Below are 66,910 nucleotides of genomic sequence, written 5' to 3' on the forward strand. Positions count from 1 at the left end.
ACCGCTGAGTAGCAGGTTTAGCGTTAACTGATTCTTATCCAGCCCTGAGCCCTTCCCTCAGCTCAGTGGCGGTTTCAACCCAGCCCTAAAGACAGCCTTACCCTCTAGTGAGGTCCCGGGTTTTCTGAGAAGCAGACTTGTCCGCACCCATAATGTGTGGCTGGGGGTGGGGGAGACGGGGGAGGGCGGGGGAAATCCTTTGCCTGGACGAGGTTCAGCCAGCCCTGAACCATCCCATGCTATTAACCCATCCTTCTTTCCGCAAGCAGGAGCTACTTGTGCCAGTCCAGAGGCGCGAGGGCTCCGATGGCCCCGTCAGGTGGCATCTGGGGCCGCACAGTCCTTGCTGGGAAGCCCAATGTGCTCACCCCCCTCGGAATGTTTGCCGCTTGGCAGGACCGAGTGACCCAGTTTCCCCAGCGGGGAAGCTGAGCCAACGGGCTGCGCAGTTTGACATCTACCTGTCTCTGCTGCCCTCTGCCGGTCACTCAGCAGGAGGCTCGCGAGCGCAGGCAATCCCACATGGGGTCCACTGTGGGGAATTGCCTCTCAGGCCTGTAAATGTTTGCTGAATTAACTGAGTGAGGAGACTGTGTACAGTTACAGGCTCTGGGGCCTAAAGCCACCTAAGAAACAGGGACTGCCCTTAGCAAAATAGTGCTTGGCCTCGCTGAGCCGAGGCTGCCTCCAGCTTCCCTCCTGGCTAGCCTTTCCTCCCTTCCTGTATGCCTCCTCTCCCGCAAGGCACGCACCCTTCCTATGAAGATCCAGAACTTTCCGGGCCCAAGTAAGCTGGTTTCCACACTTCTACTTCATTACAGTCTCCTCGACCACATCCCCACTGAGTGCTCTCAACTCTCTGCTTGAATGCCTCTAGTGACAGGGCACTCATTATCACTCAAAGTAGCCTTTTCCACTTTCTAAAAGTTATAATCAAAAGATTTGGTCTTCCTCCCTTTTTGACACTCAATCTGCCCCTTATTGTTTCCACTCAGAGATCCAGTTCTTGCCTCCTGGGTGAGTCACTCAGAAATCTGACCTGTCCACCCTGTCAGTGACAACTTATCAGTCCCTTGAAGACAATAGTCACACAAAGCTGCCTCGGTGGTGGCTTCCGACAGTGCACTTAGGAAATGCCTTTTCCTTTCCCCAAAAAGTAAGAAATCCACTCGGAGATTCCTGCCTAGGTGTGCCCTGGGCATCAGAAAACTGTGTCCCAGTTCCTGACCCTCCGAGGGCAGGAAAACAGCTCTCCTTCCCACAGGTGCTAGGAACACACAATCACTTATCTCTTTTTCGACAATGCTGGAATGCTGCCTCTCTGGCCAAAAATAATTACTCACCATAATTACACTCGGTGTGTGGCAACACTTTATAGCTACTAATTAGTTAACTATACATAGCACCCAATGAGTCCAGGGATCCCTGGCTCTGTTTTGTGGATTGGAACGAAGGGACGTGGAGTAGGACCTCTGGCTATGGCTCAAATCAGAGTGGTGCTGGTTCTTAGGCTCAGCTCGCCCTCCAGACCTGGCCCAGCAAGCTCTGGACAGTGGCAAGAGTTTCTTCTTTCTTCTCCCTCCGAAAGACAATGGGGTGGTGGTTTTCTAAACCATTCATTCTGCTATAGTAATGGACATTGAAACCAGTACACTCAGCAGTCTCCGCATTAACGAGAGCCTCTGGTAATGTAAAAGTGGAAATTCTCCAGTTTCAGGGAGGTGGTATCTCCAGGTGCCAGCCCCCAGGGAGAGCAGTAACTCAGTTACAGGGAGGTGGAATCTCCAGGCGCCAGCCCCAGGAGAAGTGCAACATTCCAAGGTGCAGATGATAAAACTGTCTACGAGGCCCTGTTTGATCTGAGAGTCCCCCGGAAGCGCAACATTTATCTTTGTACAAAACGTTACCGGCTAACTTCTGCTTCTTGTAATCTGCTTATTCAAGGATGTAGTAGGAGGCTTTATAAGCTGCCTCCTCTGGAAGCTCAGGGCTGATCTCCTCTAACCCTGCGAGGTAGAGAGTCAGTCGCCAGCCGGCTAATAAAGGCTCATAATTAATCTCAATAGGCTCCATGGGTCTTAGAATCGTTCGTGCCATAACAGTAATAGATCACCAAGCATCTATTGAGCTCTGACGATACATACATATGTCCCCTTCTCTGTGCTGGACATCCTGCAAGAAAGGCATGCCTCCGTTCCTTGCCTCAAAGAGTGTGTGGTGGAGCAAGGCCGAATAAAGTATATGAGATGATCAGAGGGTAAGTTGAATGAAGAATGAAGTGGAATGGAGTTTACTGAAGGTCAAATGAAAGGACTTGAAGCTGAGCCTGGGAGCACCAAGGAGGTGTGCCACGGTGGTGTGATTAAAGAGGTAAGGGTGCTGGTGAATGGAGGGACTCTGGCACAGGCTGCCCACAGGCCCCTTTCGTGAAGGACTTGGTCCAGCTCCTGGCAGTGGACACCAGCAGCTGTCAGCTGTCTCCTGTACTGCAGAGAGCTGCTTTGCCACTACCCTCAAGGGACAGTGGCTTGGCTGCAAAACCTCTGTATCTTCTATATCTACCGGCTTTCCCAGTTTAAGCTTTAATTCCTATAATTTATATTATAAAAACAATAATGTTATTCTCATTTATGATATATAAATGTATAAAATTGAAATCGTGAATTAATAATGTATATAATGTGCTTTTTAAATAGGCAGATACATAAAATTTATAAATTAAATAACAGGAAGAAAACATTTCTCTTTCAGATGAACATTATCCCCATCACCAGCACTTCCACGCCCCCAGAAAATCTGAAACCCTTCCCTCTGAGTTGAAAACTGTGACTTTACCCAGCGGGGCTCCCTGCAGATCCCCTTGTCAGGCTAGTCTCTCCACCTAGAAGGCTTTTTGTTCCTGTGATAAATATTTATTGAGGATTTAGCATTTGACACACACTATGCTGTGCAACGTATCCCCCCACCCCAGAGAGAAGCAACTGGTTCTTCCTCTCAGGGCCACGGCCCCCTGAGTTTGCACTTCCATCGTTATTTTGCGATATGTGAGTTGTCTCCTTCGCTAGACCTTGCAGCTTAAGTCAGGGATCCTTTATCTTGTTCATCTTCGTATCTCAGTCACTGGCACCATGCCCAGCATCCAGTAGGAACTCAATTCATGTTGATGAATGAGTTTATAAATGAATGACGATAACCCAGTGTCTGAACATCACAGATGATCAATAAATATTGGTCGAAATGCGACTGAATTGCAAGTACAGGGCACAGAAACAAAGGTAGAGAGAATTTGGAGGAGAAGTTGTTGAACACTGTCAAAAAGATACAAAAAAGATCAAGGAGGTTGAACACTGGTGAAGTCGTGGCGGGGAAGTGGGGAAAAAACATTGGATTTGACAAAAAAAAAAAAGGTAATGTGAAATCCTAGAATAAATAGCCCTTGACAAAATGTTTATCACCAAACCAAATGAAGATCAGTATTTACTTATGCTCAGAGTGTCTGTGGTATCTTTTTAAATCCAGTTATTGGGTAAGCACCTTTATACCCTGTGGTTTATTATGCCAGCCTTCACTAACTAGCTACTTAAAATGCCCATACGTTAGTTACAAAAGCTTAAACATCTCCTCACAACCGAATTTTCTTCGTTTTAACCATACAATTATCTTTTCTATGAAAGGAGGGGCCCACTAGCTGATGTGTTATCAGCCCAGATACCTCCCCCCTCCATTCATTCTACAAACTGTGCTGACAGAGTCCATTCTTCCGCTAATGGGGAAGCGTTTGTTCTTAGAGCTTGTTCATGATTGTGGCTCCATTTTTTAAACCTTAAATCCTAGACTTGCCTGGATTCCCAGGGCAGGTTAACTCTTGGCAAATTCCTTTTGGCAAACACTTAGAACCTTCCTGCCATTTGCTGCTTCTGAAAACAGCACTATCGTGGGCAAGGAGGATTATCTCCCGCAAGTAGAAACATTGCCCATGGTAGTTTCCCAGAGCATGGGAACCCTGGTTTATAGTCTGTGGTCGAATTAAGTAGAGGGCTTCTTTACTGCAGAGTTTGCTAGCATCTTTTATATGCAAAGATGCATGGGGGTATGGGTAGAGGCTTGGATAATATGGTATGAAGTGTTTTCTAAACTCATTTGACTCTTTTTATGGGATGTTGGGAAATACTGCATAGATTATGTTCATTCATTTACTCAACAAAGTTTCATGTGTCAGTTATGTGTCTGGCAGTGTGCTGAGAGCTGTGGATAAAATGATAAGGAGACAGACACACAGGCCTGTCCTTATGAAGACTTGGGGGAAGATAAGCATGACTCAAACACACTGAATTGTAAATCAAATAATCACAACAATTGTAAAATTGTAATTGTGACAGGTGCCATGAAGGCGAGGCATATCACGCGGCCAAATGAGAGCCTGTAATAGAGGAACTTCATTCTGGTCGAGGAAGGCTGCCCTGAGGAGGTGACCTGCAGCTGACTCCTGGAGTATGAGGAGGAGTTCGAATGGTGATGAGGGTGGAGGAGAGCATGTTCCCCGAGGTGAAGGGAGTTCGATGAGTGAGTGGGACAGAAAGAAGGCCAGTGAGGGATGTGAAACAGGATGGGGCTAGAATGTTAGAAAAAGCCAAAACTTATAGGGCCATATAGGCCATGTTTGGAATTTTTGTCTTTATCTGAGGAGCAATGGAAGCCATCAGATTTGTGTTTTGGAAAGATCATTCAAGCTACTGAGAGGAGAACTGATTGGATGTGGGCCAGAGTGGACATAAGTGGACCGTTTAGAAGGCTAATGAAGTGGTCTGGGATGATGGTAATTTGGTCCATGATGATGGTGGTGGAAAGGAAGCTGGAAAGAATTCATTCTCATAGGTTTAGATCAAGTCACTCTTCTCCTACAAGGCAGCTGAACTGACACAGAGCTGGCTTTGTAATAACACACAGACACCCATCCGCTTCACCAGAAATCTCTCTGCAACTGAGGGACTGGGGAGGGTCTGCTCTCACCTCAATTCATTCAAGCAAAGCATTGTCCTAGGATTAGCAATGCTCTCTGGAGCATCTGTCATTGGGAGCAAGAGAAAATCCCAGGGCTCTCGTTCCAATGCAGTCCCCACCTGTACCATGTTCTTTGGGGCCTGCCTGTCTTATCCTGTGTGACTATAGGTTTGTGTCCTGGCATCTGGGAATTGCAGAGCTGGGAGAGATCCTAGAGATCATCTTCACCCTCAACTGTAGGCAAGAATTCCTTCTACATACCTAAAAACATCTCAAATAAGAGTTAATCTATTCTATTCCTAATTACACTAATTATTAGGATCCCAGATACAGCTCTCTCATCCTGTCCCCAAGCCTTTGGAGTCTTTGGAGCTTAAACACCCATAATAATTCCTCACATTGTCATAGTTTACATCCTATCTCATTTCTTCATAATAGTTTCCATTTATAGAGAGGTTAAGCGACATGTCCAAGGTTACGCAGTAAGGAAATTTAGGGTCAGTGCCCTTAACAAAACATTGCTTGGAATTTAATCAGCATTCTACAGCTGCATTCTGTATTGTCTGGAATTTTACCATGAACATATGTAAGTCCCAACTGCCCCAGCCTGTACTGATCTTTCCTACTACTAAACCTTTATATTTGACTTAACTTTAAAAATTTTACATTTTAATAATTCATGGACTAATTTTAAGTATACCTGATTTTTGTTCCCATCCAAGCAAATTCTGGATAGGGATCGTATCATACAATTTCTCACTGTGTTTTCACTGTCCTGGGCACATAGAAGATGCTTAATAAATATGAATTAATTGAGTAGTTCAAGGAGCTCATAATTTTTTAAATGTCATGGAAATATTGTTTCTATTCATGCTACACATACACAAACATTTGCAGAAGTCCATTTTCTACTAGATGATTTATAGCTGTGTCAAAGGGCTAGGTTTCCCCAAAGTTGATCTCTTCTGGCTAATAATGGGCTCACAGAGGTGGCTCGTGAGATCTCAGGAGTTAATTGCATTTGTATGAAAAACTTTACATACTAAACATACCAGGAAATACCGGAAGCTACAACTTTTCGTCCAACTGAAACACGGTGACAGGAGTACACGCATTTTGTTAATTTGATGACTTCAAATTAGGTCTTTATAGGTGGACAGAATCTGATATGCAAGAGATGGGAAGACTATGTAGAATACACTATCGAGAGCTCTTTCAATTGGAATCTCCACCCAGCACAGGGAGCAGCAAGAGAACTTTGCCTAATACCCAAAAAGAAGCAGCAAATCAAGCTTTCACTGCCTCTGACTTTAGAAGCTTTGTCCAGTAATTGAGAATACCTGAATCCCCAACTCCTTTGCAAGACACCTAATTTTCACCTCTCAACTGCCTACAATCAAATGAAATACTCTCTTCCAGTTGCTATAAACCACCAAGGTTAAAGCACACTTCTTACAGCAGGCAGATACTAACATAGCTACTATGTATTTTCCCATTACATTAGAGATCTATGGAATTGTCTATAGCATTTGTTCTAAAAAATGTCCCCATCAAAGTACTGTACTTGTTCACAACAACGAAAGAGAGAATGGATATTGGTTAGGCAACTAGTAGTGTCACCCATAGTATGTAAGGATGACTTCAAATCAAATGCTTTTCACAGACTTTGGGGTGGAGTTAGGGGTATCCTCCAGAGTACACGGATTTGCCTTAACCTACATGATTACTATGAGGATCAAATTGAATAATGTAAGCGAAATGATTTAATTGAATCCTGTTAAGTACTACGAGCTTTACATGCATCATGTCATGTAATTCACCCAATGGGGAGTTGTTGGTGACACCAATGTCTGCTCTCCTCCTTTTCCTTAGAAATAAGACCACTGATTTTTGTCTTGGCTAAAGTAAACACAGAATACACTTTCTGGCCTTTTTTGTTTAAGTGTGGCGAGATGTCTACATTCTGGCCAGTGAGATAGAAGTGGAATTGTAGTGAGTTACGATTAGGAGTGTCTTAAAAGGAGAGAGACATCTTGTTTTTCCTCCCTTATTCTTCCCTGCTGGTTTACTGGAATGTTATTTGATGGCTGGAACTTGATTTACCATATCAGATCATGAAGCATCATAAGGATCACAGAGCTGTGCAATAGAAGGAAATGATCCATTCCTTGAAAGTTTTCTGAACCATTTAGAGTAAGCTGGAGATATCATGTCCCTTTACACTTAACTATTTCACTGTGAATTTCTAAGAACAAAGATATTATCTTAATAACCACAGCATAATCATCAAAATTAGGAAATTCAACATTGATACATTAATATTAACTAATTTACAATACAGACTCAAATTTTATTAGTTATCCTAGTATTGTGTCCTTTATAGCTTCTGCCCCCAACTAAGATATAATATGGCATCGTGCATTGATTTTATCATCATGTCTCTTTAAGTTTCTTTTACCTGGGAAGAAATTCAACATCTACTTACGATTAAAAACTTTTAGAAATTTAGGAATAAAGTGGATTTCCTTGATATAAGGATAACATAATGTGAACAAACAAAACGTGTAATAAGTATCATTCTAAATAGAAAAAAAAAACATTAGAAACATTCCCTTTAAAATCCGAGTAAAATAGGAATGTTTGCTATCACTCTCTTTAACATTGTGTCAAAGATTCTAGTTAGCACAATAAAGCTGGAAAATCTTAAATTATAATGATTAGAAAGGAAGAAATACTCTTATTATTTGTAGATGATATGATTGTCTGCACAGAAAACTCAAAGTGATCTATATACACTAAGTTAATATAAATAATAGGACAGTTTAACAACTGGCTGTTTCAAATCACTGACAACAAATAGCATAACTTTAAAAAAAAGGCACCATTAATAATAGCAATGAATCATAATAAAAGACATGCAAGAGTACTCATAAATTATAGAATTTTGCTGAAGGAAATTAAATAAGACCTAATTAAATAAAAAGATATCCCATTCACAGAAAGACTTAATTTCATAAAGATGTCACTTTTCCCTAAATTAACTCATAGATTTAATGAAACCCTAATCATAGTGTTTCATGGAACTTGATGAATTGATTCTAACATGTATGAGAAAGAATAAAACTTTAATATAGTTGAAAATATTGGTGGCAGGGTTGGGGGAAGTGAAGGATTTCTTAGACAAGATACAAAAAGTGCTTACTATAAAAGGCTATTAAACTCAACCTTATTTAAAAATAAGAACTTTTATATATTAAAACACAAGTTAATTGAAAAAGTAAGCTGCAAACTAGAAAAAGATATTTGCCACATACCCTACAAAAGATTAGAATCAAGACTATATGAAAGTCTATAGCCATGCTACCCTGAATGTGCCCGATCTCGTCTGATCTCGGAAGCTAAGCAGGGCCGGGCCTGGTTAGTGCTTGGATGGGAGACCACCTAGGAATACCAAGTGCTGCAGGCTTTAAAAAAAAAAAAAAAAAAAAGACTATATGAAAAACTTCTAGACATATGAAAAAGATATAACTTGGTAAGTGAAGGACACAATATCTATTTCATAGATGAAGAAACATATGTATAAAGAGATACACGACCTCACTAGTATTGAGGGAAATAAAATATCAAAACCACAAAGAGGTGCTATTTGACATCCTCTTGTTTGGCAAAAAAAAAGTTTTAAAATGCCAATAACGTGGATCAATAAAATCTCTTATACATTGCTAGTGAAACTGTAAATTGATTAAAAAACAGTTTAGAAAACAATTTGGCATTATTGTAAAATTGACCACTCAATATGCCCTATAATGCAGTAATTCCACTCTTAGGTATCCCATACCATCACCTCCCTATGCTATCCTAGAGCAATTTTCGCTTGTGTGCCTCTGGACACATGAATTAGTACTGTCTATAACAACATAAAAACAGGAAAGGCTCCATATGTACATCAAAAGAAGAGTGGATATATAAATGGTGGTATATTCAATACAATGGAATATTTTACAGCAATTGAAATAAGTAAACTATAGCTTCATATAACATGGAAGAATCATAGTAACATTATGAATGAAAAATGCAAGTCTCAGAAGAATACAATATTGTTCAAATATAAATGTATATAAGTTAAAAAAAAACAAGCAAAAATAAAACAATACTTTTAAGGTGTGTGTATGCACACCCATGTGTTACTGAACTCAAGGGGTTTGCCTCCATTACCACCTCTCGTTCTCGAGAACGAGAACGAGAGGTGGTAATGGAGACAGAGGACTCACATCCAAAGCTTATTGAGAACAAGAACAAGAACAAGAACAAGAACAAGAACAAGAGGTAGTAATGGAAACAGAGGACTCACAGCCAAAGCTCTAAATCACTAAAAGGATGCTTAGCCATTGCTTATATACACTCTTTGGTTAATTACATGTTGATTTCTTCTTCCTTGGCTACAGTTATCCCTTGGGTTCTCGTCAAGCTCATCCTGTTTACAGCTACCTCTGTAAAATACTGTGCTACATTTTAACATTTAGCAAGAATAGCAATTTGCTAAGAACTGTCCAGATCTTGAGACCCTTGTTCTGCTAGAGTGGGTATGCACGCGCGCACACACACACACACACACACACACATACGTGCACACACACACACATGAATTCTGTAAAATTCCATTAAAATATTCTTTAAAGTTCTTAAAACAAAATAAGGGATTGCTAAATATCAGATTCTGGATAGTAGCTACCTACTGAAGAAGGTAGGCAGTGAAAAGGGAGGAGCATTTAGGTAGATGTAAATTATCGGTAGCTTTCTATTTTTTTGGATCCGAGTTCTAGGTTCATGGGTATTCACTATGTTCTTGATAAATAAATTAAAGTTTAAAGGTCCATGGATGAACTGTTGATGACTGCGTGTCATGAACTAAGGATTATGACTAATCCAATTCTATATAATCAAGTGCAAAGAGAAACTATATTAGTAATAGTAAAATTTATATAGTGCTTAACAGATCCCAGGCACTAAATTCTTTTTATGTTTTATCTCATTTAATCCTCCAAGTGAAGAGATTCTATGATTATTCCTATTTTATAGAGGAGAAAATCAAGTCCCAGAGAGATTAACAGTATCTCTTCTGAGGCCCACAGCAGAGCTGGGATTTCATCTAGGCTGGCTGGTTCCAGAGTCCATGCTCTTAAACACTGCACTTTAAATTGTCTAAATAAATGAAAGAAGTAATTATATTAGGGCTTAGTCACCTAGGAGACGTTATAGCCGAGTGCTTTCTGTAATAATAGTAAAGGATGGACCACATACATAGTTCTGGAAATGCGTACTAAAAACCACTGAATTGCACACTCTAACTGGGTGAACTTTATGGTATGTAAATTATATCTTAATAAAACTGCTGAAAAAAACCCATGTACCACAAATAAGTAAGTGTCTTTATAATGCAAACTGGGTACTAGTGCCTTCAAGTTGTACAGCTCCAAGGGGCCAACACTGAGGCCGGAATGGGCAGTGGCAGTTTTTCAGTGCACTTGGTTTTTAACAAGGCACTAAAAGATCAACATGCTGCTATGATTGATGGTCGGGGAATCTGTTGGTAGCTTAACTCTGTTTTCGTGACTGCTGAAAGATCCTCCTTGCCCAGATCAGCTGTTCTCACAAATCTGGCTATAGAGCATAAGGAGATCAGATGAAAGCTTGGACTGGACCTGAACGACTCCATTACCAGCACCAGAAAAAAGGTTCAAAGTCCTGGACTTCTAAATCATGGGTCACTTTTATCCTCTCAGCACTATCTGAAAAGCACATGTGTGAAAATATACTGATTCAACCTCTCTAAATAGCTTCGTATTTTAAAGAACACAAAGGAAATGAAAAAACAACTTATTTGACTACAGCATGGGTCAACATATTATGTCATTATCCATTTGTCATGAACACACACACACACACACACACGCACACACTCCATAGGCCATATTTTGGCTCTGTAACTGATAATGGAATCCAGGCCTTTTCTTTCTACCCATTGAACTTACCAATCCTCTTGACACCAGAAAGACTATTAATCATCTTAGGCAGGCATTTGTGCTGAAGCTAGCTATGGGCAGTAGCTTCCATCAAGCTTGCTGGTATTACAAATGGAAAGCCATTAAGCCTAGCAGAGACTCAGGCACTGCCACACATACTGGTACCAGCTCCCTGAATTCTCTCTTGTGTTCCCTCACTCCCTATCATGAGGTTTGGAAAACTACACTTATTTGGTCATTATCTTTTTTGTTGACCAGCGAGTTACCTAAGCAGGTCAGTTTAGGCCAAAAATAGTCAGTCTGGAGCCTGGTTTATTTACATTGGCTATTACCTTAAGTAATCAGTTAATGGCTTACACCTTCGATTTTGTGTTAATATTAACTTGAAATAGATTAAAATGCCCTGTGTGAAGTGTGTGTGTGTGTGTGTGTGCTGTGTGTGTGTGTGTGTGTGTGTGTGTGTGTAAAAGGTACGCTTTTTACAAATAGTGTGTTGGGTTTTTTTTTTATCCCCTAGTATCCCGATTTTTGTCTTTAAATATCATTTCCACTAAAAGGAACCAGAACTCCTTGAAAAAATGACTGATTCCATGTTGGGGCAAAAAATGCACCAGATAAGCCTACAACAGAAAAATGAAGAGGAGGAACAGTGGGAAGAGTAAAGATGAAACAAGATTGGCATGAATTGGTAATTGTTGAAATTGGGTGTTGGGTACATGGAAGTTTTTTATAGTATTCTACTTTTGTATATATTTTACTTTTCCCATGAAAGTAGTTTTTAAGAAAAGCAAAAAATAATTTCTATTTTAAAAAATAAAACTAACAGCATGCACATGGTAAAACAAGTTTTATTTTAATAATGCATAATGCATACAATGAAAAGTTAAGTCTCTCTCTTACCAAGACCCTCAACACCCCCTCCTCAGCGTGATCTTAGTAACAATTTCCCAAGTATTCTAAACGAAGTTTCTACGAATATACAAAAAATGCATATGCAAATACACATACGTATCATTTCTAGAACCACAAACGGTAGCATTGTACACAATGTTCTATGCTTTATAAAGTTTTATTTTAATAGCTAGTTTTAATTAAATGAGTATGTCTACATACTACAATACTATGGCTTTTTATGCTTTTATATTCTGGGCTTCTTTTTTGATCTAATCAAGAGAGAAAAGGCCCACATCTTCACTTTCCTCAAAGTTATTTAGAAAGAGAAGGATGGCAAACAGGTCGCAGTACCTAATCTCAAAAGTTTTCAAGTTCAGATTTCAGTTGGGGGGAATTATTGCTATCTTAAAAATTGTCATGTTTTAAAAACATCTCAATTCTCTACTCCACATTGGACCTTGAGAGATGTGGTTTGACGAGGAATACAAGAATGCTCATAACCTCTGTCCCAGAGGATACCTGGGAGGACTGCATAGATGGACTCGGAATTGCCACCCTCCACCAGATCGTGAGCAGCAGGACAGAGGTTGTATCTGTTCCAGTGTCGGTATCACCAGCACCTCGCTCAGGTGCTCTATTGTGACACAAAAAAGGTCTTTGGAAAAAAGGCAAGTTGGCTTTTGAAGGAGAAAATGATTGAGGGGAGCCCAAAGATGTAGATTTAGAGACAGCAAGGTGGTCGTGCCACTGGATTCTAAAACAGAATAACGGAGTGGGGCAGGGTGAGGAAGCTGCTGGGAGGTACATGAAGCCACAAAAAAAGATGCGACATAACTGACTGGAGCATAAATTACACTTGACTATCTAAAGGGAGGGGCATTGCATGTGAAAAATAAACATAGCTCCATTACGGGACTACGAAATCCAAAATCCACGTGAATTCGCAACATAAAACAGGAAGCCCACAAACACGTCCGCGGTGGCCAGACAGTCCCGCGGCCCGCGAAGCTGGGAGCGTCGGTCACTCCCCGCTAGGTGGCCCGGGGTACTTGGGCGAGAGTCCGGAGCGCCAAGAAGAGCTGGGCACCGGAGCGAGAATGCGTCTCGACTGCTCTGCATGACCGGATTGCCCGTGCTCCACCTCGGCACAGTCCGGGGCCATTAGTGTGAGCCGGGAATTCGTGAACTGTGAACTCCCGGTTCGGGCTGCTCCGCGGGCCCCAGGGACCATGGGCAGCGCTCTCTCGAACATAGGGAGCGGGGCTTTTACAGGTTGTTGTCAAAAACGCCAGAGGGACTAAGATGCTGTCGCTAGGCGCCCCAGAGACGGCTTCCACAGGGATTTGTGGGCTTGGGTGGCTGGAGGTAGGAAGTGGCGACTCCAGAACTTTCGAGCTCAGAAGGCCGAAGCACAGCCAAGTACGCCTGGGGACCGAACAAATGTTTGAGGGAAGAACGCCGAAAGCGCTGGGAGGCGGAGCTGGCCCCTGGTAACCACCTCGCGAAGTCTAAGTGACGTCGCACAGCAAGCGCGTTCCACTCTTTCACCTTCAGTCCACGCCCTCAGTACGTGGGCCTACCCCCTTTACGCGAGTGATGGACAGTTATTTCAGCCTATCAACTTCACCATCGCCATCCAATCAGATTTAAATTTCTTTTAGCCGCCGGAGGAGTTGAAAGAAGGGGTCGAAAGAGGGAGCGCTCTCTCTCGCGAGATTGCTGTGAGGCGGCCTCTCAAGAGAAAAACGCCAGACCGGACTGCCCGACTTCCCAAATAATGGGTTAAAGGACGGGGTCATAAACCAATGAAAGGGACGAGAAGGTGGGCTCATTGCTTTCACCGCGCAAGAAGTACCGTTACAGGGCACACTTTTTGTCCAATCAACGCCTCCAGACTTTGGGTCTGGTGACGATAGAGCGCGAGGGGCGGAGCTAAAGCCTGGCGCGAGGAACCGTTAAGATGGACAACGACTATAACCAATGAGGGACTCCGACTAAGGCGTTGGGAACCCAATAACAGTGGTGCGGCGGGCGCCTTCCCGGAGCGCGGGGAGATGTAAAGACAGACAAGTAGTTTCCCCAATGAGACTGTAGAAGACTAGAGCTACTTGACCAATGAGGCCTGAGGGGCGGGATCCTTTGCCGCGGCGGAGTCCAAGATGGCGGCATGCGGTTCCGCTGTGTGAAACGAGCGCGGGGCGGCGGGTTAGTCAGCTCCGCGGAGACGACCTCCGACGACCCGCAACAATGAAGGGAAAAGAGCGCTCCCCAGTCAAACCCAAACGCTCTCGTGGTGGTGAGGATTCGACTTCCCGCGGGGAGCGGAGCAAGAAGTTAGGGGGCTCTGGTGGCAGCAATGGGAGCAGCAGCGGAAAGACCGACAGCGGCGGCGGGTCGCGGCGGAGCCTTCATCTGGACAAGTCCAGCAGCCGAGGTGGTAGCCGCGAGTATGACACTGGTGGGGGCAGCTCCAGTAGCCGCTTGCATAGTTACAGTTCCCCAAGCACTAAAAATTCTTCGGGCGGGGGCGAGTCGCGCAGCAGCTCCCGGGGTGGAGGCGGGGAGTCACGTTCCTCTGGGGCCGCCTCCTCAGCTCCTGGCGGCGGGGACGGCGGGGAGTACAAGACACTGAAGATAAGCGAGTTGGGGTCCCAGCTGAGTGACGAAGCGGTGGAGGACGGACTGTTTCACGAGTTCAAACGCTTCGGTGATGTAAGTGTCAAAATCAGTCATCTCTCGGGTTCTGGCAGCGGGGATGAGCGCGTAGCGTTTGTGAACTTCCGGCGGGCGGAGGACGCGCGGGCGGCCAAGCATGCCAGAGGCCGCCTTGTGCTCTATGACCGGCCTCTGAAGATAGAAGCTGTGTATGTGAGCCGGCGCCGCAGCCGCTCCCCTTTAGACAAAGATAATTATCCTCCGTCATCCAGCGTGGTCGGGGCCTCTGTAGGGGGTCACCGGCACCCCCCTGGAGGAGGTGGTGGAGGCCAGAGATCACTTTCCCCTGGTGGCGCAGCCTTGGGATACAGAGACTACCGATTGCAGCAGTTGGCTCTTGGCCGCCTGCCCCCTCCACCTCCGCCACCATTGCCCCGAGACTTGGAGAGAGAGCGAGACTACCCGTTTTATGAGAGAGTGCGCCCAGCATACAGTCTTGAGCCAAGGGTGGGAGCTGGAGCAGGTGCTGCTCCTTTCAGAGAAGTGGATGAGATCTCACCGGAGGATGATCAGCGCGCTAACCGGACGCTTTTCTTGGGCAACCTAGACATCACTGTGACAGAGAGTGATCTAAGAAGGGCTTTTGATCGCTTTGGAGTCATTACAGAAGTAGACATCAAGAGGCCTTCTCGAGGCCAGACCAGTACCTATGGCTTTCTCAAGTTTGAGAACCTGGATATGTCTCACCGGGCCAAACTAGCAATGTCTGGCAAAATTATAATTCGGAATCCTATTAAAATTGGTTATGGTAAAGCTACCCCCACCACCCGCCTCTGGGTGGGTGGCCTGGGACCCTGGGTGCCTCTTGCTGCCCTCGCACGAGAGTTTGACCGATTTGGCACCATACGCACCATCGACTACCGCAAAGGTGATAGTTGGGCATATATCCAGTATGAAAGCCTGGATGCAGCTCATGCTGCCTGGACCCACATGCGGGGCTTTCCACTTGGTGGCCCAGATCGTCGCCTTAGAGTAGACTTTGCAGACACAGAACATCGTTACCAGCAGCAGTATCTGCAGCCTCTGCCCTTAACTCATTATGAATTGGTGACAGATGCTTTTGGACATCGGGCACCTGACCCTTTGAGGGGTGCTCGGGATAGGACACCACCCTTACTATACAGAGACCGTGATAGGGACCTTTATACTGACTCCGATTGGGTGCCACCACCGCCTCCAGTCCGGGAACGCAGCACTCGGACTGCAGCTACTGCTGTGCCTGCTTATGAGCCACTGGATAGCCTGGATCGCAGGCGGGATGGCTGGTCCTTGGACCGGGACAGAGGTGAGCGAGATCTGCCCAGCAGCAGAGACCAGCCTAGGAAGCGAAGGCTGCCTGAGGAGAGTGGGGGACGGCATCTGGATAGGTCCCCTGAGAGTGACCGTCCTCGGAAACGTCACTGTGCTCCTTCTCCCGACCGCAGTCCAGACTTGAGCAGTAGCCGGGATCGCTACAACAGTGACAATGATCGATCTTCTCGTCTTCTTCTCTTGGAAAGGCCCTCCCCAATCAGAGACAGACGGGGTAGTTTGGAGAAGAGCCAGGGTGACAAGCGAGACCGCAAAAACTCTGCATCAGCTGAACGCGATAGGAAGCACCGGACAGCTGCTCCTACTGAGGGAAAAAGCCCTCTGAAAAAAGAAGACCGGTCTGATGGGAGTGCAGCCAGCACCAGCACTGCTTCATCGAAGCTGAAGTCCCCGTCCCAGAAACAGGATGGTGGGACAGCCCCTGCAGCCGCAGCCTCTCCCAAGCTCTGTTTGGCCTGGCAGGGCATGCTTCTGTTGAAGAACAGCAACTTTCCTTCCAACATGCATCTGTTGCAGGGCGACCTCCAAGTGGCTAGCAGTCTTCTAGTGGAGGGCTCGACTGGAGGCAAAGTGGCCCAGCTCAAGATCACTCAGCGTCTTCGTTTGGACCAGCCCAAGTTGGATGAAGTAACTCGACGTATCAAAGTGGCAGGGCCCAATGGTTATGCCATTCTTCTGGCTGTGCCTGGAAGTTCCGACAGCAGATCCTCTTCTTCCTCTGCAACATCAGACACTGCCACCTCTACTCAGAGGCCACTTAGGAACCTGGTGTCCTATTTAAAGCAAAAGCAGGCCGCTGGGGTGATCAGCCTCCCTGTGGGGGGCAACAAAGACAAGGAAAACACCGGGGTCCTTCATGCCTTCCCACCCTGTGAGTTCTCCCAGCAGTTCCTGGATTCTCCTGCCAAGGCACTGGCCAAATCTGAAGAAGATTACCTGGTCATGATCATTGTCCGTGGTGCGTCCTAAAGTCCATGTGTAACTTGTATTTACTACTTTGCCATGGTTTCTGTTTTGTGATGTATAATGGGATACAGCATCAGATGAAATTTTCTTCTTAATTAGTTGTTTAGTTGTAGCTTTTTTTCTTTTTTATATTTTTATAGACCTCTTTAAAATAGATGTCAGGACAGTTTAGCTGTTTTAAGTGAAAAGGTTGCCCTGAAGGCAGTAGGCGGATGGATTTACTTTAATTAGGAGTTCCCACTCTTAAGAGTAACTTTTCTCCTCTTTCAGTGTTTTTCTTTTTTAACTTTTAGCTTAAAAAATCCTCAAAGTTACAAAACCAAAATTTTGGAAAGTCAGAATTTGGAGAAAAGAGCCCACTGACTGTATAAAGATGGTAATATACACCTAAATATGGCTTGATTAGTATGTAAGTAAATAATTCCTGTACCAGAAATGTTATTTGTATGGCTGAAAAAATTTGATCAGGGATCTCAAAAGTATAAGCTGGCAAATTGTATAGTAATGTAATTATTTTAATCAGGTATTTGAGTATTTCTCTTAAAAATACAGTTTATTCCCAGAGAGTTTGCTTTAACATACCCATTTTTATCATTAGTTCTAGAGTTCTGTATCTCATATATGCACTTTTGGTTTGTAGCTGTAACTGTTCAGTAAAAATTGAGGAAGGAATATGTTACAAACCATATGTGTCTTATGCTTACACTAGTATGCAAGGAATGAGTAGGTGCTTTGAAAATCAGAATTCGTTGGTCAGTTATGAGTGTGTGGTGGTGTTTTTACTGACTTTTTCAGAGAAGTAAAGCAGGTACAGTTCTAATTGTGCATATTTCAGAATTTAAGTGTTTTTCATCAAAGATAAGTTTTTGTATCCACTCAGTGATTCGTGATTTCAATAATAGAAAGAAGAGTTGTCTGCAGGCTCATAAGTCATCTTTTGTTTCAGTGGGCATTAATCAGCCATACCTGGATTGCAGAATTTTTTAGTCATCGTGAAATGCCTTTGACGTGCTCTTTTTAAATTTTGCTTGTATTTTTATTTTCATGTTTAACAGTGATGACATTACATTATTGAAAATGGAATATCTTTGAAATCTTGTGTTTAATATTTTTATTGGTGTCCAATCACAGAGAATTGAAATGTCAGTGTACGAAAACCCTTTTTTATTGTCTTATTTTCCCAGACATCTGGAATTAATTCAAAATAATTTAACCCAGTCTCATGGTTTTTTTCAAAACTCAAGATTATATCAACTTCTGAGTCTTAACAAAGGCTTTTCCTGCTGAACAGCAATTGATAATTTTTTTTTTTCTTTCCATCGATCCCACTGCCCCTGCCCCTAGTTTCGCAGGTCATTAGGAAGTAAATTTCTCTCCCTCCACCCCCTTGATTTATATACTGAGGACTTTAAGGTCCTTGATATTTTATTATGATTGGAAACTTTAAGACCTTTTGGATCATGGTCGTGTTTCTATTCTATGAAAGTGACTTATTGAAAGCCTGGCAGAACCCAACTGTTTTCTTTCTGTTATCAAAGCTGATAGTTTTAAAATAGCACCAATAATAACCCAGGGAAATGTCATATAATTTTTTATTTTCCATTATGACAGGTGTCTAATGCATGTCAGCATGAAAGCTTCATCACTGCTGTGTCATCTTTTTTGATTTTCACTATGCATTCAGAAATTTTCTTTTTAGGTTTGGCGGTTTTTGTGCGTGTGTGTTATTATTTTTTTTTTTTAAACTGGAAAAACTAAGCTATTTGGAGAGAAGGAGGGTACTAGGCTATGAGCACAAAGGCTCTTGGTTTGCCTGTAGGGAAAATATCTGAAATCCTACAGTTAAGACTTGGTGTTTTTGTTTTTAATAGGCTGCATTTGGCATGCTAATATGGAGTAGGCACCTGTTCAGAAACTAATGTAAGTGTGCAGTCCGTGCATACGTGGGGTCAAAGTACAGTTTGGCTAGATACATTTTTCCAGTTTAAATCTCACTAACCATTAACTTTTGAATATATTTGATAAGATGGCTGGACAAATGATTTTGCTCTTTTAGAGAGTGAAGTCCATGACATCTAATTTTATGATAATCCAAAGTGTGGGGTTTTTCCCTTTTTCTTTTCTCTTTTTTTCCCTTAAGTTGATGTGACAGCTTACTGAAGAGTACTGTGGTTTTTGCTCCATCTTTGAATCTTTATCTGACATTGCAGCTTTTGTTAGATTTGGGAAATTCGTGCTTCAGTGTTTATGAAACAGTGGCTCGATACCATTTCTAAATGTATGTATTATAAATAACTAATTATGTTTAGTTTGGTGCTTACAGAGTGCCATCATTTAGGTGAATCTCTTATTTGTGTTGCCCATTCTGTTGTGCAGGTTTATAATACTGGTAAACTATCTAAACCTTCAGAATGGAAAGAAAGCAAAAGTCCAACATTGTCTGGTTCCAGTTCTCAGTAGTCACAATTTCATAATCTCAGCATTAGGTGTTCTTTGTAACAACCAATTTTTTTTCTTAAAAAAAGCTTGTTTAGTTGATGTTTCTGGAACTCAGTTCAAATGAATGGAAAGACAATTTCTTCATGATATCATTTAATGATTTATTAAGTATTACTGGTGAAAAACATCAAGCTAATTAAGACTTAGATCATAACTTAAAAGCTTATGGAAAATTAAGCATTCAGCTCCTATCCAGCTTTTAAATGTTGGTTGTAACTGGGATTCTTATAATTTTCCACACAAAAATTTAAATTCCTGGTTTAAGATGTATACTTTGACTGTTAACTGAACATAGAGTTTTCCCTTTAAGAATTACATCTTAAAATGTCCATCTGGCTGGTATAAGCTTTTGTCACATTTTGAAGGTAATATATTGTGGCCCTTCTTAATTAGATTATTTGCGATACAGTAGTCAAAGTAAGGTGTGCGTTTGTTGCTTTCAGAGTCAAACACTGTTTAAGTTTATTTAAAAACTATTTTATGAGCAGGTTTTTACTGACAGTGCTATTTTTCAAAAAAATTTTAAATTCACTTTCTTTTAGACAGTGAAGTTGCTGCTCATTATGCAGGTATAGCTTGAATTGGTTTGGGTCCATATAGGGCCCATTCACCCAAAACTCTGTAGTTAACAGAATTAGGAAATCCTCTTGAGAAGAGGGTTTGTGTGACCTTTCATGTGAAAAAAAATCTTTGGAGAGAATTTCTGGACATTTTTTTTTCTGTCTCTGCCACAGTGCATGGTTTTGAGGTAGGAGTTCGGTATGAGAAAAAGAAGAGAAGAGAAGTGGAGCTGACCTTGTTAACATCTGGTTATAGTGATATTCCTAAGGGGAGAAAATGATTGCAGGTAACCACAGTGAACTGTCTAGCTTAATGAAGAGTTTTCTATGTGTGATTTAAACATCATTGAAAGTAAAAGCCCTAAAGTGTTCTTTGGCTGTTTAGCAATTGTTTGTATGAATGTTTTTCTTAAAAGAAAATAATAGCTGTCTTTGGAAACACAGATGAAGGTGGATTTTTAAATGGCTTTATATCTTGACCCCTTTCTACAGTAAAGGAGCAGTTCTGTATTGCTCCATGTAAATTTCAGAATGAAAATAGAGGGGGCAAAAGTTTGACTAAACTTCATCTTTTTACAGTTTCATTTTTTTAAGTTATACATAGAATATATTGATTATAGGTTGATGATAAACTTGCTTTTTTCTGAAAATTTTCCAACATATTTTACTCAGTTACATGAGTATAAAGGGTGTTTTCAGCCCTGTAATCTTCACTTAATTGCAGTCTTTAAAAAAATCCACCCTGTTGTTCTACTTGTTATTTGTTCATACAGTAAATTCATTTCAAGGTTTGTGCCAGTGGGTATTATTGGTGCTTTTTGAAGTCAAGGTGGACTATCCAGGAAGGTCTTGTTAATGTTATGTTCATCTATAATGGCATAGGGGAAATATATATATTTTTAATATTGTAAACATTTGTACTGAATAACCTTTTTTTCCCCCCTTGCAAGCAAAACTGGTGAACAGCGGATGAAGATACGGAATTCAAAGCTCTAATGGACCTTTTTGAAGAGAAGTTGTGGCTTATGTGGAGTTTACATGGGCCTCTTGATGGAAGAAAGCTAATCTGTTTAATATTTGTGCATTTTACTAAAATGGCAGCTTAAAGTTGTGTATCTGCTATTGTGATGCCAATGCCGGTGTTTTAAGTGGAAAAAAAATGACCTCTTGCTTTGTGCTGTGTACACAAGATTTCTGGAAAAGTAAAGAAAAACCCTTTTTATGGCTCACACAGCTTAAAAGTAGCTGTCACTCAAACGTGCGCTCACAGTTGAGCTGCTTTTGTTTTATTCTAAATAAATTGTTTCTTTTGAGGAAAATGTTTTTCTGCCTGGAAGTGAATTGACGGCAAACCTTTGACCCCTTTGTTTGCAGCTGAGGGGTTACTTGCTGCTGCTCAGATCTTGTATGTCTTGAGCAAGAAGCAGGGAGACCATCATTTTGACTATCGCGGTGTGTCAATTCTGAAGGATCACTAGTGTTACTGTGACCCCTTTGTTTGCAGTGAAGGGGATCTTTTGCTTCTCGGTCCTCAACTTGATGAGGAAATGGTGCTGTTTGCTGGCACGCAAGAAGCCGGGGCAAGCACCGTTAAGCCTCACCACAGTGCACGAGTCGGGGGCTTTGCTGGTTTGAAGAGCCGGAGTTGCTGAAATTTAAGTTTTGATTTATTTTGTTCACCCATCACGTTTGGCCTTAGTTTCATTTTTAATTTGAAGAAAAGTTTGCAGTTGCTTTATCTTGCACTTAACATTTGCACCAAATTGCCAAAAGAAGGAGAATGCTCCGTTTGCTTTTTAAATGTTAATGATGATGATGATGATGATGATGTTAATAAAGCCTTTCCTGACACATTTGAGGAGCTCCTCCATCTCCAGGGGCTTCTTACCAGATTTATGCAGTGATGGGTTTAGTTCTGAATGGATGAAGAGTTCCTGAGAGCTAGCGTTTGTAATTAGAACCGTTACTTGGTATCTGTGCCATATTTGACCTGTGGTTCCACATGCCTTGGATGTGCATGCACCGTGACGGTTTCATAGGTACGAACGCACACTCAGGCCCAGTCACCTCGGTTGGTAGTACAGATTGTGAGGAAAAAAAATGGAGGCATCCTTAAAGAGGAAAAAGTGTTTGCCTTTAGTTCCTGCATTATCCTGCACAGGGGCTCCTGAGCTTTGGAAGCTGTTCCCAGTACAGGAGAACAACTCCCCTGTTTGCAGCAGGAGACTTCGGTGCACAGTGACAACGCTGGAGTTCAAGAGGAAGCCAGCAGTGCTGCACCAGTGGCTTCAGACACCATTGTTTTTTGACAGTTTTAAACTTAACTAGTTGCAGACGAAGACCACCTTGAAATGCAGGCTTGTTGGGCTTGTTTTGAATTTTAACCTCGGATGGAAGAGCTCTAGTGCTGTCTGTCTCCATGCGGGATGATGATTACTTAGGCAACAGGTGATTATCAACAAAGGATGCCACGGTTTTACTCTGCAAGGTGGTGTTCCGGTGGCAAACAGCTGTATAAACTCTTGTAAACAGGTAAGAGGGTTTTTAGAGGTCAAAATGCATTATAATTAATAGGGTGAGGGCTTTTAATGTTTGGGGCATTTGTCTCTGGAAGTCTTTAGGTGCTCTGCTGCCGCTACTGGCTAACTCCCTTCACAGAAGTGTTTGTTGTATTTATAAAATTCCAGGCCAGAACTTTTGTTCTATTTGATATTTCTATTTTTTAAAATTGATTTTAACCTTTGAAAACGTTCTTTTAATGTGAAGCCAAAGTATTAAAATCCTGGCTATGGATTTGGGACATAAAGCCTTGATGTCCTTTAAAATTTTGACATTTTCCATTAAATGTGACCTTTACCCTTAGTGGTGATTTAATGGTGCTGGAAGAATTTACTGCTGTAAAAATGGTGCTCATTACAAACACTGATTTCTAAACTTCCAAGTTAACAATATTATAGTATATAACAAAAAAAAAAACCGTGTACTAACTAGACTAAGAATGATGTAGCCAAAATGGTTGGTTTTTTACCCTTGTCCCACAAGGAGATTGTAAAATTAGCCAGCTACAACTTGAGGAAATGAATAGGCAATGTTGAGAAAAGTCTAGTCTTTGCTCTTAACCATCATTTTCATTTCCGTTTTGTCCTATAAGCCTTCTGAGCCCTTCCAGCCCCCCTACCCCCATTAATCAAATTCGAGGCTTTGGCAGCTTAGTATAGTTTTTAGTTTATAAAAACTTATACACAACTTAGGTTTCTTTGCTTTATTTTAAATGGGGTCGAAATTTTTTAATAGGATTTTTCTTTTTCGTGAAATTTTTGTTTTTCATCCCTTTCCAAAGGGGAAAAGTGAAGTACAGTGGTTTTTGGGTTTTTTTTTTTTTTTTAGGTTCTCAGTGTGTCATATCTGCTTATGAGTTGGCTGCCATCTAAAGTTTTGCTGAATGTCTTTAAATGTCTTATACCTGTTGAGAATGTCCATTTCCAAGGTGTTTTCTCTCTCTGGCTTATTCACACTGAAAGCCCATTAAGTAATTTTTCCAATTAGTAAACATATTTTAAATCGCTATAGCAATTTGAGAAAGATTATGTTACACTCTACATATTTGTGCATATTCGGTGTCTTTCTAAGATCTCAGGCTTCATCTCAGAATAAGCAGAAAATATTGCAACAGTCCGTTTATTTGTACATGAAACCATATGCAAAATGAAAAGGTACACAGTATGACAATTTTTTGAAACTACTCATTAAATTATTTCCAGCTACACCATGAAGGAAAAATTACTAATTGGGTTGACTATTAGATCTAGAGTTCTGGTTTTATAAATTAGAAACTGCCCTTTTGAATTATTTGTGTGCTTTCTTAGTGTCTTTTAAATGATCTAAATTTAGGGTTCTACTTTAAAGGAAATACATGAACACCTCTGAATTGACTTGTGCTCATTTTGAAAGACTGGCTGTGAGTATTAAAATTGAAAATAGAGATTATCTTGATTTTGGAAAAACAACCTAGATTTTATAAATTGCCACTTCTGTAGCTTAAATACACTGTTTTTTACAAGCCATTTACCTGAGGCAGTAAATTTAGTGCTTTGCCTTGTACAATATCTATTTTTCTTTTTGCAATAGGATATCTGACGATGGCTTATCTAATCACCACCTTTATATCCCAGTTCACTCTCTTTAAATTTCCCTGGTTAAAAGAGCCTTTTACTTAACTTGAATTATAACCTAATTTTAAATTGTTAGCAGAGGAGTTTATTGAATAACAAAATTCTTTTAAACCTCAGACAACATTGTTCTTAACAACCAAGAAGAGATTTTGACCTTGTAAAATGACTTAACATGTTTCTACCTGAATTCTGTAATGTTGAACTTGAAGGTAGGGTTTCTGTATAATCATTTGAATGTTGGTTGTATATTAAGAAGGTGCTGAGCATATAGCAGATAATATCAAATAGTCTCTGCCCCTGTCAGCAGCTTGTACTCTAACTAGGGAGACTAAATATAAACAGGTAAATAGTTATGTATCAGGGGAAAAGTTTGGTTTAAGACAACTATAGGATAGATGTCACAGGCCAATATTTGATTTGATTTGCTAATGAATTGTTACAGATGAATGGGTATATGAGTGCGTATATGAATAGGTTACTTTAAGCTAGGATGGTCAAGAAAGGCTTTACAAAATAATCTGTTAGTTGGAGAGGATGTGTAATGGAGGAGGGAGGTTGGGGTTGAGATGTCAGGCAAACAAGCCCGAATAATAATCTAGCAGCTTGTTAATCGATGGAAAAGATGCAGGCCAAAGTCTGGAAAACTAGTAAAATGGCTCAACAAAAATGGAATCCTGAAGAACAAGCCAGTCTGAGGAAGGTGGGAAATGAGGATGCATAATCCTCATTTGTTGAGGCATGTTGATATAAGGCGACAATACTAGTAATAGCAATAATTTATTAAATAGCCCCTTCAGGCCAAAACATTCTGCCAAGACCTGTGTACATATTGTCTCATGTAAGTCTCACCACAGACCTTAATCTGTTAGCTAGTGCCTGAGTCAGAATTCTCACCAGGCCTTTGTTCTGGCTAGGGCTTTTGGTCACTACTGTCATGCCTCACTTGTCTGGAGGCTGGATGGGATTAAAGCTGCAAACTTGAGAAACTTTCTGGGCAGTAGATTCCACATTATAGGGTGTATCAACATTTTAGTTCTTGGGAAACAGGCCCTTGGCTCCAACCCCAGACTTTCTAGGATTTGTTAGGGCTATGGCCCAGGAGTCTTTGTTCTTTTACAAGCTCCCCAGGTAAATTCTGATGTATTCTGTCGGTGGCCACATGTTGAGCAACACTGGCCCACAGAGAGTAGGTTGCTGAAGTGTGTACTTGGAGTCATGTCATATTTAAGACATGGGAAAGGAAGATGGTGGGGGAGCCAGAGTAGTGTTCTGTCTCAAGCTGAGAGGAAGAGCCTCCAGAAGACACATTCAAAGCTGTTGAAGAGACAAGCAGAATGAAACTACAAATGCCATGGAATTTATCACTTAAGTGTCACTTAACTAATATTTTTTAGTCATGTAATTATTTCTCCAAGGAATTTAATGTAGCTTAGTATTTAATTTTGCCTTATAAAAGTCTGTGAAGAAGGGCCAGTTTTCAGTTTATGAAACGCTAGAGGGATGCCAGAAAAGTTTTGTGACTTGGCTACACAGCCAGGAACTGAGATATCCTTGCATTTTCAGATATTAATCTAAAAATAACATGACTGTGGTCTAACTTAAAATTGAAAGTGATTCTAGGATTAAGTGTGTATATATGTATGTACACATGTAAGTTGTTTTCCATGAACGAACCACCACCTATCTACTACCTTCTAACTAGGTTACTAATAGACTAGCTAATTCTTTAAATATTTAGGTACCTATTGTATACCAGGCATTATTCTAGACCTTGGGAGCATATTGGTGAATAAAACAGACAAGTTTCTCTTCTCATGGAGCTTACATTCTGATGCGAGAAGGAATTAGTAAACTATGAGTTAGGACCTTGTTGCCAAGGATAAAGAGTTTGGATTGTATTCTAAATTCTGAATGCAATGAAAAGCCATTGAAGGTTTTAAGCAGGGGAAGTAATGTGATTTGATCAAGATTTTACTACCTGTTTCAGGAAAGTTAACTCATTTCCTTCTTATGTCCTTCAGTTATACCCAAGATCTAGAATAATGCCTGATATATAATAGGTACCCAAATATTTGAAGAATTAATTAATTAGCTACATTAATCGAAGACAAACATAGTATAAGTAATTCAGAATAGGAAATCTTTCACCATTTATTTACAAATCAAAGATCCTATTTCCTTCAAAGATAAATTAGCATTTCAGATTCCTGTAAGATTCAGTATGTTCTTCAGAGATCAGCAGTGTTCCTTATTTAAATAACATAATAGAGATTTTATTTCTTCTTCAGAATTGTTGGCCACCCTGAGGTTTCAAAGCCACATTCCAGTACCTCATTTTCTCCGCATGTCATTTCTTATTCTCTGCTTTTAACAGACTGTCCTGACAGTTTCCACTGTCATATTTGGTCTCCGCTCTAATACGCTGACCATGCTTTCATAACTTACAATTTCTCTAGTGGTATCAAACCAAACTTGCTTATTGAAAATCAGTTAGGACGGTCTTTCTGTGGAGTGGCTATCATCCTATGCAAACCTAGATACATGTGTTTAAACCATATTTAAGTGGTGACTTGGTATCTGACCTTTGTCAGGTGACCAACAGATTTCCTTTTACCCAGGAAAAGGACTTAATTTTATGGATATGCACGTTATTACTTCTGTGTCCAGAGCAGAACTATTATTATAGGCAAAATTAACACACTGAGGTGCTATATACATATATAATTTTTATTACATATTTTAAGGCATCTTGAGAAAATTGATGTTCCATAAAACTTGTATTTCAGCATATAGAAATTAACAATAGTTTTACCTCACTCCCAAGATAAGCATCTAGTTTGTGTATATTCTTTATGTTCAGAAACACTTCAGTAAACCGGACTCCTTAATTAGAAATTTTCTGTATTCTATAGCAGAGGTCTCAACCCTGGCTACACCATGTCACCCCTGAGCAACTTTTTAGCTGGGACTCTCTCAGAGATTCCTTTAAATTGATCCAGGTCAAGTGCGACTCTTGCCAAGTTTTCAGTATTGTTTTTGTTTTGTTTTCAGTGCCCCAGGTGATTCTACTGTATAGCCTGGGGTGAGAATCGCTGCTCTAGGGACAAAACTTAAACATACATATTCATAAATAAACACAACATCAACCTCTTAAGAACTATTTGAAAATCAAAACCAAAAACTTTCGGAGTATAATTTGGGTTAAGTGTATTGCTTAGTCTTCTAGAATCCTTGGTGTTGAAAATGTGGTCCTCAGGCCAGCGGCATTAGTATCACTCGAAAGCTTGTTAGAAATATAGACTTTCAGGGCCCCACCCCAGACCTATTGAATGGACTGAGATCCCCTGGTGATTTCTATGTACTTTAAAGTTTGAGAAGCACTGCTTTAGATGTGGATACATAAATATTCTGTATGGAAAGAAATAGATGATTAGAATCTTATCCCTTATGAATAAGATTCTCAGATTTGTGTATTAGTCAATGACATTTCCTTTAAAGCATTTAAAAAACATTTTTAACAAGAGTAGTAGGAACAAGAGTTCTTACATAGTGAGTTTCTGGTGACCAGAAAATGACCAGAGGTCTCTGCCACCAAGATGGGGGTGAGGGTAGTTACTATTGCCTATCCTAGTTGGTTGGTTCTTGATTATTTTGTTGTGCTTATATTTTTTTCTCTCCTCCCTACTCTGTTGTAGTCCACTCTTTTCATTGTTAGATAGAACACATTTTTCTAGAGATACAAGATGAGGATATTTGAGACACTGTGTTTGCTGATAGGTGCCCCCAAATTTAGAAAATTTGGTATACCTAGATTTAGAGCTTTCTATAGAAGAATGGATATGGATGATTGAGGCCTAATTGCCTTTGTTTTTTAATTGTATGATAATAACTTCATAAACTGATTTTCCTCACATAGCAATAAGAATGAAGAATTATTTTATATTCATCTTAAAAGTTCACAGTGACAATATTTTAAATTAGCTTTAAATTAGCTCCAAGTTGCAATATATCAATTTAGATACAGGGATGATATTTTTAATGTTTGTTTTTATTATAAAATTCTAAAATACATTCACCAAGCAACCATGTTGATAGCAAATGAAAAACTACAGCAAGATTATTCTCATATCCCACAGTTTTTAAATTTTTAAATTGGCATATGTGTTTTGAAGGGATTTTTCGTCAAGCACAGCAATGTCAGCATCTCTAGAAGACTTTTCTAAGATTCATTTATGATTTATAGATTCCTCCTGAGACATGAGAGTTTTGTTTTTAGTGGAGACTTAACCTATATCCCCATTATTTCTCCTGACAAGTTTCATTTGTGAAGTTTACCCTTTTCAGTGTTAAAATTGTACTGAAAATTCATTCCACAAAATGAATGGATTTATCTGAACTTAAGGTTTGATGGTTGAAAATACTTTATTTCTGTGATACAGGAGTGCTTTTTATTTTCTTTAATGTAGTAGTTTAAAGGTATTTTGAACCTTCAAAGACACTTTTCCTTCTGTTTGCTGGTCCTTAAGTTTAAAGATGTCTGAATCCCTAATAAAAATTTAAAAAATATATATGGTATTGGCTCTACCTCCTCTACTTTTTTTAATAGACAAGTTTAAAGGAGGGAGCATTTCTAAGTACAGTAATTGGTTAAATGTCTTTTTTTCCTCCTGGGTTTCTTTTTAGGAACTACTGAAAATCAGAAACCTATAGCCGACTTTGGGATATGGCTTTATTATTCAACAACTAAAAGATGAGTTCTAATTGGCAGACTTCTGGCACTGGCACTTGTCCTCCTGTTTCTATAGAAACTGGGTTGGAAGTCAGCTGCACAAAGGGAAAGGGTAAGTTTCTTTTAAACTCCATATTTATAAACCCATATCTTATTAACTGGCATGGTGTCAGTTTTCACATGAGGATATCCATCAATGAACTAGAACTCAAATATGAACTAATTTTCACTTGAGTGGAAACTGACATCAGGTCATTAAATATAATAGGAGGGTTTAAATATGGATTTATTTTTCTCGTGACTCTGACTTCAAATTTCTTGAAGCAGTGAACTCAGTATGATAATTCTCACGTTCAGTGTTTCTAATTTGGGGATCATAAAGTTGATTTTTATCCTTTTAGTTCTTATCCTGTTGTATGCTTGTGTTAAGTGAAATTGGAATATAGAATATGTACTGAGGTCATTTTTAAAGTTTGCATGAATTTTAAGTCTCTTCTTTGGAGCAAAGTCTGATTCTTTCCATTAGAAAACAAGTACTGTACTACTGACTAGTTTTTTAGCCTCTCTCTTCTCTTAGCCAAGCAGGATGAGGTCGTCTGTTGGGCACAAACATAATTCTCGTTCAAGCAGATACCCATTATTCGTAGAACCTAAGACACCTGCCAATTGGTGAGTCATCTTATTGCTATGGCTTTAGAGCACTATGCTGCATAGCTGGGACATTTAGGCTTGAAATTGTTTAATCAAGTGCGGTAAACTCTTCTGATCTACAGGTTGGTATATGTAAATAATATATACTAAACTGACCAGCTTTGAGATACTGAAAGGAAGACAATATTAGCTCTTGTCCTTTGAAACGTATCTGTTTCATTTCCTTGGTCCTGACATATTTCTCTTTAAATATGTTGTTACAGACTTTTCTTTTCCCTGCTAAACAAACATTAATTAATGTTGGTTGACACCAACCACAGAATGGAACATCGTGGCTTTATTTCAACTTAAATTGTTAGTTTTGTAAAAATAGTGTAAGAAGTGAAGGTTAGAAATACTTCAATAGGGAAAGTGAATTCATTTTTTAAAATCTCACTTCACAAATCCCTGGTCAGTTAAAGCTTGAAAGTAGATTCTTTTAAAAAATGTACGTCTCCCTTCCTTAACTACTAATGTATATCCTGTTAGTTTCTACTGGCTTGAATGAGGTGAAAATAGAATTGAATTTGTGATTTTGGGGGGAAGGTGGTTAGAAAATCTTTAGTTTTTAGCTGCATGCTACCAAGTATCCAGACATCCAGACGTGTTCTCTATTCCTTAGTGTAAAGTAAAGGTGGCCAACTCATCCTGGTTTTAAAACTGAAAGTCCCTAAGTCCCAGGAGCTCCCTCGTTTCCAGCCAAACCCAGATAATTGGTCATCCTATCTTAGTTTATTTTCTGCATCCCTAAAAACAGCCTTACTAGGTTGTTACTGATCATTTCAGATAGAAGGAGATGTCACAACATGCTAGCTACTGTCAGAATGTACCAGGGATTAGGTTCTTTTTTTGAAGAAATGATTGTCATATTTGTCTCAGTGGTCGTAGGTTATGCCAGCTTACCTCACATAGAAATAAGGTATTAATTTTATTTTATTTTAAAATATTTTATTACATTATCTTTTCAAAATAAATACAAAACACTAATTTGAAAAGATATATGCACCCCTATGTTCACTGCAGCACTGTTTACAGTAGCCAAAATATGGAAGCAACTTAAGTGCCCATCAATAGATGAGTGGATAAAGAAGATGTGGTACATGTGGAATATTATTGAGTAATATATGGAATATTACTCAGCCAAAAAAAAAAATCTTAATCATTTGCAACAACATGGATGGACCTAGAGGGTATTATGCTAAGTGAAATAAGTCAGACAGGAAGACACTTATATGTGGAATCTAAAGAACAAAGTAAACACACTAAACAGAAACAGACTCATAGATACAGAGAACAAACTGATGGTTGCCAGATGGGAGGGGGATTAGCGACTGGGTGAAAAAGTTGAAGAGATTAAGAAATACAAAATAGTCATGGGAATGTGAAGTACAGCATAGGTAATATAGTCAGTAATATGTAATAATTATGTATAGTGCCAGGTGGATACTAGACTAATTGGGGGATCACTAAAAAAAAATAAAAATAAATATATATATATATTTTATTACATAATTTTTTCATGGCACCATCAGAAGTAACAGAAAACGTTATTGCTAGTTTCTAACCACATCTTGAAAGATATACATTTGTAGTTATATATTTATAGCAGTACTCCACCCCTGTCCTATGGTGAATTTTAAACTGGTTTATTTAAAAGTTGATTTCAAGGACTTTTGTTATTTTCTTTTATTATTTATGCGTGTCTGTTAGGACTATAGGTGATAAATGTCAGACAATTGGGTAGATATTTGTGACAAATGATGAGCCAAATAAGGCAAATACGTAGATATAAAGCCTCATACGAGTTGGTTCTGGCTTAAGAAAAACCACTCAAGGTTTTTAAAAAGTACTGGGCTTTGGTTTTATATTGAGGTGTTCAGAGAAACCACTGCCCAAGTTTTGTCTTATGTCTTTCTTAAAAACAGTTAAAATCAAATATTAATACATGGTTTATTTTTTCTTGTATGGAAAAAGCTAATTTTATAGTTAGGCAAGTTCATTTACTAAGGAGCTCATTTTTTGCACACATAACATCACATATTAATATGCCTAGATTGTTTGAAAAGATCACAAAATAATCATTTCAGTCCATTTAAGTATAATTGTTGCTTTTATTAAATTTTCAACTCCTAGAGAATTATTAAAGAAGAAGAGCCAAGGGCCATGATATAATGAGGAGTGGTAATTAGGTTTCAGAATTGGCTCTGTCAAGGGCTAGCTTTGTAACTTTAAGCAAATAACTTGGTCTTAATTTGCTTTTTTTCCTTATGCATAAAATAGAAGTAATACTACCTGTTGAACTTCCTCACAGGATTGACTTAGTGATAATGAGGTAATAGATGGGGAAGAACTTAAAAATACTATAAAGTATAGAGTTTTAGTATCGGAAATAGAATTTAGTGATCCATATTGAAAATTCCTTCTTTAACAATGGTGGTATGGCATTTTGTTAAGAGTAAGAACAGCAAGAAATAGTATCTTAATAGTTGTTTTAAATATAACCCAGTAACTAGCTGAGAAGAAAGTATACTGAACTTTTATATTCAAATTATCATAACTCTACTAAATAAAATATATGTACTTGTATATATTTCAAGGCTTACAACTTATTGTAAATTTGTAATAAATTTATGTATTAAAGCTAATAATTTAGTATTAAGCAATTATAAGTGGCCTGTACTAAGGCATTATCTTTTTTGGTCAGGTTTGGTATATATTGGAAGACCTAAAAAAAGTTAATTATCTTAATAACTACGTTGTTCTTGCGTTTTAGCAGTCATGTTTGTTTTGGTTTTTGGGTACTTTGCATTTTTTCTTTCAATCTAGATGTTAAAATTTTATGCCATTTTGAGCTGGAACAAATTTTTTATGACTGCTTTCAATTAAATTAGCTTCATAATCTCATGGTACTGCCAAGAAACCAGGGTGATCTAGAGAGGGAAGAAAGCATACGATTTTGTGTCGGTTTGTGTTTGAATTGACTCTACTACTTACTGGGTGTTTAATTTCTTTGACCTTAAGTTGCTCCATGTGTAAAATAGTCATCATAGTGTCTGCTCCTAAAGCTCGTGAAGATTAAATAAGTTATATAAAATGTGCCTACATCAGTGACTAGTATAATTAGGTGTTGGAATAAAGTTATTCATGACCCTCCTACTCCAAACACACATGCTTGTATAACTGAAGTTTAATATTTGTTTTCTTTGTCCTGTAGGGACTTCTTGAGGGAAAAGGAGAAAATTAGTATGCTATTTAGCTTTTCTTGAAACCATACATGTATGTATGTATGTATATATGTATTCAGTATACATGTATACTGAGCTGGTATATACATACATCTGGGATAGCAATAATATTTCTGGATTATAGATTCTTAGAAATGTATTGACATCTTAAAATGTCCAAGAAAAGTGGTAAATGAACTGGAACATCATGAGTTAATTACAGTAGATACATTGCCTATAAAAGTGTTCAGCTTCCTATAGTCTAGGGGTTATTCAGATTTTTCTTAATCCACATTACCCAGGTTTACAGGGACTATTACCATTGAGTAAGATGAAGAACTGCTCTGTTAGGTAAGGTTCATAAATCAGAATTCAGCTTGGAGTCCTTTAGTTGGTCCTACTTAGAATGTACAGTTTCCTTTTATAAGAAAAAAGAGTCTAGTTGCCCTGAGTAAAGGTTCTTTGGAGAACAATTATTGCTCAAAGGGGAAGAGGCAGGGGGTGGAGGAGAGTAGTTCCTGGGAGTTATGCTGGGCCTTGGGGAATACAGAGATGAATAAAACATCATCCGTCTGGTTGATCTTATAGACTACTGGAAATAGTTGACATGTAAGCTCATATAGTATTCTGGTGAAAGTTACATAGGAGTCCAGATGAGAGAATGACTTAATGGTAGGGGAGATTTCCAGAGGAGACGGCCTTTGAGTGAATCAGATTGTGAAAGGTGAGCGAGACTGCCTGGCGGAGAAAGACAAGTCTTTAGGATGGTATTTGGTAGCAAAGCTTGCACAAAGGTATATGTAGAGAGTAGACAGTATGGCATTTTGGAGCTAAAACCAGGCTTTCATTTTAGGATTGTTCTCTAGAGGGAATAGCTATTTTAAAGCAGAGAGGATGGAAAGATTAATAATAATAATAGCTTGAAGGAGCATTCTGAAGGAGGTGCCAAAGGAGGTTGGTGTTGCAGAGAACTCTAGGTTTTTTCCTTCTTAAAATCACCAAATAACAAAGGGCTCTCTATTAACATGTAATTGCTTAGTCTAAGTGAAATTAACATAATTATTCCATACTCAAGAAACATCCATTAGTTTAAGGATCTCCCATTAAAAGCTACCTGTATAACTTTCATATAAAACTTGCAGAGTTCTGAAGACACATCTAGATATTTAGCTTGAATATTTTAGATAATTAAATGAATGAAAAAGTAATATTGTTTGGATGGGCAGGAATAAAAATTCAAATCATCTTGAAATAATTTTTTTTCTGAGCAATTCTGATTTTTTATTACATAGCAATACATGTTTATCATAGAATATTTAAGAAACAAAATAATAGGTTACCTCTAATCAATAAGCAAAGATAAACTTTGGGTGATATGTAACATTCCAGTCACTAAACAAGGTTTTAATATTTATTCAGACTCCAGAGTTCCATCAACCAGAAGCTATATTTAATACTTCTTTAAATTAAGAAAAATGGTTTTCTAAACATGTTTTACTGACTGAATTACCATGGCACTTGAGAGTTTGGTTAATTAATACAGTACATTCTGATTTTCATTTAATCCTTAAGGTAGCTGCTTCAACTGATTAAAATTTTAACCTATTTGATTAAATACTAACAAATAGCTTAATTTAAATTGCTCCTTTCTTACTACTAGACATTCTTCACAATGCTAAACAAAAGAAACCTTAAAAACTATATGGTTCACCTCATTTTACAAATGAGGAAACTTTTCTTTCAAGCTTTTATTTCCAAACTTATTCTTTTAGATTTTCTTTCATTTCCAATGACTCATTAGTTTAGCTTGTGTTTTGTTAAGCTCACAGTTGATTGCAATCCTCTTTCCTTCTGGTCAGCCTCTGCTTTTTCCATCTCTCAGCCAGTGGTATAAAGAAAAGGGAAACAGAAGAGAGGAGAAAGCACGTGCTAGAGAAGTAGAAGGAGCCCACGTATGTCTGGGTATAATCGTGTAACCAGCCTGGAAGGAAGGAATGATTTCTGTTAGCAAAGCAAACCTTCCCATCAGTCATTCTCAGCCATGAACTAACTGCCTGCCCCTCAAAGCAAGGAGCCTCCTGTACTTACCAGTCTATATTGTGACCTATTAGAAAATATGTTAGTCAAGCTGCTTACCTGTCTTATTTTCTATTGATGAAGTTAAGTCAGTTCCACCTAAGTTAGGGACTTAACACTCTGTGGGAAAAAAGGTCATTGTGGACCCAGAACTCTTCTCCAGTCTTAAATGGAAGTTGGAGAAAATTAGGGACACATACAACTTTATTTGATGATGATTCTTAGAAGGCCACTGTTCTTACAAATAAAATAATTGTGCATTTACTGCTGTTTTCCAAAGAAAAAAGTGAGAGAAGTAATTTTCTTTTTTCCTTCAGTGAACAAATATTTGAGAACTTAACTAGGTTTCCAGCAGTGTGCTAGGGGTTGAGGATACAATAATGAACCAAAACATGGTTCCTGTTCTTGCAGACTGTACAGTTTAGTGAGGAGTTAGGTATTAACCATATAAATTACACAGCGATAAAGGCTATGAAGGGAAGGTTCAGGATACTGAGAGAGCATATGAAGAGGGATTGACTACTTTGTTAAGTGGGTTAAATGATGACTGTAATTTGCCTTGAAATCAGAATGCTCTTTTAAAGCAAGAATGGGAGTAGGTGTCCTGAAAATCATTTGGCTAATGGCACATACTAGAACTTTTAAGTGAAATGCTTTTTTTTCCCTGTGTGTGTGGCAAAGAATATTTGCAAGGTAACAGTATTTAAACGCTGTTGGAAAAGTCAGCCCTGTGAAAAAGGCAGTCTCAGTATTATTGTAAAGATAGAGCGTTATATGCATATTATGTTTGTAGGTGCAAACTTACATTATGGCTTTTATATTTAAAATTCTAAAAAAAAATCTTTAAAAATTAAAGCTGTTATTCTCATCATTTATTCAAAAAATTTTGGTGCTATATGCCAGCACAGTTCTGGCTAATAAGGGTATACCCATGAACAAAATCAATGAAAATGTCTGCTTTTATGGAGCTTACATTGTGTCTTTTAATTTTCGTTTATATCTTGGAACATGATTTCTCACTGGATGTGTAGAGTAGAGTATACCTTTTTTTAGGGCGAGGGTGTCTGATTGTGTATGTCTATCTCCTGTCTTTGTTCTCTTAATGGCTCTGATAAAGACTGATTTTTTTTTGTTGTTTCATTAGCTTTATATTTCTTGTTCTTAATGCAGTGAGAGAATGGAATTTTTATAGCCTCTTAAATTTATCTGACTTTAAGTTGGTTTTTTACTTATTGACTCCTTGTTTGATCAGTGACCTGAATGAAATGTTTCTTAGAGTTAAGCAAAAGAGTGGAGTGAAACCTATTAGGACAAGTCCTTGTATTATGTTAATTGTGATTTTATATAGATAAGAAATAGACGACCCAATCTCTCAACTCTTATAGAAATTTCTGGAAAGGGAGTGTGGAAAGCAGCACTCCCTTTTATCCCTTGTCATTCTTGCCTTAGTCCTACCAGTACAGCAAGTTTACCAGTATATACATAACCTGTGAATTATGAGACGAGTATTAGAAGTAATGCTTTGGGAAAAGACCAGAAATTCTTGGACACAAGGGTAGATAATGCCACTAAAAGGTCAGGAGGGCGCAGCTAAAAATAGTGAAAATGGGTTATTGTTGTTTTTAATAAATCCCAGAGAGCCTAAAACAGTTTAAGAGAAAACTGCTTTTATAAGCCTTTCTTTTCACATACATACACACATTTAAAGTCATAATGTTGTTTCTGAAACATTAAAGGTTAAAATTAATATGTCTTACCAGGGCAGAGAATCACTCAGCTGTTTTAGAAATGTTTCCATGTATTTCTATGCAAAATGTAATGAAATAATTTAAGTCTGTTTCTCCTATTTATACTTTTTTCTTATTTATACTTGATACTTGAGATATTACTATTTTTTTATTCTAAGATCCAGTTACCATTCAGTAGGATATTAATGTGCAATTGAGTATTTAGTTTTAGGATTCTATTTATAATAGCAAATACGAGGTGAAATGTAAGACTATATTGTATTATTGATTGTTATGATTTGTCTCATGAAAGTATTAGCTGCCATAATCAAGCTTAGATTTAAGTGGCTATACAGGTATGTTAAATTTGGAACTTTATTAATATTGAAACATCTACTGTATTTGGTTGGAAGAGTTAGCTTTTCCCCACCACTGAAAGTAAAAGAATACTGTATATTTGGTCTAATTTTATCAAGTCTCTATACTTTTTTTGTAACAGTATGAAAAAGCTGTGTGCAAATGCACTTTCAACCCTAAATAGTTTAATACTTCCAAGTATATATTTTTAAAAGAAATTGTTAATAGTTCAAAAGCCATTGTTTTCTAACTACTTTAAGTGGAAACACACACATAGATGATCGTTCAAAGACTGGATTCCTTTGTGGTCCTAGCAAAAGCATGGTGAATGGCAGAGAAAGTTGTGATTATGTACCAGCCGTTATCCAGGAAAGTGTGCGTGCATCTGAGTGTCCACCCCATGCTGAGTGTTATTGTATGTAGCCAACAAGGTGCAGACTTCTTAAGCTGCAGTCCCCTATAAGCTGTCCTCAGTATCTCCAGACTGCTTGCATTAGATACACCTGAAATGCATGTTAATTGTGTTTTGGGCAGGAATGTCTAAAAATTTTCCTGTGATCATTTAAAACAACTAAAGAAGGTAGGGCTCAGCTTCCTTCAATAGTTTTGCAAACCTTCTCTTACAGTCAACACAAAAGAGATTAGAATAATCTTTCAAATTTGATAATATAGGATTTTAAATTTATTTTTAAAATATCAACATTTTAAGACTATTTAACATCATTTTATGAGTTAAGCCATACATGTTTAAAAGTTAGTTTAACATCCTGTCTAAAAAGTATTCATACCTGCGATATCTCAGAACTTGATTTTTGAGCTGAGCTATGATTCTTTTTTATTATGATTACTACTGTTTAGTTCACTATTGGTCATCTTATTAAAACTTAAAACATACCCAGAAGGCCCTTAATTCCAAAGTTGACACTAGTTCAAATAAATGGTTGAGAATACTGTTGTAAGTTGTTTTGCTGGTTGCACCAGCTGATGGGCTGCAGCAGAGTGGAGACTTCCAAAGTATACAGAGACAGTGATCTTTACTCATCCATGGGGTTACTGGAGCCACTGGCTAGCTGTTACCAGCCATGTCATTTTACTTCAGGTGTGCTGTACAAATGTATTCTATATGTGCCATGTTGGGAAAAATCTTGGGAAACATTGTTTAGCAAATTTAAATCTTAGTGCCTTTTAAGACAGGAACTCTCTGAAGGCCCCATAATAGAAATTTGCAATAAGATTGACTGGGAGTGCTTTAAGTATTGGCTCTGTGCTGTGAGTTTTATTGAAAGAATTGTGGTCTGTGTTAGGATTTGGAAGCTTGATTCCTTGGTCTTGCAAAGGAATATATATTTGCGAAGGAAGGACCTCTTGATTTTCTTTTTTAAATCACCCTAAAAAGCTATTTAGCATTTATTTTTATTGTTTTTATAGAGATCCATTAATTCTTGAAATGTCAAATCAAAGTAAAAGTCTGTGAGGCATTGTTATTTGTGGGGAAAATATTCACTGGATAAATAAATGATGTATATTATTTTCCTTTGCTTCTTCCGAGTATAATATATTCCTTTGGATATAGAAAACAGAGAACTTTACTCTGCTTTCTCATTTGTCCCCCACTTACCCCAACCTCTAGAAGGGATTTATAGCAAACCAAATGGTTGAGTTGTTTGTTTTCCAAATAAAATTTGGGGCCATAGAGAAATTCTCAAATGATAGGCCAAGATGACTGATAAAACTGTAGAAGGCATGATATAAGATGGAGTGAGGACTCAATGGTATATTTGTTTAATATTGTATTCTGAAGAGGATAGAATAGAGATATGAAATAACCTTTCATCCTCATTTCTGTGAACTCATCTGTGTTAATGGAACAGAGACAAGCTTAGATGGATGAATTTCCATTTTAGCCACTGTCTTTTTTTATAAAATAAAATTGCCAGCTTCACTCCGTGGTGTTTTTGATGATGTGTGACATCCACAAATAATAGCAAGAGAGAAATGTACTTCTCCTTTAGGAATTAGTTAACTTTAACTTAGGCTGGCACACAGTCAACATCGTTTATTTGGCATTAGAAATGACTTTCCTTGAGTTGAAAAAAATTACTTGTGAAGTACCTACTTGATTAAGTGAAACTTTAATATATTTTAAGGTCATTCTTATATCACAGCTCAGAATGTCTTCATTTAAAGTTAAGAAAATGGAGACAGGAAGTGGCTTAACCAAATTTCCTATTAATGAATTGGAGGAGGAATGCAAATTCTAATAATTCTCAATTTTAGAGGTTCTAGGCTGTTGTCCTTAGTATTAAGTCCTGGCAATGTACGTAGCAGAGTGAGTGCTATGCTGTGACATAGTAAGCTATTGAAGAACATTAGGAGACAGTCTTTTGTCTTCTCTCTGTCCCACGTAGCAGCTAGCAGAGAGCTATGCCAGTGAGTGATTTGGTAATTATTCAGTGAATACTGAGTTATAATCAAATATTTATGGTGTTTTAAGGGAGTTTTCAGAAGATAATTGTGATTGGTTTAAATATATATTAGTGTATTATATGCATTTATCAGTTGAGAATGATATCAGTATATGAAGGAGAGGGGAACTGCATTAAGATTTATTTTATAGGCAGTTAATTTGGGCCATCGGTGGTTTTCTTTTTAAATGAAACAGCCTCTAGTGTTCTGAGCTTACACGCCAAACGCCTTTGGGTATAAGATTAGGAATTTCCCATAAATAGCTTACATCTGACTTGTATGTTGGAGAGTATGGTTTTATGCTTCCTTTTGCTCAAGGCACTATTATATTTATATTGCTTTCTGCAGGTTTACTTTTGTTAACAGGGGTCTACTGGAAATATAATAAGGTTTTAAAAATAGCAATACTTTTTATTTTTCCATAATCTTCCAAGGTTTCTATCTTAGTGCCAGAGTGTAGATCTGGATGCCATCTACCAACAAAAAATAGCAGTTGGGTTTTGGTGAGCAATGACATTTGGCCTATACTTAGGTCTACTTACCACCCTGGGTCAGGAAACCTAGAGCAACCCTAAAACTGTGACCTAGTCTGAAGCAGGCCATATTATTAGCTAAAATTGAATTTGTCCCTGAGTGTTGGAAAGGAATAGGAGGGACTGTGGGACAGAGTAGGCAGAGTGGTAGCTTGTGGAGGAGGTATGTGTTGGCGTGGGGGGTAATTTTTAACTTTTATCTGTTTCAGTTCCTGTCACTTTCAGCAAAGATCTGATAAAGAATTTTGTTGCTACTATATTTTTTTAAATCACAGTCTTGGTTTCAAAAGTTATATATATATATAAATTTTCTGTGCATATGCTCTATTTACATTTTTTAAAAGAAAGAGTAGTTTTAAAAAACTCAGTTATGATTCCTATGGCTTTCCTATGCTTTTTTTCCTTTTCCTTGTTTTATTAAAATAATGCTGTATAGGACTAACTTGTTTTTCTTTTTCATTTCCATGCAGGAAGGAGAAAAATACTGTTCATGTAATCGATGTTACCATTTTTAACTAGTGTTTTGACTGAGGATTACTTTGAAAAGTTTTACTGTTTGCTAGATTGCGAATTTTAAATGCCTGTAATCTTTTATAGGAATTTCAACTTTTGCAATTTAGTAATAGCAGATCCAACAGGTAAGTAAAAAATGAGAATCTCATACGGTTTTGAAGATATGTTTGGTTGAGGATATAATATTTTATAACCAGTAAGCCTTTTGATTGAAAGCTAAAGACAGTCATGTAACTGCCCATTCCTGTAGAGAACTAAGTGAATCTGTTTATCAGCGTTTTTGAAGTTCTTTGGTAGTTGCTGCTAGAGTCAAGTTAGGAACAGATCTAATGGCCTTTGTAAAGTCCTCTTCGTCATTAGCGGAGGAATGACTTACAGGAGCAAGAGCTTACATGCCAGATGCCTCAATAGAATGCTCAGCACAGCATTGCAGTCAGTGAGAGATCATGGTATAGAGTGCAGAGAAGGAAATTTAACTGAATTATATATTAATTATCATAATCTTGTTTAAGATACTGTGAGCAACTCCCAGACTAAAAATCTATACATAGGCTTTCAGCAATAGCCTTATCACTTCCTTTGACTTTTTTGTAGACCTTAAATAAAATTTATTATTGCCTAAATAATATTCTCAGAATTAGCAGGTAAAAATTCTATCATGAGCACTCTTTATTCTCACATAAAGTGCCAGGGTATTGTGGACTTTGGGTAATTCAAAGTATGTAAAAATTTTTCGACTCACAGTAAGAAATGTACTTTATATCACATATTTATATTACATAGATATGTATGTGTGAAATAAAAGTTTCACAATAAAATGATGCACTCTGTTTTCTAATCTGCTCTGTTGTAGTCTATCCTTTTTCATTAAAAAATAAAATAAAAAGATTATGGCCCAACAAATTAATTTCAAGACCCACACTCATATTGACAGCTTTTCCCTTTCAGGTATTGGGCTTCACAAAACTTGGCCTTGTCTTTTCATATGCTAAACTCTTTGACTATTTTATTTTAAGATGTATACGAAAAAATAGAACATACAATCTCTAAACATGTTATAGTTTTGTTTCTTGCCTTTATCCTTTGAATAAGATATTCTGTGCACTGGTATTTGTTACCTCCTATACTTTTGGCTTAATAGACTTGAAGAGTTCTAGAGTGTCATTGGACAGCCAGTGAAGAAGGATTAAGACTGGAAAAATGCATCAGCAAACTGTATTTGAGTTCTTTTCTGTGTCTCACTGACTAGGCACCTCTGGTGTTTGGTCTCCTTTTACTGGTTTCTATATAACAATTCTGGCTTGACTTTAAAATTCTAGACTGCTCTCCAGGTATGAAGTGTAGGCCAAGTTAGACAACATGAGAAGAGATGTGTTCATACATGCAAATAAGGAGTTGGTTGCGTATTTGTATAAATATTTCCTTTAGAATAGGTACACGTAAACTAAACCTCAGAGAGTGGCGCATTTTTTCCCTTCTAGCAATAATCTTTGTTATTAGGTTTTTATACTTTTTCTTTTGATATTTGCCTTTTCTAAGTCTTAAGTCTATATAGAGGTACAAACCTAGTTTTTAAAGAAAATGATAGGCAAGGTCAGATTCTTTTTCTGTCTCACTTTGGGACTACAGGCGACAAGAGTAAGTTTTAGGTAGAATCCCTTTCTGTGGGTGATGGGAAATGCTGTAGTAATTTGTACACTCAGATGCATTGAGAACTATAGTGTGAAAGATTCTGAAGTTCAGTCTGTTCCCTAGAAATATTTCTGTGTGAGTAGTCTGTCTTTTAATAGCCTCGGATTAAATGTTCAGCAAGCATAAAATGTCCAGTTAGGTAAATAGTGTAAAACAACACTTCAGTCTTAAAGCTAACTTAAGTAATCAGGGTTCCCCACAGTTCTGCTCTACTTGTATTTAATGTTCACCATATATCCTTTCCACAGAGATCCTGGCCTATAAGCCAAATATCTTCCTACCTTTGGTACGATAGAATATGAAGGGCCTGCATCTCTCTTTGAAAGTAAGAGATGTTGAGAAGCCCAGGAAAGCCACATGGCACATCTGAAGAGCAATGGGGTCAGGCTCGCAGCTTTTAAGCTCTATAAAAGTGACTCCTGTTTAGATAAAAGATGGTAGTGGTTCTTTTTTTTTTTTTCTTTTTTAAGCATCATAGGTCTTTTAAGACTCTGATGAAACTGGATTGTCTCCTCAGACAAGTAGAGTTACATACAATCCCTGCTCCAAGACACCGAAGAGGATATAAAAATCTGCTTAGCGCACATCTGTTGAATTAGCCCTCAGATTCTCCTGGACTGGGGATGGAGTGTGACAGTTGGTATAGGAGCAGCAGAGATATCATCACTTTCTTTTAACCTGATATTGTCATTACATGTCACTATTAATCATGGATCAGCATTTTCTTTCATTTGCTCAGAATGTGCCTAAGCTCTTACCTGCTATAGGTGGTCCAGGAAGGATAGCTATACCAGCAAAGAAAAAGGCGAGTCCATAAAACCTGTGTGTTACAGACTCCTCACTCAGATCAACCTGTAGAGATTAGAATTCAGTGTTAGCCAAATCGAAGATGAAATTCAGTAAGAGCTACAAAGGGACAAATAATGTTTATGTCATCTGAAGCTGTGAACAGTTGACTTCTGAGGTAATTTGGATGACCTTTTGCCCTGATATTGTGAAAGAGCTGAGGCAAACAGAGAACAAGTTTTTCACTTGGCAGGCAGTGTTTTCACTTTGTCAGTAAAGAACATTGGTGTTTGTTTCTTTTTTAGCCTTGGGTGTTCAGGGGTCTTCACCAACTGCCCCCACCCCACTCCGCCTCGCCTCCCCAACCTCACTGCTCTTCTCTATTAGGAAATGGTATTTACAATCTGAGCCTACAGTGGTATAGTGGTATTCTTGAATCTGGGCATGGCTGGGTACCAACCATTGGTTTGTAAAAAATCAGATAACACAAAGAGTTGATTTCAGCTTTAGAAAGTTTGGCTTTTGCCTAAGCTTCATATGATATCCTGTGGCATTTATGCTAACAATTGATATCAAGGCCAGAACTTTCCCAGGGATTCCGTTCCAACATATTGGAGATCTAGTTCCAAGAAGAACCCCTGGGGTTCCGAGAAGAGCCCAGAAGTATTTGTATAAGTGTTTCCATCCCATTTGGGTACAGGACTCTAAGTCAATTTGGGGTAAAAATGGAGAAGAGTTAAAAAAAAACAATGTCCCAAACAGAACTCTCAACAAGAGAAGCCACACTGGTCAAGAAGCTCCTTTTTCTCATGGGAGAACTGTTCAATATTGCATCTTAGAAGGAGCCAAAGAAATTTCTGAAGCTGGAGGAAAGAAGTGAACAAAAACCTAACCTTCTGGGAGACTGATAAGCAAAACCAAATATTATCAGTCCCTTTTTTGCTTTCGTTTCTTTCCTGTTCCATGTGGTAGTCCTCTCATCATCCCTCCCCCCAAAGCGGGATGAATAACTGGATGGGATATAGCTGCAGGGTTTCTGAGGCCTTACGGATGATATTTTTAATTATAAAGTTAATAACAAAATACTGTTCTGTTTGGGGGAGATTATTTTCAATACTTGCTTGTCCTAACTGGTTTAACAATGTTAATAAGTGTGTCTACTCACCAGTACAGGCATTATCAGTGCCAGGTGACCACCAGAGAAAATGGCAGAGAAGATGGTATAGGTCATGAGTAGTGGAAATGTGGTGGCTAAAGGAGCAAACAGGTTAGTGATGCAGCAGCCGATCAGGTAAGACTTGTAGTAATGATACTTTCTGATCCAGTTTCGATCAGCAATCCATCCAAAGATAATTTGACTGACTGACTCAGTGATACCTGGAACAATTTTGAAAAGGTCTTATGAAATCCTAATTCCAATTTTCTAGCTCCGTTGAAAAATGTAAATGCCTAAGGCATCTTTTCCTAAGTAATGTGACTTTATCTTGAGGCTAGGACATATGAGAAAAAAAATGGTTTCATTTGTCTATCAGTAGATTCTGTCAATTACTTAGGTATTCCAAACACACCTAACAAAATACCAGAAAGACTCCTGCAGGGTTGGGCAGAAGACCCATCGGGTGCTTTTTCTTGTGTTTGGAAAGTTCATACCATGGAACTGGGAATCCCTGGTTACAGAGGCCCCTGGGCTCAGGAGGCCTTCCTCAAAGAAGTCCGCAGGTGAGGAAGTAAGATTTTTAAAGACTAGTAGACCTTTAGGTCAGTGTCCTGGGGAAGTCATGGTGGATGATTGGAGTACAAATAATAGTCTTATGGAAAAAAAGTAGATGTTGGAACTTCTTCTTAAAATTGTACATGAGGTTTTAATAATTGAGCCCTCCAAGAGGTTATTATACTTAAATTGAAAATATATAGGAAGTGGAAATATATAGAAATATATAGAAATAGGAATATATAGAAATGGATCATATTTAGAAAATTGAAACTGTGGTATAATTGGAATAAAAATCTAAGAACCACATAATAACAAAATATCCTTTATCCTGTTATAAGGTAATGTAGCAGTTAAATTCTGAGAGATTTTCAGGTACAGTTGTTTTATACTTCATATTCTTCATATTTTTTCTATGGTTCAAACATAAAACAAATTGCTCCACACACGAAGAAATAAAAAGTGCATACTACCATTTCTATATTTTTAGTTATTTCCTAGGATATACGTTGAGTCTTTATGTTATATTCTTTGGTTCCATTTTATAGCTCTAATCTGATCTAAATTGATACTACCAGACATTTTAGTGAAAATCAGTTTAGCTATGTATTTGTTGTGTATGTATACACAAGCTTTATTTGACTGAAGCTGAGTACCTTTACAGTTGGAAACAGGTGCGGTCATAATAACCTTTGTAAGGGTTTGGGATGCTGAGAATTTCCAGGTAATTAGAGCGAACCAATTCCATTTCATCCCTTTTCATTTTTTTTTAGAATCCCTCTTTTGTCAGTTGAGAATCTGTTCTGGATCAAGCATCTTGTTTTCATACATTTTTATACTCAACTAAAATGATCGTTTTTATTTTTAACTTGTATTCTAATTTATTTTAAATATCAGCCAATCTGTTAGTGACCAGCCTTAAGAGGTATATTTATCTATGTTATATTACTTCAAGGGGAAAAATCCTTAGCTACAGATTTTTATAGAACATTATTAAATGCTTAGAATGGGCCAGGTACTATCTCAAACTTTACATGTATTACTTGTTGAATCCCGATAACCTTATGAGGATAGGTACTAGTATTATGTTATAGATGAGGAAATTGAGGGATAGAGAGGCAAGTTATTTGCCCAAGTTTATATAGCTAGGAAATACAGAGCAAAAACTTGAATCTGGGAAGTCTAGCTCTAGAACAAATCCTTTCAACCCCTGCACTATGCTATCTTCCTAGGATTTCTTTTGCTTCCTGGAGTGGCTGTTGCCACTGAGTACCAGCTTTTAAAAATACAGATAGACACATTTGAAAAATTACTAAGACCTTTTTGTTCGTTTGAGGTTGAAGTAGGCTTTCTTACCAGCTATAGAAAGGAGGTAGGAGGCGTCCATCATGTCAATTCCCAGTGTTTTGGCTATGGCTACTAGGTGAAGGTTAGTGACCAAATATGCCAATCGACTAAAGAGTAAAGACCAGGTAAATATGCAGAAGAAAGGATTCTTGAGAAGAGAGATAAAAGAGAGATACTGTTTACAGCTGCACAAAACAGCCTTTTTATCAAAACTTTGTTCATTAGTTGTTAGGAGCAATCTTTTCCTGTCTGGCCCGTCGTTGAACTCTTTGTTTTGATTTTGTGAGTCAGTTAAACTTGCACTGGGTTGTCCAGGCTTCTGTATAGTATAGTCCCTGATGGTAGACTCCCGTGGCTTGTTGCAGTGTGATGTTTCTGCCCCGCACTCTGCCTCTGGACCACTTGCAGATGAACTGCTACCTTCATCTTTAATATCAGAATTGCTGTTGCTTGTGATATGGATGGGTCTTAAGAGCATACTAGTAGGTACCAAATTCAGTATGATAGCTCCAAGAATTATAAGGGCACCTAAATAGAAAGAAATTGAAAAGTTGTTAAAAATTACCTGTCTCATTTCACAATACTCTGTGTTCTCAGGCTCAGATGAACCCCGCCACTAAATAGTCATAGTGTAATACTTCCTTTGTCCCAGAATTTAAAAGTATTTAAATCTGATGACTTAAGTGTTAGCTGTATGTGCTGATGTATCGTTGTGAAAACGGTGTCCTTTGGAGATAAACAAAAACAAAAACAAAAAACAATAGATAGCATGGAAGGAGAAGTGTTATTTGTGCTAAAGTAAAAAAAGAATAAGGGTCTTTAGGTGGGAGGGGATATTTCAAATGCTAGAAAATTACATTGTGTTTTAAATAGGGAATTTTAAGTATCTTGAAGTGAGGATATAGATTTAGGTATAGGAAATATAGAATTTGACGATAGGAATCATTTGGACACTGTCTTTGAGGAGGGGACAGCCTTTTGTCTCGACATTTTTAATTTTCATGAAAGAAGACATGCCAGTTTTGCCTTTGAAGCTGAGTAGTTGCTTAATTTCAGCATGGCCAGACCAAAGTGGTGACTTGTGTTTGGTGCTTCTAGAGAAAGAATTAGCTGTAGGTTCTTGCTATCTCTTATGGATTTGTCAGCTGGACCTCTTCACCATGAGGCTCCTGGTAGTTTTTTCCTTAGGAAAAGAAAGTTTCAATAAAATTGCTCTGTAGATAGAAATAGGTTCTTATATATATTCATATATATATGTGCATGTGATATTTTTCCAGGAATTTGATTATTTTAATCCAAATGTTTTATCTCAGGCTCAAAGAAATTGTGGAGAGAATGATTGTCATTCATTTGTGAAAATTTATAGTTGACAGCATGTAAAAGATTAAGTATTAAGGGGCATAGTCCTCATTCTACCCATTTTTTTCTTGTCTATTTTAGTCTGATGGAGGAGGGATTTTTTAATGCAAATTTTTTTCTTAAAGGGAAAATTTGAAAAGAGAGAGCTTTGGTGGTAGAAGGAGAGGAGGGAAGTCCTTGTCTCCCCCGTAGTATCACTTTCCTCACAGGGTGTTTCCCAGCCATGCACTGTATTCTGTCCCCTCGGACAGTAACCCCGTGGTGAACTCGAGCTGCTCACGTGGCTGGCAGAGCCTGCAAGTAGTTTAAGATCTCTGCTGCCATGTACTCTCTAAGGAAGAGGAGCATGTTTCCTTTAGAAGTCATGCTCATTTCTACTCTGGCTTCAAAAGTCTTCTACTTTCACTCATCAAAGACAGAAAAGCAAACATGAAGTCTTGCAGAGTTGATAGGTCAGAAACAGAATGACTCACCTGTCCAGTCATATTGGTCTATCAGGAATTTTGTAAAAGGTGCTAACAGGAATGTCAGTCCCATCCCTGAACGGGCAATAGCTGTACAAAGTGCTAATCGTTTTTTGAAGTATTTGCTAATTAACACCGCAGCTACTTGGTACAAGAAAGCGGAACCCAAACCTAAAAAGAAACAATAGGTTGGAATCACTTACATGAACTGCCTTAGTACCAGACCAGGTATTCTCCTGGACCCGAAATAATAAAACTAGGCATCGAAATAATAAAACCCATGGACAGTAAGAGGGAAGGTTCCTAGTTTCCCCTTTTAAAGTCTTACTTTTACAGTGAACTCACCAGGTAAAACTCCTATTGTCACACAAAGAAATGGAATGCTTGTAGCCTGACTGCTGATCAGAAATCCACCACTTATAAGAAAAGCTCCAAGAATGGAAACAGTTTTGTCTCCATATGTATCGGCGATAATGGCAACCAGAGGACCTTGGGAAAAGAAAGAAAGTGTAGTCCTAGGTGAGTGTGCTCCGGCATCCCTTATCTTCTGATGTGGAATTTAAACGAGCATCTGAAGGAAAACTCTACTTTGGAGTATTGCGTATTCAAAAAGATGTCTGTATTGGGTTTCTTAATATTCCCAGCCCCACACTATTTTGCTTTTTGGAAGAGTTGTTATTGTTTTTAAGGAAAAGAGGATCGTAAATAAGTTGGTTTGGAGGGGAAGCTTATTGAAAATGCATTGAAATTGCATCTCACAAAATGAGACTGCATCTAGTAACCTATGACTAGAACAAAGTTTGATGATTAATCTATTCCTCCTCCACACTGTAGCTCCGAATAGAACTAAAAGAAGAAGAATTGGTTCTCTACTTTGTGTATGTTTAGATGATGAGATCAGAACTTCATGGTCGGACTTCCCAGTTGAGAGACAGACTGGCTCATAGAACCTATGCTAAGGCACTGTCAAAAGAAAGCAGGCATGAAGAATTTGAATGTGGAATTAAATAGTTGGATTCTTCAACTTCCTTTGTTTGAACTCTTAAATTTCCCAGTTTTACCAAGTCAAGTGAAGGCTAAACACTGCAAGTCCTTTTCTCAGCTTTATATATTAATGAAAAAACCTGAGTTTTAGCAACATTTCAGTCTTGAATGACAGATGAGTCTTCTTGGAATTGCCCTTTGTGGTCCTTCTCCTTGGACACCAAACTTATTTTTGGCTTCATACCTGCTGCAATACTAAGAGATGACATGATGGATCCAATCCAACCAGTTTGCTCTGAGGTGCTTTCAAATTCTTCTTGAAAAACCACAAAGAAAATTGCAGAAGTCTTGATCATCCCCACCACAAACACATTTACCTAAATCAAAGCAGACCAAAGAGTCCAAGTCAGGTGGTGCGTGAGCTGTTACAGAGAGGTTACAGCTGCTCAAGGTTAGGATTCCCCCGCTCTCCCCTATTTACCAGTTCTTTTAGCATTTCCTCACATTTAATATTGTACGGGGTGGTCACCTCCTAAGAGCTTCTCTAAGTACTTTACATGAAAGCGCCTCATTTAATCATTCCAAGGCTATGGAATAGAAGAGTCAGTATTGTACTAGAGAGCAAGAAAATGAGGTTTAGAGAGATTAAAAGTTGCTCAGAATGGAGGTGCTGGAGCCGAGATTTGAACCCATATAGGCTGACTCCAGTCAGCACTATGCTGTCCTATCACGGTGGCATCTGTTAAAGGCAGCTACGTCCAGTTATTTTTGTGAGAAAAGCCCATTGCTCCAAAAGATACTGTATTGTTCCTATCAGTTCTCAGGTCAGATTTGCTTTAATCGCTCTTGAGCTGAGTGCCCTTCCTCACTTGATGTGTAGATAGGGTGACCCTGTAATTTATCCAAGTTGAAACAAAAAAAGGAGCACTACTAATTCATGCCTGGACAGACAACAAGGGTCAATAAAGCGGGTTACCTATGGTTGGGTCATGTTCCGTCTTTCCTTTTGTCCCAACTAACCCTCCTTGCCTGCTCCACCCTCCGCTTCTCCACTAGGAGGAGCGCTCCTTTCAGGAGAGGTTTTATTTCTGTGGCGTGCTAACATCCGTTTCTTGGAATTCGGATCAACCTGAGGCAGTGAAGAGCAAGAGTCAGGAGGGAGGAGCAGGAAGGTAAGCCACCTGACCAGGTTCTACAGTCACTCAAAGCCCAGGAGCTAGGTGTACTCACTGTGTCTCCAGGGGCTTCCTAGCTTCCCCTTTCCTTTATTCAGTGGCCTTGGTTTTTCAAGGCCACTCTTCTCTTTGCCTAAGAATGACAGACCCTGGCTTCCCTTTCACTGATTCCACTTTCTCTGTCTACCTAGTAAGTGTTTTCCCCCGGTGGTTCTGCTTTCATCTCACTTTATATCTGTTCCATTGACATTCATTCTCGAGGTCTTAATTGCCACCCACATATTCATGATGTGGTACGAGTGGTGTTCTGTGTAGTCAGCCTCCTTGGCCTGAATCCTGGCTCTGCTTCATACTAGGGGTGTGATGGTGGGCAAACTACTTCACGTAAGTTAAGCTTCCTCTTTCCTTAAGTGGAGATGAAGTAAGTGTTAACCTGGCTTGTAAGACTGAAGATTAAGGAAGTTCTGGTGAAGTACTTAATGCAGATGTTCCTTGACTTACAATGGGGTTATATCCTTATAAACCCATCATAAGTTGAAAATATCCTAAGTCAAAAATGGGTTTAATACATCTACTAAACATCACAGCTTAGCCTAGCCTACCTTAAATGTGCTCAAAACACTTCACATTAGCCTACAGTTGGAAAATCATCTAACACAAAGACTATCTTATTATAAAGCATTGAATATCTCATGTAATTTATAATGCATATCGCTTTGGCACCACTGAAAAGTTGAAAAATAAGTCAAACCATCCTAGTTTGGGGACCATCTACTTAGCGCTTAATACTCAAACTATTACCTATGATTTTATTATCTTGTGTAACCATTCTTCTTAAGAGCTTCATATTCATTGATATAATTGTCTGTTATATCTACTCAGATCAATTCATCCAAAGCTAAACTCCTCTTTCCCTTATCCCATGCCTGCTCTTCCTTTTCATTTCTCTCTTGATGGCTGCCGTCCACTCACTCACCCGCATCAGAGACCTGCCTCCTCTTCAGCACTTCATTCCTTTAGCCCTCACCTGCTGAATAATCAAGACCTTCCCCATCTCCATCGCTAGACTCTTATTTCAGACTAGTATTGTTTCTTGTCTGGAGTAAGGGACTATGAATCGGTGGTGCTCTGAGGTTGCAAAAGTTGGGAGTGGCGAGGAGAAGGTCCCGTATTATATTTTTCCCATTCTGACTTGATAGAAACTACAAATTTTTCATTATTTAGAATGAACAGTGCTATGAACACCAGGGCTATATATTCAAAAGCGAAGAAGATACTTTATAAGCCCCATATTCAGAATGTAATCAGATTGTTCCCCAAAGGTGCATCTGTCAGGAAATGAGAACAGAGAACTTGCACAAACCTTGAGCAGCCCAGACTTGTTTTTCTCAGTTCAAAATACAGAGTGATGATTGTGCCCTCTCATGAGCAAGGCACACTACAATGAAGCATCATTCTGGAAAATATCCTTCCTTTTTTTCTGTGGACATGGGTTCTGTGCTGGCATCTGCAGGATGCTTCTGACCTCTACAATCTGAATTTGGCTAGCCCCAGTTCAGAACCTGTCCTTTCTGGTTTGTCTTTGATGTCTGGGCATAGCATCAGTGAGTGGATATGACTTGTCTCTAATAACTGAGTCTTTGTCTCCCACTAGGTATCAGGAAGCAAGAACAGCCTTTGCATCTACCCTGCCTCCCTCCCTTAGCTTGTAAACTTCCAATTTTGTTCCTATTTTGACTCAAAGATATTAATCTTTTTTCTCAAGGTCTGGATTGTCCCTTAGCTAACTAAGCAGACTAGATAAATCTATATTTCATCCCATGCTTTCGGACCAAGATAATTGGGTTTCAGTCCTGTCCCATAGTCCACATCAGACATTAGTAAATGGGCTCACCCCAAAATAAAATTCCCTAGAAAATCTCGTGTCTGATCCAGCCCCCTCAATTCCTTTTTATCTTTAAGAGCATGCCTTCTTCCCTTGCCCGCCCCCGCAAGAACTTCCACACCCAGATCATTCTAATTAGAATATTGTCTTGGGAAAGGGAGCTGGATCATCCTGGATCCTCCAGGATGCGCCCTGTCCGGTTCGGGCTCCGGACTTGTCTGCGGCGCCGGCTCCGTGCGCACCATGGGGCTGAAGTCTGGTCGCGCATAGCAGTCGTGGTTACGGAGAATAATGATTAAAGAACGGATTCGCTGCACAATGCGGAGGGTCTTAAATAGATGCCAGTCGAGGATATATAGGACTGAGATGGATGTTTTTTAAGGTGGGGTTGAAAAAAAGACTCAAAAGGCAAGTTCCTTCGAGCCGGATTCGAACCAGCGACCTAAGGATGCCTGGGACCTTCCATTATAGTCCTCTGCTCTACCAACCTAGCTACTTAAAAAAAAAAAAGTACCTTTTCCCTTTTAAATACAGAGCATCAGGTATTGTCAGAAATTGTTTAATAACAATTTCCTTCTACCCTATGTCCCTCTCTAGTATCATCCTAACTTTTTGACCTTCACAGACAAACTAAGGGATAACTAGGTTTTCATGACTTTCTCTCATGCCAGCACTCCACTGTACTGGCTCTTATCAAGGTTATCACACACTTATCTGTTGCTAAACTAATAGCCCATTGCCATCTCTGTGATCTCTGACTTAATACTGCTCATCACTTCTCTGCCTGGATCTGCTTTTGTGATGACGCTGCATTTCTGGATTGCTGCCTCTCTGACTGCTCAGTTTCCTCTGCAGGCTACTCCCCCAACCCCCAGAGATCAGTTTTCCCCAGGGTGCTGTCCTAGTTGCTGTTCTTCCTCTCCCTAGCGATTTTACCCACCCTGCCCCATAGTTCAAACCACCAGTAAGCTGATGACTCACAAATTTTAGGATGCAGATCCTGTACTCCAGGTGTACGTAGGCTATGCTGGACACGTTGATTATCCCACAGGTCCCTTAGACTTGGTGTCCAAAATTAAACCATCCAAGCCGTTCACAGATTTTCTCCCCTTCGTTCTGTACTCCCAGCTCAGTGAATGGCACACACCATCCTCCAAGTCGCCCAAGCCAACAACCCTGGACTCCGCCTGTCTCTCTGAACTCGTTAGTCCCCAGGTCGTACAGTTCTGCTTTCTCAGTATCACTCAGATCTGCATTCTGTCCATCCCCATTGCTACTGCCTCACTTTAAGGCCTTACTGTTTTCTCACCTGGATTATTTCCATCAGTTAGTTCATCCAACCATTCATGCGTCCACCAACAGTTATTTATTAATGTTCCAGGCTGTTTACTAGGGTCTCAGCTTACAGTAGTGAGAATACAGTAGTGAGAAAACAGACATGGTCCCTGCCCTCTTGGAACGTGTAGTCCAGTGAGACAGGCTAAATACAGAAAATAATCATGCAAATACATAGTTATAAAAGTATGGCAACTTAGAATGAGTCCTTTTTAAAAGTAGGGAACTCCCATTGAACTTCTCATTATTGGATTTTCCACTCACATTTCAGAAGCTCATCTATTCTAGAAAAGTATACTTGTAATTCATGCAGACACTAAAAGCATTGCCATCTCAGTGTCCACATTGTGACTGCAGGTGATTAGCCTGAGTTAATTGTTAACATTTTGAGGACCTAGTATATTTTCGTGCTTTTATAACAGCATCACACCCCCAAAAGTGGGACGTTGTTTATTAATCTGCTTATTAGGCAGTTTTTCTTAGTAGCAACTAAATTAGTCAAGTAACTCCTATCCTGAGGATAAAGTAGGAAAAGTAAGGATGGTTATTGGGAAGAGAAGTTGAAGACCAGAGATCCTCACCAACACCAGTACTGCACAGCCTGTGATCTGGTGGGGTGGCCCCGTCACAGGAAGGGCTCTCAGACTTAGGGCATCCTTAGCTTCCTTACTAATAACATTTCTGGGAGAAGAAAGGTTCTGCACTCTTTGGTTATAAAGCTAATGTTTAACAAATAGTTATCAGATTAAGAGTTTGTACTTTCTAGGTCCAGTCGAGAACCTCTGTCCCTACTTTCTCTTCTCTTTCCCTAGAGAGGAGGCATGATGTTTCCGCATTGTCCCGGGAGCTTACTGTAGGGCTGGGCAGGGAGGGAAAGGGTGCCTTTGTGAGCACATCTCAGAGTTAACACAACTTATTTAGAGACACAGGAGGAATTAGAGCTAGTGCCAGTCAGTGCAGGGTAGTTAAGGGAATAGTCGTGATAGGATTCACCAGTATCCTAGAATGACCACGCTAACGATTCAGATCACCAGCAACAACCCCAAGGGCTTCTGGGAGGATGAGGAAAAGAAGTTCATTTAAAAATGGAGTGCCCAAAACAAAAAGAGCGCCTGATCCAGTTGCTTATGAATGAAGGGGGAAAAAATCAGGCTCCAGTTTCAGAATCCATATCCTTTCCCTTTCCAGACACAGAAAATACCCATTGGGCCTAATTCTAGCGTCGGTTGTGGCTGGTGGGGGTGGGTTGGGAAGTGAGCAGCAGGAAGAACAGAGGAAATGTCCCTATCCCCTTTGGTGAAGGAGGTAGCTGCCAGCAGTGTGACCTGCGTGCTGAGCTGAGGAGAAGCCACCCAAAGCGCTCTTCAGTGCTTCCCGGGGCTGCTTCTGGGACAGGTAAAGCCATGATTGTCCCCAGAGCCTGATTGTCATGCAGCCAGGGCAGAGCTGTTGATGTAACTGGAACATTCTCTGTTTTTGAGGGATGACAGGGAAGAGGAGGAGAGAGGGTGGGAATGCTGCTGCTTTCACTCAAGGTGGATGTTTTTAACTTTCTCATGGGCTCATTGTGGGCCACTGACTTAAGCAGCTGTTGGTGGTTTCTGGCCTTGCTCTGCCCCCTATCCATTAGAATGTGGAGGATTTCATAAGTGATCTTGTTAGGCTGCTTGGAGCCTTTCTCCAGAGTGCCCTCTTTCAGGCAGTAGGAAAGGGAAATTCTTACCAGGAAGAAATGAAACACAATCATCCATCCCCAACCTCCATCCAGGGCTTTAGTGTAAGGCCGGGCCTTCCCGTCCCTCTTCAGCATGATGCTTCCTCCAAATGCAGGAGATCCCTGTGATGAATCCAAGACATAGTTGACTCAGTTGACAGGAAACGGATCTAAACTTCTAAACTTCTTTCTTTTTCTCTATGGTTTAAAACCACTTATACTGTAATTTTTATTTTTATCTCACCCTTTAATAGATGATTTCCACCTGTTTCTAAAGTTGTTTATAGACTCTGATCTCAACCTTAAAAATGCGAGCAGGACTTTTACCATCTTTGGGGATTTTTCTGGAGGCCCACTGCCTGACTTCCCCTGGCAAGTCCACGTGGCTTTGACCATTCCCTTGAAGTATGGCCTTAGTTACGCAGCAAAGTCTGTGTGACTATAATGTCCCTTTATCCCTGTTTATTCTACAATCACAATCCAGACAGAACCATGGGAGAAGTAAGAAGAGCTAATGCAAGGCTGTGATTTGAGAGACTTCAAAGCCACTACAGAAAATTTTCTGTCACCAGTTTGAATGGCATTAGGATGACCACTCATTTTATTTTAGGCAGGAATTGCAAGGGAGTTAACTGCAAAGCCTGACCTCTGATGGTGGAGTGGCCTCTGGCTTCTGCCCAGGTCTGCAGGCCAAATCCCAGGGGAAGCCATGCCTCACCCTCTGGTCCTTTGGATGAGCTCTTGACTTAGAGAAATAAAAAATGGAAGGGGAGCCTCGGGTTTGGGAATTCCCTTTCCAAAGCACTTGCTAAAATGATAATATTCTAAAGGACTAAAAATAGACATGACAACAGAATGGAACAACTGTTCTTTGAATGGATCCTGGACCTGAAAAAAATTGTAAAGGACTTTAGGTGGTCAGTAGGGGAAATTTGAAAATGGACTGTATGGTAGACAAAGTTAGATCTCGGGTGTGTTGGTGGTCTTGTAGTTCTGTGGGAGAATGTGCTAAAAAGTATTCAGGAGCGAAGTGTGATAGACCACAGAGTGCTACCTCTTATCAATAAATGGTTAAGTAAAAAAAAAATTTATAAAGAGAAAGAGCAAAAAAGAAAATGTAAATGTTCTGAGGAAAGAGTATAGCATTCTTTATTTCCCACTGTCAGGTTGACAGGCAGGCTGTTTCTTTCCTGGAAAGGAGACTGCGGGCAGGGCATGTGGAATGGCCATCTGGGGAGCTGGCTGGGCTGGGAGAGAAGCCGGTCATTCCGAATGTTATAGAAAACCAACCCTGACACAGCCCTGTTTTCATCTTACCTTTGACGTGGTGGTCAGCAAAGGAATCCCTCCACAGATGAAGCAAGCACTCCGGAAAGAAAACTAAACTATACAATTTTCTAGAATATCACTGTTTTTTTAAAGCAGTTCATTCCTCTGCAGTGTGAAAACAAGTGAGCATTGTAAGGACCCAGAAAGTCAGAGCCAGTTTAGGCTCTCGGGCCAGTGGACTTTACTTCCTGAGGAGGGGAAAGGCTGTGATTTGACATCATCCTGGGCCCTTCCTCCACCCACCCTGACTTGAAAGGTAAGAGTTTTTCACTGGTAGGCTCAAAAGTAAACACTGGAGTAAACCAAGTAGAAAATCCTCTGGTACCTACTGTTTAATTAATTAAACGAGGTCATTACACTGAGGTGACCCTGTGAGGTGTGGCCTGTATGAACAAACCCCAATCTATGCCTGTAAATGCCTCAGGGTTCCAAACTCAAAACCTAAGGCCAACCAATTACAAACGACCAACCAGGCTTTAAGCTATAGCCAATCAATAATTTCCTTGCTTGTCTTGAACCTTTTCTATATGAAAACTTTCCCCTAGCTCCTGTCGGTGGAGTGCTCTTAACCACTTCCCATTTGGTGCTGCCCGGTTCAAATCGATTTTTGCTCAAATAAGTTCTTACAATTTTTAATATGCCTCAGTTTATGTTAACACTGTGCTCAAGGCACTGATACCCATGCCTCTACTGGTCCTCAGGGAGGCCCTCGGCATGCTTATCGTATAGGAGAAAACAGACCACCCTCCCAGAGTTGGCAGATACATTCCCTGGGCTCCAAATCACAATCTTCAGGAAGTTTGACCCATTTGTGTGACCTTTGTGTACTGACTAAATATTCTGGGTAATAATTTGAAATTCCAAGCCCCATTCTAATTGCTTTTTTGAAATACTTGATTACCTTAATGCCAAACTCCTCCCAGAGAAGGTATACACTTGAATTTTAATGAAATTTTTTTTCTTATTGCATTTTGGAAATGATTTAGGCTGAGTCGCCTAGAAAATTACTGGGATAATTCAGCTTTCTTATTCCATTTCTTTCCTCTGTGCCACCCTCCACTTCAAAAAAAAAAAAAAAAAAAAAAATCAACAGGAAATTGCCTTTCATCTCCCAGCATCAACATTCCAGGTTTTAAACCAGAGCGTAATTTAGGCCAAAGTATGTTTTTCTTGTTTTATCTGGGAAATCACATATTTTTGCATGTTTTTAAGTACAGGTCTTCTCAGGCTCTTAAAACCAAACTCTATAACACTTTTTGATTCAAGTGCGAGCAGAAGCACAGCTGAGTGGTTTGGGAAGATGCCCTGTAGTGATGGAAAAGATTGTGGTGCTGGTGGTAAGGATCGAACAAACCTTCAGCGGAAGGCAAAACTCCAAATGAGAAGGTGAATACTTTTCAGAGTGTTGTTTGTAGTTATGAACATACTCTGGAAATCATTTTTTAATGAACATCTGTAGGACTGATTTTTTTTTCTTTTTTTTGGTGGATGTTCTCTGCTCTTTTAAAGCAGGACTATCTACCTATGATTTTGAGCTCTGGGTGAGACGAGGCTAAGCTTTATACTGATAGAGAGCTCTGATGCTGAGGGCTGGGGTTGGATTTGCAATGTGGCAGAACAATGAGCCAGCCATTCATAGAGAGTAGGAGGGCTGTAAAGTCCTCAGAGATGAACCCCTTGAAACGTCTTTCATAGAGGAATCTTTGAGGTATAGCGGGAAATGCAGACTTGGTTAGAACCTCAACTTATTTTTAAAGCCTGAAGGTTTTTGGCCAGTTACCCACTCTGAGTATGTTTCCATACCTGTGAAATGTGGCTAATATTACTTTGCAAGTTTGTTGTGAGGATTGACTAAATATATATGACTGTTTCTTATCAGACCCACTATTGATACTTAATTCACGAAAAATGGTTCTTATTAATCAGGTGGGGCCTAATAGCAAAAGCAAAGAATCTTTATGCCACAGCCGGGATATTAGTTAACCTTTTGGCATCTCTACCCAATTGACTTAAAGCTTTTGGGTCTTTAACTGAACATAAATAATTCCCTTAATCTCTAACCTTCTCATTCTTGGCCCTAAAGCCATTCAGAAAGACCTGCAACTTGATTTCCTAAGTCCACACTATTACCCTCACTGTACTGTCAAATACAGCCCATGAATAATTTTTAGCATTTAAAATGAAAAGATTTTATTTTTAGCTGAATCTTTCCCTGTCCTTGTTGAATCTTGGTACAGAAAAGTTAACGTAGCTGGCCCGAGACTCTTGTCCTTTGAAAGTCTTGCTTACAAGGTTCCCCTTTGGCTGGCAACGGGGAACTTAGATTTTAAGAGGGTTTCCACCATTTTCTAAATTATAAGAGTAGACAACTGTGCCTAAATTATTAATGCAAACAATATGGTTTATGCTGAACACTTGCTTTCCTTCTGGGAGTCTAGAATTTTGAGCCAATTCTAGGGAGAGGGTGCCTGTGTAATCAGCCTCCAATAAAAAAACTTTGGAGATCATATATGTAAGGAATTGGATCGTGTGATTATGGAGGTTGAGAAGTCCAAGATTTGCAGTCAGAGCTGATGGTGCAGTTCTGGTCTGAGCAGTTCTGGTCTGAGCTTGAATCCATCGGCAGAAGAAGATCCACGTTCCAGCTCGAAGACAGGAAGAGATAAAGATTTCTTTCTTATTCAGCCTTTTATTCTGTTCTGGTCTTCAGTGGGTTGGCTGAGGCCCACCTACACTGAGGGGGGCAATTTGCTTTACTTAGTCCACTGATTCAAATGCCGATCTCATCCAAAGCACAGGCACAGATGCGCCCAGACAAAATGTTTAACCGAATAGTCGGATAACCTCTGGCCCAGTCGACACTTAAGATTAACCATCACAGGAGTGGTCTTGGGGAAACACCCATACAATCCTACTTTAGCTTCAGCTCTGTACAGACTGGAAAATCAGCCATCCCCAGCCCTAAGCTCTTTCCAGCACAAGTCTTCTTTTATTAATAAAATTGGGTACATTACACCCTACCTCAAAGATTGTTTTTAAGAATAAATAAGAAAGCATGTTCATTTATTCATTTTATTCAATAAAGTTGTCTTCTATATGCCAGGCACTGCTAGACAGGGGTATGTGTAGACAGCAGGTGGCATGAGATGTGACACAAGGGCTGGGTCATGCCCAGCTTGGGAGACCCTGGTGAGAACTTCAGATTTTGTTCTGAATGCAGTGGGAGGCCCCTGGAGGGTTAGCACTGCGCCTGGTACATAGCAAGCACCCAGCACGTTTGTTACTCAGCATCACCACCAGGATGTCTATCAGATATTCAATTTCAACATCTAAAATCAAGCCCAGCCAGTTTTTCTCTGTAATCCTTCCTGTGTTGACTCCTAAGGCACTCAGTTCTTCCTATCACCTAGACAATTCAGTCATCTTTCTCTTTTGTTCCTTTTCTGCCAATTTGCTTAATTTTTAGTCTCATGTTTGATCTTGAGCTACTTTATCTTGCTGAGCCTATTTCTTTCTAAAATGGTGATAATACTGCATAAGAGTATTAAATGAGCCAAATGCATGTAAATTGCTTAGTCATTATCTAGAATGCAGCAATAACTCACTAAAGGTTGGCTCTCATTACTTTGGGTTAGGAATTGGAGATACATAGGTAAGCAAAAGAAAGTTTTTCTCCTTGAAAAAAATGAGCTTGCTGTACCTCAGATTAATCTGAAAGCTCAACTTTGACTCACTTGCTCTGAGCCCAATTCTACTAACAAGATAAGGCCTAGGATTCTTAAAAAGCAGATATTCAAGGATGAAGTAGTTGCCCTACCTTGCAGCTTTTGGTTTATCACCTGTTTTGTCATTGCTGCTCCCTCTGCCTGGAAAGGCCCAGTACATACCAGAAACGCCTTTATACTTGTTATATATTCATCTATTCAGCAAGTATTTATTCAGTGCCTACTATGTGCTAGGATTGTTCTAGGTGCTTGGAATACATCTGTGAATAAGACAGCTCCTGGCCTCAAAGTGTCTGTACTAGTGGGGAAGACACAATAAAACATGTACGTGACACGTCAGGTATTGGTATGGTGAAGACGACACGCATATCCTATCAAAGTATAAGCTCAAAGGCTGGAGCCATGTCTTACTCAAAATCTTTATCTTCGCATAGCACCTTTTATTTGTAGATACTTGTCATTTTTAAATAAATACTAATATTCTGGAGTTTTTTTATACTGTCAAATATTAAATTGCTAAGGAGCAACAGGAACTGCATTCAAATTCAACGAAATGAGGTCTTTCGTGCCTGTTGTGCTCCATTCTGTTGTTAATTATAAAGGTTGAAGAAAAGATAATGTTCTGTATTTTCAAATGGCAGATTATTTTCTGGCCAAACGCACCTGTTTCTATAGTGATCTGGGTGTTAAGAGTACAGGCTCTGAGTCAGACTCTCAAGTCCAAATGGTGACTGCTAACCCGGTGGTCATAGTTATACAAATGTAAAATGGGGCAAATAAGAACACCTACTGTGTAGGGTTACTAATGAGAGTTAAATGAGTTCCTGGCATATAGTAAGTTCTTAATAATATTAGCTATTATGTTAATATTACGGGGTAGGAATATACTTTGTTTTAAATATCCATGGACACTTCTGTGGAACTATATGTATTTCAGGAAGCTTCTGAAAAAGAAGAGTAATGTGGAGCAAAGACCTTTTTAAAAAAAATTAGAAATGGAAAAATGAACATTTGATGAATTTAAAGAATCCAGAAAAGATCCAAGCTTTCCTCCAACCAAATTTATTGAACATAAGAAAATTCTATATACAAAGAGACCTGGACCTGCTGCTTCCAAACGTGATCCTTTGTTAATATTTTGATAAGTCAGTCCATAGTGTTAAAAAGCAGTTTGTTCTAACACCAATAGAGAAGTACACAATGCACATTAAATGAATGGCCTAACTACTTAAACTTGAACAGTCTGTACGATAATTAACACAGGTGGGACTAAGTCCCTATGACAGGTTGCTGGAAAACTGATGTGAGATGTCAAGAAGCCATTTTGTGCACGGCCACTGTGATGCCATCATGTTTCTGAATCATTATGTTCCTGAAAGGCAAAGCAGAAGATAATCCATAAAACATTGTACAAGTGGGAGTCAGTGTAAGATTACAGATGCTGTTTGGTTTAGGACTCTATATATCATCTTTCTATGTATAAAAGCGCCATATGAATACAACAAAACATTTGAAAAATACAGAAAAGTACAAGATATAAAAATGAAATGAATCCTATAATCCTGCCTCTCAGAGACAACCACAATTAATATTTTCCTGTTTTTTAAAATCTGCATATATACTATTTACATATATATTTTTTTTACAAAACTATGATTATACTGTATATAGTTTTGTATTCTGCTTTTGTCACTATTAGAATATTCTGAGGACTCTCCCTTGGAATATCTTTAGTGTTTCTCTTACTACAGAAGTAGCTTCTGTTTTGAACGGTTTCCCTCTTATACTTTTTCTTGACAGACTGATAGTTCATAATTCTTCCTTTTCATTTACATGGAAGTAGTCTGAGCACATTAGCTTCCCAGATCAATCTATCTGCTCCCGTGGTCCTATCAGCACTTTGAACAAAGAATCACTGATGAACACAGGGCAGGCCCCAGGCACGTTTCCCAGGAACTTTTCCAAGTAAAAAGGAAAGGACGGGATCTGCTGACATCTACTCACCCATTATCTGATTCTAGACACACCACAGGAATATCAGTGGGGTCTGAGGTTAGCTTAGCTGCTTGCTGGGCTAGAACAGATATCACTCCAGCGTGCTCATCTGAGAGAGTCCCACGGCCTAGAAGACAGAGATGACATCATGTTGCCCAACTGTCCAAAAATGAGTACAGAGCTGTAGGAGTATTTCTCATTGAATTATTCACAAAAAGGTTTAGTTCATGGTCTCTTAGGTTAGTTACTGACATGAAATGGTTTTGCTCTGGTGGTACTTAGCTAGTTACATCAGTGAGAAAGCCAGACAACAGTTCTTAAATCAGTAAAGCCATAACAGACACTCAACTTTGAAAGTCATTCCCATTACCATCTCTAAACACGTTCTCAAGCATATAAGGAAGCTGTAATTCAAGTCAATCTGAAAGTCATAAATTCATTTTATAGGAACTGTGATGAAACCAACAAGAAATTCAGAGGTGAGATTGACAAAAAGCAGTCAATAAGGGCAAGAGACTTGTTGAAACTAATTCCTCATGGGAAATCTGATTTCCTTTTATTGAGCTCAACCTCAAAAGGTATAAAAATCTTTATTCAGGAGTTCAGCTGTAAGATCACCTTGACAGCATATGTGGAGATTCTGGGAGCAATTATTTCCACTAGAATAAGCTGGCTATTTTCAAATTCAACAGAATTGACTTTTTATTAATGCTTGTTTTAGCCCGAAGATAGTAACTAAATCTTAGGTGTCAGGTACAAAAAGTAATTACTAAGTTTACTTTACAATATATTCCACATATAAAGGCAACATAAGCCTACCTGCCTGAAACTAAGTCAGGTAACAGACATGCACTATGACAGAACTGATAGATTTACTATTACTATATAAAACATAAACTGGACAGACAGTGCAATCTTTCAGGCCTTGAAGGAACTTATTTAGTTTTAGATTTCCTCACTTGAATATCATCAGCCTTTCCATTACTAAGCCTGGCAAGCGCCCTGGCACCCTCCCCCACCCCATATGCCTTTTTTTCTCCCAACTGATTTGTGTATAAAACCTAACTGAGTTACATGTATTACCTCTTTCAGTCACTCTCCCTGCAAAAATTCACAGCTTTTATAAGTCCTGCAGTAAAGAAGAATAAAGACTAAAGGATCCTAGGCTTACTAGTTCTGACATTAATCAGCTGAATGCTTTAGTTATTTAGATTTCTGGATTTATTTCCTCATCTGTAATTGTTGCCATTTATTGAGCATTATGCCTGGGTTCTGTGCTGTGTTTTACACACATTATATAATCTTATAGTATTGTGATTAAGAGGCTTTGGAGCCAGACTCAAATCCCAGCTCAACCACTTAATTTACCTACCTTATGAGGATTAAATGACCCAGTATATGTAAAGAACTTAGAATGATGCCTGATACATAGTAAAAATTCAATAAATGCAATTCAATAATAATTATTAAACAGCCCAGTAAATAAACTGAGCGGGGGCGGGGGGGGGTAGTTTTTTTGGGGTCCAAGTTCACAATACCAGCAAACAGAACAGCAGGAGGTTGAACCCAGGTGTGTTCAACTTTTAAGCCTTGTTTTTACTGCCTACTCACTGTTAAGTGTAGTTAGATGAAAAAAAGCACCACCCATCTTGCAGGATTATTGGGAAAATCAGAGACTGGTATACAAAGCCGAGCAGTCCGAGCATACGGCACACATTTAATAACCGTTAACTGCTGTCATTATCCGAAGTCCTTTCTAGACCCAATTTAAAATGAGTCAAATACTATTTTAGTAGAAACAACTGTACAGTGCTAGAACTACAAAAAACATTTCTACCTTCATAAATTTCAATTTTCTAACCTTGTTACTTGGAGATAATCTCTACTCTCACAAAAGTACCCAAAAAGTGGCAGGGTAACAGGAATAAAAACTAGAGAATAACAGCACACTGGGCTCCTAGTCAACATCAAATGCTGTGCAACCCCACCCACCAAAGGACGGATGGGAGATACTTACAGCCCAGGTTGAGTCCTTGTGAATCTGTGCACAAGACTCCAACGATGGATGGATTCTTCATTCTACTTCCAGAAACAGATGATGTAAGAAAATAAATTTAAATATTTATAACACAGATAGGCTTTCTACGTACCGGACATTGTTTTAAGTGCTTTAAATCAGTGTTTCTCAACCATTTTTCATTATCATCGCCCTACCCCAAGAAAAATTAAATTGCAATTAACTAATTGAAATAGTTAAATTCGTTTCTCTCTGCTGAGGGAAAAGATTGTGTGCCAGGGAACTTTAGAGGGCCACAAACATTGCAATAACTAGGATTTGTTGCCTCGTTAAAGTGCATGCTTTAGCGTACTAACTCATTTGAAAAACTGCTGAAAAACTCTTAAGTAACACGGCTGCCTCCTGGAGAGGAAGTTCCGGGAAGCTGAGGGGCACTGGTGCGAGGGAGCTGTTTCCCTGTAAGCCGTTTGAATTTTACGTAGATAGTCCTCGTTCAAAAAACAGGAAAGATGCCTTTCCTAGCCGGAATCACCAAGTAACTGGTTACACACGGAAGGAGATGGGCATGTGTGTTTATGTTTACACTGCAGGGCTTGTCTGCACAGGTGGTACATCTTTACCCCAAATTCACTTCCTGAACCTCCCAAAGAACAACCCTGCCCGGACAATTTCAACATGACGAGCGATTCTGACCACCGGCTCGGGCCGCGGAGACTCGCTCCAAAGGAGTCCTGGAGAGATTTTAATTCCAGGCCACCGGTCCCCTCTGCGTCTCCGGGACAGGGCTCACCGCCTGACTCAGCCGCCTGGGGGTCGCGCGGCGTCCCCAACCCGCCCGCCCGGCACTCACAACTTGCGCCCTCTGTTTCGCTCAAATCCCCGCTCTGCGAGCTCAGGACAGTCAGAAGAGGCCGCATGACTCACGTGTCCTCCAAGTGCTGCTCCAAGGTAGCCTCCATCCCGCCAGCTGTCCACTCGGGCCCAAGACCCCACAGCGAGTCTCTTCCTCCTCCGCCACCGGCCTCTTGCGCTCCCGGATCACATGACACAACGGGACGCAGGCCCGGACGGCGCCTCCAAAGGGCCAAACTTCGAGGCTCAACCTCCGCGTTGTGTACGCTGAGGAAGCGCGCGCTCGCTCCCTCCCACCGCGCAAGCCGGACCGAGGTGCTGCTACTCAAGCGGTGACAGGTGAGGGGACCCGCGCCGGGCTCCACCTGGAAACAGGCGGCGCAGGTTGTCCCCCTCAGGAGAGAAGTCTGCAGCTAGTGGGTCCTCAGAGCCTCGGTTCCTGGCCGGTCACGTTGTTTCAGAGATGTAAGCTTTGAGTTCCAGTTCGAACGCTCTGAAACGTCAGCCCGATCTTGTATTAGTTTTTCCATAACCCGGCGGTGGGGCAGGGACAGAGAAGCGACAGAGGGCTCCGGTGAAGGGGTCCACAACCTAGAGGGGAAACGACATGCACACGGGGTTAGAGGACGAGATGGAATGAGGTTGAAAACCTCAGCTCCGCATTGGGAAAGTGTCGGGATTTTAACGAAGACATTGGTTCTTCCTTTGGCCAGAGCTCAGGATAATTTGCGAAAGAAGGTGGCACTTTTAAAGAAGACTGGGTAGGGCAACTTTAAAATAACAAAATTTTTAGTTATAAAAGCCGTTATAAAAATAAGGAACGAAAGTCATCCATATTCTTTGTCTAGAGACTATTAATCCCTTGGAAACTATCCTTTCAGCACCCTGTCTTTGCAAATGTATGCTTTTGATATGGTTTTCTTTTTAAAGCAAAATTGACATACATACTGGACATAGAATTCTGCAGCTGGCCGTTTTTTACAGAATTTAGCCCCAGTGTCTTTCCATATCTAGAAGTATTCATACAGCCTTTGTAATAGTTACAAAAGATTCCATATTATAGCTGCACCTTAGTTGATTTAACCAACCCCTTACTAATGTGCAATGGGGTTGCTTATGGTATTTGCTCATAGTTCTTTCCCTACAGTGAAACTTGCAGCTTCCTTAAAATTCCAGTCTTGAATGTTGTAATTCAGGAGTTTTGGACTCCTGCCCTAGAGAAATTATTACTTATGTTAACTTAGGGGTAACATAGTAGGAACCATTTACATTTTAGAAAAAGCAGTTTAAAACTACCCCTAAAAGACAGCATTAGAAAATGTGGGGAGCCAGCCTGCTTCCCGTCAAAGTCCTGCCGGCGCCGGGTGGGCACTGCAGTACCTCCCCCTTGTGGTCCAAGGCGGTGTAAAGCTTTGCTGGACCAGGACTTCTCAGCTCTGAGATTTCAACCTCCCCAGCAGTGACGTCCAATAGAAATGTTATATGAGCCACATCTGTAATTTTACATGATCTGGTAGCCACACTAAAAAGTAAAACATGTAAAATTCATTTTAATGATATATTTTTACTTATCCAAATAATATGTCCAAAATATCATCATTTCAACATGTAATCGATTTGTAAAATAGGGCTGAGATATTTTACACCGCCCCCACCCCGCAACTAAATGTTCAGAATCTCGTGTGTGTTTTCCACTGATAGCGCTCAACAGCTCATGTGGATAGTGGCTACGATATTGGCTGGTGCAGCTCCAAGGTATCTCTGATGATCTCAAAGCCAGGTCAATGATGAAAGGATTCTCAGAAAAGCTGGTGATCACTTTTTAAGCTGTAAGGAAGGCCTCTGAGTGGAAAATGAGCATAGGAAGAAGACCGCTGGCCCAAACATCCTTGTCACACTGGAGCGGAAAGGCAGGCTACGCTACAACCTCTACCGTTTCTCTACCCCTTTGCTGTTTTGCCCCTGGGCCTGGGCTGGGGTAGCCCGAGGGAGCCGCTTACATGAACTGGGGAAGTTCTGGGGCTGGGCTGATGGCTGGAGGAAATGTCTGACTCGTACTGTTTTCTACTTTCTACAATTTATGG

The 66,910-nt window shown here is 39.5% G+C and overlaps 3 protein-coding genes and 1 pseudogene across 8 annotated transcripts; 2 read left to right on the forward strand and 2 right to left on the reverse strand.

Annotated features, from left to right (window-relative positions):
- Positions 1-8,348: 8,348 nt before the first annotated feature.
- On the forward strand, positions 8,349-8,467 carry LOC120585344 (uncharacterized; annotated as a pseudogene).
- A 5,123-nt stretch (positions 8,468-13,590) lies between these two features.
- Positions 13,591-41,277, forward strand: RBM15 (RNA binding motif protein 15). Of its 3 annotated transcripts, XR_005648188.1 has the most exons (4): positions 13,591-16,902; positions 20,144-22,501; positions 28,825-28,982; positions 40,414-41,277. XR_005648188.1 is itself a non-coding variant. In XM_039841143.1 (3 exons), the coding sequence occupies exons 1-2, from the start codon at positions 14,034-14,036 to the stop codon at positions 20,248-20,250; spliced, it is 2,976 nt and encodes a 991-aa protein (XP_039697077.1). In that variant the 5' UTR covers positions 13,591-14,033; the 3' UTR covers positions 20,251-20,256; positions 20,920-21,292. The 3 variants fall into 3 exon arrangements, 2 of the variants coding, with proteins under 2 accessions (XP_039697077.1, XP_039697078.1); XM_039841143.1 differs by lacking the exons at positions 28,825-28,982; positions 40,414-41,277 and having other exon boundaries at positions 20,144-20,256; positions 20,920-21,292; XM_039841144.1 differs by lacking the exons at positions 28,825-28,982; positions 40,414-41,277 and having other exon boundaries at positions 20,920-21,292.
- SLC16A4 (solute carrier family 16 member 4) lies at positions 34,040-57,291 on the reverse strand. Of its 4 annotated transcripts, XM_039841145.1 has the most exons (9): positions 56,226-57,291; positions 54,918-55,031; positions 49,044-49,176; positions 48,161-48,304; positions 47,825-47,986; positions 46,002-46,520; positions 44,100-44,311; positions 42,907-43,000; positions 34,040-34,765 (listed from the first exon to the last, which is right to left on the reverse strand). In XM_039841145.1, exons 2-9 carry the CDS (start codon positions 55,002-55,004, stop codon positions 34,608-34,610), a joined length of 1,509 nt encoding a protein of 502 aa, XP_039697079.1. In that variant the 5' UTR covers positions 55,005-55,031; positions 56,226-57,291; the 3' UTR covers positions 34,040-34,607. The 4 variants fall into 4 exon arrangements, with proteins under 4 accessions (XP_039697079.1, XP_039697081.1, XP_039697080.1 ...); XM_039841147.1 differs by lacking the exon at positions 49,044-49,176; XM_039841146.1 differs by lacking the exon at positions 56,226-57,291 and having other exon boundaries at positions 54,918-55,616.
- Positions 57,292-61,004: 3,713 nt separating this feature from the next.
- On the reverse strand, positions 61,005-65,029 carry LAMTOR5 (late endosomal/lysosomal adaptor, MAPK and MTOR activator 5). The gene is made up of 4 exons (XM_039841150.1): positions 64,899-65,029; positions 63,975-64,039; positions 61,967-62,084; positions 61,005-61,334 (listed from the first exon to the last, which is right to left on the reverse strand). Exons 1-4 carry the CDS (start codon positions 64,931-64,933, stop codon positions 61,274-61,276), a joined length of 279 nt encoding a protein of 92 aa, XP_039697084.1. The 5' UTR covers positions 64,934-65,029; the 3' UTR covers positions 61,005-61,273.
- Between the last annotated feature and the right edge of the window lie 1,881 nt (positions 65,030-66,910).

Source organism: Pteropus medius, unplaced genomic scaffold, assembly GCF_902729225.1.
Source record: "Pteropus medius unplaced genomic scaffold, Ma_sr-lr_union100, whole genome shotgun sequence".
Lineage (NCBI taxonomy): Eukaryota > Metazoa > Chordata > Mammalia > Chiroptera > Pteropodidae > Pteropus > Pteropus medius.

Bases quoted from the DNA above. Each gene is read 5' to 3' on its own strand.
- LAMTOR5 (XM_039841150.1), bottom strand. From the start codon at position 64,933: ATGGAGGCTACCTTGGAGCAGCACTTGGAGGACAC. The intron at 64,040-64,898 runs GTGAGTCATGCG...TGTTTCTGGAAG, and splicing joins GAGCAGCACTTGGAGGACAC to TAGAATGAAGAATCCATCCA. The intron at 62,085-63,974 runs GTAAGTATCTCC...TCTGTCTTCTAG, and splicing joins ACAAGGACTCAACCTGGGCT to GCCGTGGGACTCTCTCAGAT.
- RBM15 (XM_039841143.1), top strand. From the start codon at position 14,034: ATGAGGCCTGAGGGGCGGGATCCTTTGCCGCGGCGGAGTCCAAGATGG. The intron at 16,903-20,143 runs GTGCGTCCTAAA...TCTCTGCCACAG, and splicing joins GGTCATGATCATTGTCCGTG to TGCATGGTTTTGAGGTAGGA.
- SLC16A4 (XM_039841145.1), bottom strand. From the start codon at position 55,004: ATGCTGAAGAGGGACGGGAAGGCCCGGCCTTACACTAAAGCCCTGGAT. The intron at 46,521-47,824 runs GTGAGTCATTCT...CTTTCTATTTAG, and splicing joins AGACCAATATGACTGGACAG to GTGCCCTTATAATTCTTGGA. The intron at 44,312-46,001 runs GTAAGAAAGCCT...AAATTGTTCCAG, and splicing joins CTACCTCCTTTCTATAGCTG to GTATCACTGAGTCAGTCAGT.